General features: G+C 29.1%; 1 protein-coding gene and 1 pseudogene across 1 annotated transcript; both read left to right on the forward strand.

The window, feature by feature from the left end:
* Window positions 1-2,129: 2,129 nt before the first annotated feature.
* On the forward strand, window positions 2,130-26,369 carry LOC129957430 (techylectin-5A-like; annotated as a pseudogene).
* Window positions 26,370-46,376: 20,007 nt separating this feature from the next.
* Window positions 46,377-47,576, forward strand: LOC129956553 (soluble scavenger receptor cysteine-rich domain-containing protein SSC5D-like). The gene has a single exon (XM_056068481.1). The coding sequence runs from the start codon at window positions 46,377-46,379 to the stop codon at window positions 47,574-47,576; it is 1,200 nt and encodes a 399-aa protein (XP_055924456.1).
* Window positions 47,577-72,089: the final 24,513 nt, after the last annotated feature.

Here is a 72,089-nt window from a genome sequence, read left to right on the forward strand (position 1 = left end):
ATATAAGAATTCGATATATGTCAAATTATACTGTGATTAAAGTATTGGCATTTTGTCATTAAATGACAAATAAGATGTTAATTATAATATATAATAGATAATAATTACATCATGATAAAATATTAGATAAAATGTTAAAAACTAAGAGCCTTTAAAAATGTTTTCAATGTTTGGTTGGAGATGCTCGCCCACCAGCATTCGCATTTCCAGCGATGTGGAGATGTAAAAACTGATATACAAAATAAATAATTTTAAATAGTGCAAACAGATTAGATATAATGGATGAAGAAATAATAATAATAAAAAAAAGATATATCACAAAGGACAAAATTGACCTCTAGGATATATCATTCGCTTTGAGTTACTGAAAAGCCGATTTCTACAGAGTACGAAGCATTGAGAGATTTAGCGTGCATTTGTAAGAACTGCCAGATGAAAGTTAAAAACTTTTGGGTGTATCCAGTAAAGCTATGAATGGATGGATTAGATTTGAAAAGAAAATTTATAAAATTGAACGAAGTTAATAACTAATTGGAAAAAATATGAACAGAAGAAAAATGTTGTTTTAAATAAAAAAAAAATGATTATGGAGAAAAAAATATATAATTTTTCAAGTTTTAAATACTGTCCAAAAGATGCTTTTTTGATATTCAAATAACAGATTGTTACGGATCTGTGATGCGGCTTCCCAGCATAGTTGGTTCCATAGGAGGTCCCAGAGCTTGGCGACACACTTGGCGACGAATTTGGCGATTTTGGCACCAAAATAGATTATATCCGAAACATCGATAATTTTCCTGAACCGTCCAGTAGGAACCGAGATATGCCTCGAACGTTCCTGATTGGTTGAGAGGCTTCTAGTCCCACCTCCTTAGACCTATAAAAGGAGCTGCACCTGCCGCGGAGTCTTCGTGAACCAGGAGTAGTCGTAGTCAGAAGCGACGGTGAAGAACTGGTCTTCCAGGGATTAGCGGAGCAGCAACGGAGTCAAGCTAGTGCTGAACTAAGCTGTGCGCTACTGTCTGCAGTAGAGTCTTGTTGTATGCTGCACGTCTCGGCTGAAAATAATCGTCTTCTGTACTGTATATAGTTGTCGTCTTGTGTAAATAAACGTCGTTGTTTTTTTTCTACTGCCGCCTGCTGATTGAGCGTTCTCCACACCATATAACTCCCACTATCCAAACGAACCCCGGAAATTTCGTAACAAGATATTGCTGCATTTGGGGATGCTTCCACAATTTAAAATTGCATCAATATTGCACCGATATGCAAATTTTTACTTATAACTTAAAGTCATTTATTACTGTTTCAAAGAGGCGAGGATATTGTTGATAGTGTGATTATTTACAAATTATTTGATTTGATTTTTAATAGAGATTGAAAATAAAGGTATATCAAAAAGAAAAAACTATAATAAATACGTTACTAAAAAGTTTTAAAGATGCTGTAAATGTTATGGTTTTGACTGTACAAAGATGTGCTTACGAGGAAAATGCACCATTTTTAAATGTAGTTCAGTAAGAGAACTCTCTCTGAATTAATTTTATTTATTTCCGAATTTTAATGTACATTATAAATAAAATTTTAAACTAATACCCTGTGTGGCATCGATTTCAAAATCAATTATAAAATTATTTGAGACTCTAGGATATGAAAAATATATTTCTAAATTACTTCTTAAAAATATTCTAAAATATGATACTGAGATATATAGGATGTATAACCACCATGAAACTCTCCATTTTTTTTTTTTTTTTTTGCTTGCACAATTGTTTGACACATCTGAATAATCCTCCGAATTATTTTACTCTCATTTCTTTATCACCTGGAAAAAAAAAAAAAGTTAACCTTGACCATGATGAAATTTTTTTGAAGATAGGCCTGTAGATTTCTAATTCCACAATAGGGAATTGATAAATCAAGTAGAAAATTAAGTGTTTCCATATGTCTTTTACAAGATAGTAACCATTTCACTCTTTGCTTTAAATAATGATAAGCTTTTGGAATGGAAGAACAGCATCTGCATGGGAAGCGTTTTAAGAGTTTTGGCCTCTTTTTCAGTTTTATCTGAAGATAAGGTGAGGGGAACGAGATACATTTTCATATAAAAATCATTTCTTGAATATGAAGTTTAGTCATGTGTTAAAAGAACGAAGCTCTCTCTTTATTTGGTGGTAATCTCTTACGATAAAACATGTAAGTTGAATTTAGCCATAAACATTTCATTTTAATAAGACTGTTTGGTAAATAATCGATGTGCCATTTAAAAGCATTATTAAATTTCAATTGCTTATTTTGTGACGGAGTATCTCACATGTAAGGAAATGTATGAAATATTTATTTTTTTATCAAGTGATCTCTTGATTTTATGTTTTTGAATCAGATGTGAAACAGAAAAATTAATATAAGTTTGACACATTCATTTTGAAGAATACAATTATTTCGTGCAGTGTTACAATTTTGCTGAAACATAGTTGAAATTTTTTAATTCTGACTTAAGGATTTTTGTTATTAGACGTTAAGTCTATAAGAAAGTTTCCGAAAAGAATTAATTATTTTTTCTACTTGGTTTCCTCACTTTCAATAAATATATATATTATATATTTTATATTTGTATTTTTTTATTCATATTTATAATTTTGTATATTTGTAATCTAGGATCTTTAAAAGAATTTTCTCTTATTTCTTGATACTATAAAGTTCTGAAATCTGAACGATTATCTACCGCTTTTAATATAATGGGGAATATTTTTTTTTAAATTTTATTTCTAAATTTTAAGGTTATCTTCCCTTTTACGATATCTTTTGATGGTTATTTCGAATTTCGCTTGTTCACATGTATTTAGATAGTTTTCAATGGCTTATATTTTCTGCCAGCTGTAATTATTACTCCCCAGGTCGCTAATCTTTATATTTCTCCTTTATTTATAGTTAAGGTGAAATTGAGTCAATTTTTAGATGTCTATTGGCGATCCTGAGGTAAAATCGTTTGTTTTAGAGCTACCAAACTTAATACAGATATACTTAGGAGTTTTTGAATGCAGAAATTCTTTGACATTTTCATTTAATTAATTAGAATTTTAATCAAAAGTTAAACACATTTTTATAGCTATTCCGCTATAATTACCAAAACTTTTACAATACAAATATAATTTTTATATAAAAATTTAAAAAAAAAATAATATCATTTTAAATCATTTAAAATGATATTATTATCATAATATCATATTATTATCATATTATCATAATATCATTTTATTTCAAAATTTTTAAAGATATCTTAAGCATAATTAATAATAATATGCTATACAAAATAGAATTAAATTTCACCTGTGCAAACAAGATTTCTTTTCATGAAAAAAATTAGCTTTTATCAAAGTGTTGCCATCACGCTGACGGCAGCCCAAATTGAAAGACTAAGAAGCTGATTCTCACAGCAAATAAAATTGATTTGAATTACTTGAAATTTGAGTTATGAAACTCTAAATATCACGATTTATATTTATAAAATTGTGATATTTAGACACTTTATATGTCTTATTCGCTTTACAGTGCATGATATATTTTGCAAAAAATGTATCTAATAAGTATTGAAGTTAAACACAAGTAATTAGTAATTACTAGGATTTTAAATAATTACTGGAATTATAAGTTATTTGATTTCAAGTGGTGGTAAAATACAAAATACTCCCTTAATATAAAAGTAGGATTTCTGTTTCTATTTTAAATTAGAAATCAATAAATCACAAATATAATCAGATAGATAAAGGTAGAATGTGTAAAAAAGGCTATGAATAAGAAATAAAAAGGTTTTCAAAATAATATATTTGCTCTTTTCTCCAAGAAAAAATTTTATTTTCAAAATTAGATTATATCCTCAAGGTGTTTTTAAACCTTTTAATATCTAAAATCATTCTAGTTAAGAATGGATTCTCAATTTAAAATGAACGAAAAATAAACATCCGAGTTTCTCTTTCAGAACTAAGAAAATTCTCTTCTCTTACAAAAACCTGCAATAAAAGTTCATGTTATTAAGAGGTTCCCTCTTAGATGATTACTAGACGCAAATGATCGGACGTGTTTTGTGAGTTCTCAGTAAACCTTTCAATCTCTCAAACCCATCTTGGCGAGCGTATCAAATGAGCAAAGTAACCGCCTCTGGTATTGAATCAATGGCACTTAATGAACAAAGTAGGGGATTCGCAAGTATACCTAACCATCTTGAGTCAATCTGTGATGTCTTAGAACGGGTATCTGGGGTTTTCAGTACTTATAGAGTTAATAATTTTTGTGAGTTTCGAATTATTAAGAGGTTTCAAATCTAAAAAGAGATAATAAAATATATTTCGATGGATATTAAACAAGAGAAGAATTTGAAGGTAAGGATATTAATGAAGAATATAGGAAAGAATTAAATCAAAAACATATATCACAAACATTCATCAAAACAATTAAATCAAACATATATATCAGAAATTTTGAAAGGGATATGCTTATGGCCTTCAGAATAAAATCTTTTTTTAAAGGTAATGATTAAGGCTCATTTTTTGATTGTCGATAACTGATTTCCGATTTTCTAATGTGTAGGTACTGTAGTAAACCAATGTATTTTTTTCTTTTTAACCCTTAACTGGGGACGTGTGGTCTGTGAGACCGCTAGCGATGGATTTTCTGTCACCCCTATTCTATTTTTAGCTCAATTGAATGGATTGGCCCTGTAACTTCCTGTTTTGTGACCTTCAATACACTTGCACTTTTTCAATCGATTTCAGCAGATGCTTTTTAAAATAATTCAGTTATTTCTTCGAGCGCGGTCTCTAAGACCGCATCTCCCTGTTAGTGTCACAATGATAAACAAGGCTTAGCAGATGAAGCTAAAATTTGGGACCCGAAATATCATCCAGTTTACTGATCTTATTATGAAGCAGTGTTCCAGATACTTTTAAATGAAGCAGAAAGTGATTTTAGTGATAAGAATAATTGTACAGAAGAGTTTTTCAATGAAAGTTCGCATTCAACTAATTTTGATATGTATGTTCAAACATAATTAATTTTTCTAGTGATAATGTATTTTGAAAAATTTATAAAATATATTAATATACCAAGAGATATATATATACAGAATTTATAGGTTGATTTTTATACTAGTTTTTAACCTGTATATTTAAAATGCCCAAGAAAACCTTGCTATGAAAGTCATACAAGTCGATAAAAAAAATGGCCACTTTTACCCATTGTCAATTTTTTTTCATATAATTGTTGAATTTTACATTATACTGTCTTCTATATACCTTCATATACTGTAAAATTAAATATGATTTAAAAAGTAAAAAGTAATATGTTTTTTCATGAATATTATTTATTGTAACATGTCATTTGAGAAGAAAATGGATGTTCCAACGCATTTCCTTGTTTCAATGATAATATATTTAGAAAATTTTTTAAAACATATCTGTATATCAAAAAAAAAAATGTCTGCAAAATATGTTGGCAGTATTTTTATATTAATACATTCATTAGAAAATTTAATTTGAATGTAAGTGTAATGTGGTCTCGTAGACCTCACCTCCCCAGTTAAGTCCTAAATTTTCACCTCTCCAGTTAAGGGTTAATGTGATAAAATATTGAGGTTTATAAAACATCCATTCTCTATTCATTGCTAATCAACAACATAAATTACGAATTTTCTTTTCCTTTTTTTTTTTTTAAATTGAAAGGAAAAGGATAAATCTAACGATAGTCAATATACTTGAACAAATCTTAGTCAAATTATGTTAATTTTGGTAATTTTAACTCTGCAATCCCGAACTCCCTGTAAATTGCCTTATTCTATAGAGCTGTCAATCTTACGAATTCGGAGGTGGAAGGTAATTTATAATTAGCCATTGATAAGAAAAGAGTAATTCTATTCTGTTTTCGTGCACGAAAAATTATTGTGGCTTTTGAAGCATTAGAATTCTCACATTAGATAAACTTAGAATTTAATCGAAGCTATAACCAATCATAATTAGAAATATCAGACTTTTAAATAAAAATAAACATTCATAAATAAAACTATTAGCAAAGTATAATTATTTTTTGAATAGCTTAGGAATTTAAATTTTCTGCATTGGCTCAAAGCTGTCATTGTATCATAATATTAGGTTCTGAAAAATAGCACCAGGTCATTACCTTATCATTATGCATCATTTTTGGTTGAATAAGAATGAAAGAAACAGTGGATATGTTAAATAATTGTTTCACTTTCATCATTTCTTAATAAAATATGTTCTCTGTTCTAACTTAAAATATTTTCCATCTTATAAATACAATAATAATGATAAAATTATTTTCAAAGCATTTATTGTTAGAAACTACGAGTCATTATGGCCTAAAAAAGAATTTAACTTTGATGAGGGCTTGGATGTTAATGAAAGCGCTCATATTTTTAATCATGCGTATTATGGTCGTATGTTGAGATTTACTATTCTTACAGCACATTTCCGAATATATTTGGAACAACTGTTGTGAACCAGCTAGTTGAAATGAATTTGATTTTTCTCCGACGTTTAGTTGCTTGTATATTTTTCAAAAGAAACTTTCCTCAGACTTAACAGGGGTTACCCTTGTTATATGGTGAAATAATTATTTGGAGTTATAAATAATATATTTTTAACTTAAGAGATCCAATAAAAAAAAAAGAAAAAAAAAACGCTCATTTTAAAACTGACCAGTATGAGTGTATAGATGCAATATAGGAAACAAATGTGGCTTGGGAATTTTAATGAAAACATCAGTATTCGTAATCATGTGGATGATGGTTGTATGTTTAGAATCAGTGTGATTTTAGTTTATTTTCGAATACATTTAGAATAATTGTTGTGAATACTGAATTTAGGAACCAGCCAGTTAAAATGAATTTTATTTTCCCTTGCCATTAAGTTAGTCGTTTGTTTATATTTCTTCAGAGACTTCCTCAGACTTAGCTGAAGTTCTCCTTGTCCCGTCTTGTCATAATTAATTGGAAACAGAAGCTATAAATAATATATATTTAACTTAAAAGATCCGAAAACAAAAACAAAATGGAAAAAGGGGAGAAAAATAAATCGCTAAATTTAAAACTGAAAAACGTGTTTATAGCCATGGAATATAAACAACAAAATAACTTTCTTTGTTCAGGAAATTGTTGTTTTTTTAATTCCTAAAGAAAGTAGATTTTATAAATAATTCAAACAAGCAATGACAAGTATAGTTTTGAATGATTAAGAATATAGCTAAGAAGGGACAATTAAGATAAATATCTATTATGTCTATGTAACGATTTCTGAAATCGCCACCCGAATTAATTTAAAAGAAAAAGAGAGTGAAGTTGAAATCCTTTACCTGATATTTATTGAAAGGGCTACATAATTAGGAAGATATATTGATATTCAGTGGGTTTCCAAAGTGAGCAGATGTTAAAAATCAACAATATTTCTGATTTTACAAAAGATGAAACAGGGTTCAAAATTCATGATTTTGAAGAGTAATGGAATAAAAATAACAGTATATAATAAAACTAGAAATTTGAATTCCTATTTATATGAAATTCATATTTTATATTTATATCCCAATTTGTTTTTCCTGCAGGTGGTACGCCAAGATTTCGTTGAAGCTGATCGTTTTGGTTATTTTTGCTATTATTAAAACACAAGCAAACTCATCGATTTGTGAACAGAGAGAAATGCATCTTGTGGCTTTAGATCTTGCTAAAGAATCTATCACAAAAGCAAAAGAGCTCCAACCAGATTGTTGTAAGTGTTTTGAAATTATTCCTTCTGTGAATACAATTAGCATGATTTGTGCTTGTTTTGCAGAAGTGGGCCATGGCAAAGTTGAGTTTTCTGTCGAGTAACATCTTAAATGTATAGCCGGATACAATCACATTCTCTTATAGGACCACCAAGACAGGTTGAAATTAATATTATTCCTTAATAATAAAGAGATAATCATTTTCCAGAATTCCAGTTATTTAAAATATGATACATCTTCCTACCTAACTACTAATTGACCTTCCAGATTATGGAATGTCTGCAAACACGGTTACCCTGTTAATAAGGTAGTTCACGGAGTGCCTAGCCCGGGTCATCGGGTTGTATCTCCGGTAAATGATGACGGCGCAAACGAAATGGCGTTCAATAATTACCGAGATCTTCTTTGAACCAGATCCAACGATGGTGGAAGCAAAAAGCTAAGGATTTTCTTTATAATCCTTGTTGAGGGGTTAATAAGAGGTGCATGGCGGAGCTGGCTTTCTGATGGGCTGTCAGGATGCAAAGGGGAGTGGGAAAATGCTGCATGAACAAAGTGTTATATGAATAAAATTTACAGAATTTCAAGAGTTGGAGCGTTAAGATTAAAAATGGAAAAAGGTTTAAATAAATGGGAAGGGAGTTTAAAGTAGAATATTACGAGGTCTTTTAATTCGCGGGTTTGGGGTGTATTTGAGAATTAAGGATGTAGCTTCGTTATGAGAGACAAGATTTTGAAAGTATATAGTGGCGAGTTCCTTTTATGAATGTCTTAAGTGGGAAGAGTAATTAATTGCTTCATATATATTGCTTTAAACATAAACTATTTACAGTTACTGTTGCTGTTTCTTATGTCACTTGCCATGGACAAGCCAGCTCTTATGAAGACACGATTCTAAGCCATTGGGGGAGCGTCTCTTGTTCTTATTATTTATAATAGCGCCATCTAGGGCCAAGAGAACGACTCAGCTACATACACGTTACAACGCCTTTTACGGGGCGGGTTGCATTCACGCATTTCATTCATTCATCCACAAATCATAACTTAGACCTGAATCAGAGAACGATCACCCTTGATCCAGTACCCCCAGTGGTATTACTCTCGACATGGAAGACCTTGTGATAATTTACGACAGATTTATGCGCGCGTCAGCCACCAACTACGCGGGGAGTCTTCAGCCTGCGGGGTTCGAACTCGCAACCTAAGGGACGCGAATCCATCGCTCTACCAACCAGGCTATCCCGGCCCTCATTTACAGTTACTAAAACCTCTAATTAAATTATTTTGTTGGAGTTAGATTTAGCAGCATTTCCCAAAATTGTGCATGTACATGTTAAAACTGGACGCAAATAAGCAATGTAAATAAGAATTTTATTATTCTTAGACATTTTAAAGTTTTGAGAAATTAGGGGATGATATTTGCGAGTTAAGTCTAGAAACGTGTTTTAATTATAAATGAAGTGGAGTTTCCAGATGACTCTATTGTCTAAAATAATGCTTAAATATTTACATTCCTTAGACCATGGGATACTCTGGTTTTTAATTTTAGTAGGCCAAAAATTAATTTCATCATAATTTTTAACAAACATTATGGCTTCAGTTTTACTAGCGTTGATTTCTATTTTCCATTTAAAGAGGCAATCTTCACGAGTTTTGAGGTGCATGGTGAGAGCTATCGGTATGAAATTTGGATTTTTCTTTCTGGCTAGTATTGCAATACGGTAACTCTGCACTTTCCAACCTGCTCTTTATACTTGCTTTATATCTTCCGATATTCTAATACAAAATTTTCAACTATAGTTGACTTCCGAAATTCTTCATTTCAACATCACGATATCCATTTCCAAGTAGTTTCTACTTATTAAGAATCTTCATACTTTCAGACATAAAAAACAAGAAAAAATTTAAAAATTAATTAATTAATTAATTAAAAATAAAAGCGAAGGCTAACTGGAACAAGTTATAGACAATTCTTAGAATTTTCAGAAAATTAGCTTGGATACATATCTATTTTGCTTCCATACATGATGATAAATGTCCAAAATCTTAATTAACTACGAATTTCACAATAGTTATAGATCACAATATTTTCTCCCAACAACTACGGTCCTTCCAATATAAACTGAAATGCCAACAGTAAAACCATTTCGCAATCACCAACATATATATATATATATATATTCGCGCCAAGTTATAATTTCTTGTTGGCGATAAGTTGTTGGCAAATGAACAACTTCTTTATAATTTTCTAATTATCCTAGAAGCGAAAAAAAGTGATGCCTTAAAAGCGATAAATTGGCAATTTTGTACTCGTGCATTTTGTAACTTCAAAAACCTCAAGCCAAAACAATATCATGTTCTCACTTGGTAATAACATTTTTTTTTCTTCCGTTACCAAACATTGCTTTCTTCATAGCGTTTGTAATTTTCACGTAAGCATATTAAATAATGCCGTGAAGCTTTAAATATAAGATGAATTTCAACGGTAAAGGCTGAATCATTAGAAAATGATTTGATCAGTGTTCTGTGAATGTTTTTTTTTTCTTTTTTTTTATGTTGGTAACATTTTTTTGAGATATGAAAGAGGCGGATGCATTCTACGAATAATTTTTTTCTCATTGATAACATTAATTTACAGTAGCATTTTATGTACAGATTTAACGTCTCTTAATTATTGTAGGGTGTATTATTAAATGTACATTTAGTTAGTATGGACCACTTTATCATATATGGGTTTATTTTAGTTATATTAACGTCCCATTGTAAAGCAGCACTACGGCTATTTTGGGACGAATCTCATGATTTTGAACCGTGGTCAGATGACGAGGACGACACCTGAGCTGGCAACCCCCCTCTCCACACCACACCAGCGGACGTTTGGCATGACGGATTTAACGTGCAACAGACCCTCTTACACGACGGTTCTTCGGTGGAATCGGATCTCGAACCTGAAATCCTACGATTCACAAGCCGAGACCTTACCACCAGGCCACCGCGGCCTACTTAGCATATATGGGATCTATACTTTTGGATTTACGAAATTTAGAATATCCATGATTATTTTTTAATACTGGAAATTTCTAAAAATAATAATAATTAATTCAAAATTCTAACCATTATTTTGCAGCCTTTCCTCATATTTGGCATCCGTAATTTCTGATTTCAGAACTTAGAAATCCCTAAATTTCTTTTTTTTTAATTCTGGAAATTTTTAGACTAAAAATTAAAAGAACTTCTAATCCTTAACAGCCTATCATGATATCAGGGTTGTATTTCAGTTTAAGTTAGAATCTAAATGGTTTTAACTGGTAACTAACCGGTTTTAATAGTGTTGCTGTAAAAAGAGACGATCTAACTGTTAGATCGTCTCTTTTTACAGCAACACTATTTTACGACGGATCTCCTAGTTACGAACTATGATGAGACGACGAGGACGACACCTGAGTGGAATTTCTTCGTCTATATTTACACTATCCATAAAATTTGCTTTCTTGTTTTTAGTAATTAGTAATTTAATATCAGCTTTAGGCCTCACTATGTACACTGTAGAGTTCTTCGCTTGATTGATAACCATGCATGTCGCATCAGGTTACTTGTTGGACAATGTTCTATTCTATGCAAATTATAATATAAATAAATAATGCATATGAATCATCTTTTTTTACTGATTCATTTTTTTACTATACGAAAAGTCTGGATGTTTCGAAAGAACCATCACTTCACCACTCACCTATGTTTCATTTTTCAACTTTTTATAATGTGATATAATTTATACATGATTTGAATTAAGATATGAATTTTGATATGTTAGAACTGTATTTTCTGATTACTTACTATATTCCAGTTAATGATTCTTCAAATATAAGCGAATGCGGTGCAAAAGAAAAAGTTTTAGCTTATTTGGACTTCGCAAACAAATTGATTGAGGAAGCTAAACAGAACTTTTCAATTTGTGGTATGTTACTCAAAATCTTTGCAAAAGTTTTTTTTTAAAATTATAATGAGTAAATAATGTGTCTGATTTTAAAAATATTTCTTAAACTCTATTTTAATGTTATACATATATACACTAACGGAAAAAAAAAATATTCCAACACCAAAAATGAGTTGTACTAGATAAATGAAATTTGGTAGACATGTTAATGCATCTAAAATACACTATCTACCTATAAGTAATTGGACATATGGGATAAAAGAGATAAACACAATTTTTTCATATGCAATAGTTGGTAGAGCCTACACCTGAGGCAATTGCAGCCTTAACTCTTTAACATCCAAGCACTTTTCAAGTGGCACTCCCTTTAACATCCAGACTTTTTCAGCATGGCTCTGAAAGACATGTTCTCTTCCTAGCTGAGGGGCAGTTACCCCCCCCCCCCCGCACTCTGAAGCAATAAAACTGTCGACGCTCTACCTTGAATAATTGCCTTGCGGTTTTCAACAACGAGATTCATTTTCCATCGAGTTTACGAGTTTTATTCTAATGAATTTATATTTTTTAGTGTGAAGTGTTTCGCTCATCATCTTTGTGGGGTATTTTTTTTTACAAAAAAATTTGAAATTTATTCTATAATTTAGAAAATAGTTGTTGTTTTTTTTTTTCGTAAGTTTCATGTTAGGCTTCCAAACCATTTAAATAAAAACTGGCTTTACTAGCAATTTCAAAAACATCTTTATGTTTCATTAAATTCTCAATAGGCTTTTACATTTTTTGTTGCCAAAATTAAATAATATGTCATATATTACCATGTAAAAAATTTTTACATAGTAATGTAAAACATACATTATGCATATATCAATGCAATTACTACATTTTTTTTACATAGTATAGATGTCAATGCTTTTCAGTGATAAACAAGATAATGTTTTAAATCTTCATTTAATACCGAAATAAAAACAATCGTTGGATAAAAAAAAATGTTATTGCTCTTTTTGAAAGATGTTTCGAAAATAATATGTTCTTTCAGCACTCAGCTAAGATGTTTTTTTATTGTCTTTAGCATTTTTTTTTAGTATAAACGATTATCTTTATTGAATTTTTAAATATAAAATATTATTTTGCATTTTCGATAGTGATACTAAGAGAAAAGTTTTAGAACTTTAATTAAATTTTTAAAGAAGTTTTCACATTTTTTTCCCCAAAACCTTACGCATTCTTGCTAATCGAAAAAGAATGTAGGGTAAATATAAATTCCAAAAATATCTTTATTTTGCCACTCTTTTTTACTAATCTTTTAAAATATAACTATTAAAATTTTTTTCTAACCAAGGGAATATATTACGTCAAACATTATATATCTATCGAATTGTTTCGATAGATGAGATAACATATTTTTAAAACTTCATTTAATACTGAAATACAAAAATTTATGAAATAAAATTAAGGGGAAAAATTACTCAACGAAATATATTTGGAAAATACATTCCTTCAGTTTTCAGCCTGAGCATTTTACTAAAACATTACATTCTTCCTAAACTAAATATGAAGATTTAACACATTTAAAATTACATCAATCATAAATATTACTTTATTAGTATGAACTGTCATGTTGAATTTTTCAAGCTGAATTTCTGATTTTAAAATGTTATGTGAAGTTTTCTATAGTATTGTGAAGACAACATAAATTTTTGAACGAAAGCTTCATATTAAATTTCCACACGAAGGAATCATTTGCAAATTTTTGATAATATGTACACTATATAACATTTTTTGACTCCTCCTCTCTATCTCTCTAGTTCATCTGACCCTCGATAGTTTCATCTCCTGCTTCTTTGCTTAGAATAAACGAGAGATCAGCTAAAGTCTCATTTTTGGGCCAACCATCATCTTCACTGATGGATCACTGTCACTTTCATCAGAATCAAGTAAAATTGCTTTAATTTCTTCTTCAGTGTGTTCACGATTTCTTTTACTCATAATGAAGAAATAATAAGCGTTTCAATAGAAAAATTACTCTGATAATCCAAACACCCGATTCACAGTACATAAAATAAAGAGTAGAAATTCACAACTGAAGAGAAATTTTCAGAATGGCATTCTAAAAAGGAACTCAGTATTTATATAACTTATCTCACTCTTAGAAGAGGGCGATAAAGAATACTCCCAACTTTTTTTTTTTATTTTTTTTTTATTTTTTTTTTTTTTTATTTTAAAAGTGGTAGTTTGTACACCACGGTCTCAGAATTTCCGACAGTCCTTTGATGAAAGAATAAGATGCTTGGAGTGTAAAACGACTTCCTTCCATAGTAACAAGTGTCGCTACCCATTTTGTGAGAAAACAGCGATGTGAATAGGCCGCATTGACAATGCAATGGTTTGTCTTTATAACATTACAATAGTCTTACTACTGAAAAGGGCTTCTGATGCTTGTCCGAAAAATAAACAACGTGTCGGTATCCTTATATATCATTCATCGTTACCAGAGAACTTCAGTGGAAAATTTCTTTTATAAATGGCCATAAAATCTTTCCGATTTTGAGCTAACAACACGTGAAAATAGAAACTAAAACCCTTTCAAAATACAAAATATACGCCAATAACCTATTTAGCGAATTTCTCCTCAACCCCTACCGCCCTAAAGCACAGGGGAAAACTGTGAAAAAGCCGCGATTGTCGAATATAACGAGGACCTCCTGGAGTGTTCAGTAGAGTAGCCGCGTTTAATACCCATCACCCCTAAAACGGATAGCAGCCGCCCCAAACCGACCCCCGAGGATGTTATAGAGTAAATTCTCAAACCACCCCAAACCGCCCAGCTGGAATCGAGAGGGTTTTAATCCCCCAGGAAATGTTTTCCACCAGTGTTTGTATGATGGGCAGTGGTGTTTTCTTCCACTCGACTTCGAGAAGACATGTAAATTTTTTCTCCGATTTTGGACTGTTGCTGCATCCCTTAATTAGACAATCCAACTGTCCAGAGGTTTCCTATAGGATTGAAGTCTGGGCTCTAGGCTGGACTGTCCAGTCGGCTCACCCCATTGTCATCATACCAATCCGTGGCGGACCTCGCAGCATGACAAGTGGCGTTGTCATCCTGTAAACATCAATGGCCAAACCCGTAAAATTGTTACAGTGTAGGAAGCACATTGTTATCTAGAGTAGTGAGTAAAAGTCGGCATTTAACTTACTTTGAAATGGAAACAAGGGTTCCAATCAATACCGCAGAATTCTAGAAACATCCCCAGATCATAATTCCACCTCCACCAAATTTTACTGCAGGCACAAAGCAATCTAGAAAAAACGTTTTCTATGCTTACGCCAAACCTAGACTTTACCTTCCGACTGGTAGCGATTGAACCATGGTTCCTCACTCCAGAGAACCTGTTTCTACTCTCGACGGTCCTCTGACAAGTCTTGCACCACCGCAACGAAGTAGTGTGGTTGGATTATGTTATCAAAGGCTTATGGGTGGCAGAACGACCATGGAAACCAAGAAAATATGTTTCCTTGCAGATGGCATTTATCAAAACAACAGTTCAGGATATTTCTTGGAACTCCTGGCGTATGTGAGCCATCGGTTTGGTTCGGTTTTCTAAATTTTTTGGGCAGTACTCGTCGGTTTCTATCGGTTAGCATCTTGGCTCTGCAGGGTAGAAGCACATTCAGACAATCACTACTCATCTTCCACTTCTTAAGTAAAAAGGTCACTGCCGATTTTGGAATGTTTAACTCACTAGATATGTCCTTTAAAGATGACCATTTCTATAACATTCGATAATTACGCCTTTCTCGAAGTTAGACAGCTCTGAATTTCGTGGCATCTTGCATGCGACTAATGCCAATGCTGTTTCCTATACGATATTTAAGTACAGAAGGAGTGACGTATATCTGAACAGCAGATATCCCCTTTTTTCTCATGGGTATCCAAATTTGTGTTGTTAGATAGTGGATAGCATCGATTCAAATTTCGCCTTAGGCTCATAAGTGTGGTACTAGTTGCACCACTGTAAACATACAAATAAAGTTTGCTTTAAATGCCTGCTGTAAAATTTGGGAACGCTATTTATCGTTGAAACGTGACGCAGCGAGTCCATATTAGTCAAGAGTGGCTTTAAGGAAACAAAAATGCCACTATGAACAGTTCACTAGTAGGGTAAGGCTATGCAAAGATGGATTTTCTTTTCGTGTTATTGCAGAAAGACTTGGTGATCATGCATTCATAGTGATGTTTGTTGACAGCAGTGGTCCAGAGAAGGTACTGCAAGAAGTTTAGGATTCCCGGCAGCCACATGGTACTACTGAGAGGGAGGGCCTCCAAGTTTAGAGTTTGGCGTATTGAATTTGCATTAGAAATTTGAGCTGCAGTTGACTCCACAGTAACACAACTAACTGTTACGAATCGGTTATTTCAAAGACAGCTTCCAGTCAGACACCCTGAGGCGTGTATTCTACTGACACCAAACCACTGACGTACATGTCAGTGGTTTATGTGACGTGAGTGTTACAATGCTAGAGCTCATAGGAAGTAGACGATTTATTGTGTTTTATGAAAAAGCTATTTCTGTTTTGATGCCAGTGGTAGACTTGTGTTGATTAGAAAGGAGCGAGACGAGCGCCTGCAATCAATCTAGTCCTGCAACTGCTGTTATGATCTGGGAAGAAATTTTGTATTATAAATGGATCAGACCTGCAGCTATCCCAAGCATTCTGAATGCCAATGTGTACGTCATTCTAGTAATTCAACCTCGTCAGTCTGGTAATTCAACCTCGTCAGTCTGGTAATTCAACCTGTTGTGTTACCATTCATGAACTAGACAGCCTTCAAAGTGTGTTTTCCAACACCTTTTTGAAAGATATTCATGAATGGCAATGTTATAAGTTGCCTGACAACGTTCTTCCTTATATTGATGTCGTAACATAGCCTATAAAGTATCGGCATGCTGTTTTGGCCGTTAGATCACCAGATCATTCTCCACTTGAGCACGTATGGGAATCATTAGACTACAAATCTAGCGTCATTTACATTTAGCATTACTGTCACTGTATTCACCGACTAAATGCAACAGGCATGGAACTCCATCATCTGATCATCAACCTGATATCCGACAGCTCTACAAAAGAAGGCATTAACACTGGCATATTTGCTTTAAAAATTCTAATGGTTGCACCAATTATTAAAATACTGGCATTTAATTTGAAATAACGTTTCTCGTGCTAACATAACCTGTAACTTGGAAACTTTTATCAATTAAATAAGTTACCTAGACAAATGTAATGTTGAAATTCCATTACTTTACAATTTTTTTCTTGGTGTTGTCATTTTTTGTCACACACACACACACACATATATATATATATAACCAACGATATCTGAATATTTTTATAAGTTAATAATCACTTTTTTAAGTATGATTCAAAATTTATTGAAATTCTATGAATGGCATCTAGAAGACAAATATAAAAAAATATTTTCATTTGAATAGGAATGGGGACACTAAAAGTAATATTTATCTCTCCTAGTTCTAAAAAAAATTTTAATTGATAAAATTTAACAACCAAATTAAATACCAAAGAAATTTTTTGTAAAGCAATTTAAGAATCAGTATTTGTGAAAGATATTCCAGCAAAATATGTTCAGAAATATAGATTTTTACAACAAACAGACCATTTATAAAATTTAACTGTTATTATAAATATTTTTTTAAAGAGATTAAAAGGTATATTTCTATTGAATGTTTCTGACACATTGTCTTATTAGCTAGACCCCACAGACACTCGTTTTAGGCCATGAGACTGATAAGATTTAAACATTTTATGCTGGAACAATTACAATTATTTTGTATAATTTTTATCGATGATTTAGCTCAATGAAATCAATTTTGTTTTCAGATGTAACCAAGAATCATACAAAAATTGTGCTTCTTCATGAAAAGCCTAAGGATTGTTCAGAAGTCATGGAAAATGGAAACAATAAAAGTGGCGTATACACGATATGGCCCTCTCATGGTGAATTCCATTTCAAGCAATTAACAGTATATTGCGATATGGATACTGATGGCGGAGGATGAACGGTAACGTGGAAAAGTTAATTTATTAAAGTGAAGATCTAAACATCAACATTCCATTATCTGCATATTTATTTTTGAATTACATCTTCTTTTTGAATTACATATATATATACATATATATATATATATATATATATATATATATATATATATAAAAGATTCTGTATGAGGGTGTCGCATAAGTTTCTTTCCAATTCTTAATATGAAATGAGTATACAGCATTTACTGTTATATTATTTATTATAAGTTATTATTTATTTTGTTACATAAGAACGTTTTCGCTCTGTTACCTTCTTCCATCTCCCAGGAAGCCTCATTATGACTTCTTTCTATAATTGATGTGTTTTGGACAAGAAATACTCCTCGAGGTGAGCTTTTATTTTGCCGTTCAATTTCAAGCGTTTATTGCGAAGAGAATTTTTTTAAGGACAGAAAGAAGTAATAATCAGATGGAGCAATATCGGAGAGTATGCAGGATACAGTAAAACATCCCAATCAAACTGTAAGAGCTTCTCTCTTACAACTAATGCAATGTGTGGTCTAGCGTTGACATGATGAAAATCAATGTCTCGTCGGTTCTGGATGTTTATTTGCAATGGTAGTCTCAACTGATCCAGCTGATGACATTATTCTGTAGAATTTATTGTTTCACCTTGAGGAAGGAGCCCGAAGAAAATTACGCCTTTCTAATCTCACTAAATGAACAAAAAAACTTTTTTGTGGTATAGTCTCGCCTTTGCGAAGTTGGAGGATTATTGTCTTTATACCGATTGCGTTTTCTATGATCATTTTCATATAAAATCCAAGTTTAATCTCCAGGGATACTGTCAACAGGCTGCAAATGTCGCCTTTCGCGACCCATGTTTGATGCTGTGGATGAAAGTCTTAAAACAGAATGTATGGCACAAACGAAACGTAGTGTAAAAGAGCTCTGATACGACTGAAACCGATGACATAGACTGCTAATAGAAAAGCCTGCATGTTTGCACAAGCAGAGTCAAATAAGACCTTTTATAGCGCGATGAGAAAGAAACTTTTGAGACACCCTAATATTTGGCTTCATATATCTGAACTGCGAAATAAGAGTTAATAAAAGGTGTTATTTCTTCTGATTCTAAGGGGTTATTTTGTTATATATCTGACGGTTATATTTTATATATATATATATATATAGTAGGTAGAAGTTGACAAAATCTCAATCACTTTGAATTTTTGATAATTTTCGCAACCTTTTATGAATATTAGAAGCAAATATTAATTTTAAAACATATTAACCCTTAACTGGGGAGGTGAAATTTTAGGACTTTACTGGGGAGGTGCAGTCTACGAGACCGCATTTTATTTACACTCAAATTAAATTTTCAAATGAATGTATTAGAACGAAAAACTGCCAATATATTTTGCGTGTATTTTTCTTGATATATAGATATGTTTTAGAAATTTTTCAAAATATATTATGATTGAAAAAAATAAATGCATTGGAACATACATTTTCATCTCAAATGACATGTTACAATAAATAATATTCTTGAAAAAATATATCACATTTATTTTTAATCATATTTAATTTTAAGTATATGAAGGTATATAGAAGATAATATAATGTAAAATGACAATGGGTAACATGAAAAAAAAAAATGACAATGGGTAACATTGTCCCTTTTCTGATAGGCTTGTGTGACTTTCATAGCGCGGTTTTCTAGGGCATTTTTAACATACAAGTTAAGAACTAATATAAAAATCGACCAATAAATTCTGTATATATATCTATTGGTATTTTAATATATTTTATAATTTCTTTGAAAATACATTATCACAAGAAAAATTAATTATGTTTGAACATACATTGCAGAATCAGTTGAATGCGAACTTTCATCGAAAAATTATTCCGTACAATTATCCGTATCACTAAAATCACATCCTGCTTCATTTAAAGGTAACTGGGGCACTGCCTCACATTAAGATGAATACATTGGATGATATTTCAGGGTCCTAGTTTTAGCACCATCTGCTAAGTCTTGTTTATCACTGGGACACTTACAGGGAGGTGCGGTCTTAGAAGTCGCGCTAAAAGAAATAACTGAATTATTTTAAAAAGCATCACTGAAATCGCTTGAAAAAGTGCAAGTGTATTAAAGGTCACAAAATATGAAGCTACAGGGCCAATCCGTTCAATTGAGCTAAAAATAGAATAGGGATAACGGAAAATCTATCGTTAGCGGTCTCACAGACCACACGTCCCCAGTTAAGGGTTAGTTGTAAATTTTTATAATTTTATTTTTTCTTATTAATAAATAAATTAACTTCTTTCAATAATAAATATTTCAAGACATTTTTATAATTTCAGGTCATTCAAAGAAGGGGGAATTTTTCCAAAAAAGACGATTTTCATAGAATTTGGAAGGATTACAAGTATGGATTTGGAAATATATCAGAGGAGTTTTGGCTGGGTGAGTGCAAAGTTTGGTATCATAAATTACAGTTTCATTCCAGCTATTGCCATCAAAAATATATTGTTACCTAATATTGATGTTTTATGTCTTCTGAAATTAGTTGACTATTTGTAAAAAATATTAAAAAAATATTTGAAGATTCTAGAAAAATCTTGTATTAAAGCAAATTTTGGTTAGCGCAGTTATGGTTATGGCTATAGTGTTATAGCTAATACATGATTAAAAACATATCAGATACTATTTTTTATACGAATTTTTCTCTTTTATACTATAATTCTCATACTTTTCTTTTTCATTTACTAATTAATTCTTAAGGAGGAATTAGTCCACTTACTTTTCCTTTAGAATTTTTCGGCAAATGGAATTTTCCTCTGGATCTTTGAACTGATTTTAGTTTGAAAATATCGTCCAGTTCATTCGCGAAAAAGATTGTTTTTATTTCTTAGTTTTTTTTTCAAGTTCAATCTTCGTGACTACTAAATATGATTTATTGAAAGAAATTAAATAAAATACAATACCTCAATTATATATAAAATAAAAAACAACATTGAATTTCAATGCTTATTTCAAACTTGTATCCTGCAGAATTTCAGAGTGTTGTGCGATGGTTTGTTTAGTGCCGTCCTTTTTTTTATTTATTTCAATTATTATTTAGAAAATAATATTATAATTATACATATTTGTCATATTATTTATCAAAATTAATCATTTTTTTATTATGTATTATTCAGTAAAACTCTTAAATTATCAAAAATGGATCATTAATTCCTTTTTTCTTTCCAATGTCATTAGTTGAAAATTGTTGTACTACCATTGTTGTGAACTCTTGTATAATTGAAATAACAACCATTAATAATAACCCATTGAAATAACAACCATTAATAATAACATCTAAAAAAAGTGATTAATTTAAGAGTCGCTTTTGGTAATTCGAATCTTTAAGGAAGTGAAATTTTTATAGCTGTTCCATCTGATTCAATGAGCAAATTTCCATTATATTGCAATTTTATTGTATAATAATTACAGGATATCCCACGAGGGTGTAGCGTTTGATATTTACAAATTCGAACAGAACGCGTCAAGACAAGTATTTTGATGTATATCTCGAGGGATGCCCTAATATAGCATCATAGTCTAATTACCCACTAGTTATACATCAAAATACTTGCCTTAATGTGTTCTATTCGAATTTGTAAATATTAGACGCTGCGTACCTTGTGGGACATCCTGTTTGTGTGTTCACTTGTATTTCAAAATCTTCCATGCTTTGCTCCACGATTGCTATTTATCTCATTGAATATAAATATATTTGGAGTAATGAATTATTTAGAAAAAATCATCCCTGGATATATTATTATTACACTATAATTTCAAAAAGGATTCTAATCTTTTAATGTCAGCTGTGTGATGGCATATTTTTTTGTTTACTAAATACATCTTAATAAAAAATACTATCTTACATAAAACTTATAAAATTCAAATAAATTTGATGCAATATATCAAAGAATTAATTTTCCTTCATTCTCATGCTAGATGCATTAATGAATATCAATCAAACATAGAAGAATCGAACTTTGAACTTTCTGTAAAACATGCAATACGTACACATTTTGATATATACATATACATGTTCCAAGTTTAATATTATTTGCTGACCAAATTATTTACTCACAGTTGATTTTTATGATTAAAAAATACTTAAAATATGATCATTTATAAAATTATGTAAAAGCTATTTTACACATTAGTTAATATTTCATAATGTTTCCCGTGTCCATTTTAGTTTTAGTTTTCGTGCCTATTTTTAAGTCTTTTATTCAGTTAAACTTCTATTTCATATTTAAAGGTGAAAGCTCTTTAGGCGCAGATATCAAGGAAGAAATTTAAAACATAGTTTTATTTACAATAAAATAGTATTCCGAGTGAGGTAGTGATTAGAAGAACAGAAACTGAGAATGAAATGCGATCCACCAATAATGGTTTATTGCTTTCGCGTAAATCATCAGCGAGGTTTTGAAAATTTATATTACATTAAGAATTATTGATGCAGTTCCTTTTCTCTATATTCATCTTCTAAAGTTGTTTACAATCTGAAAGGACTAGAATGAATAAAATGATGAATGAATAAATTAATGAATGAATAAATTGATTAATGAATAAATTGATTAATGAATAAAAATGAATGATTAAAATGATAATTGTTCATTTGAATAGCTTGCACTGAACCATTGAAGTGAATGAAAAGGTATATACTATTATAAGTTGGTATATTATACTATTTATTTATTTAAGGTATATTATACTATTTATAAGTTGGTTACACACACACACATAAACGCACACACACACACTCACACGCACACACGCACGCACGCGCGCACACGCGCACACGTACACAGACACACACATTCTGCAATTTAATTGTTGTGCTTGTCCCAAATGTTGTGCGCCATCCTGTAACTGCTAATTCTATTTAAATTGGCTGTTAAATTAGCTATTAAATTTACCTTTTAATTCTGCCGGCATCCTGACATAGGAGCAGCCCTTCTTCTCTGTGTTCTAGGAGTCCCAGTTCGGGCATGGTTGCTCTTCTTCTGTGTTCTATCTGTGAGGTATGTGAATGCCCCCCCCCCCCCGTAAAAAGGGGTTGTGCAATCGAATGTGACATGTGAAGTAGTTAAGTCGTGCACTTGGCCCTAATTGGCGCTACTGAAAAAACAAGATACACTCACTCGATTTAAATCGCTGACATATTTGTCAGCGGGCATGTAAGTTGCATTAAGTAACAGCAATGTTTTAATTCTTTTTACTATTGAAAATATTAAATCTTGTATTATTATCGGTATTTCTGTGTGTGTTTGTGTGCGTGATGGAAGTGCAATATCTTAGGGCTACGAATGTCATTGCTAGTACTGTATTTTAGGCAACGATAATATATTTGCTCTGACAAACCAAGGAAATTACACTGCACGTTTTGATATGGAGAATGTTGACAAAGAATACAGATTTGCTACATACTCTTCTTTCCGGATAGAAGATGAAAAGGCTGCATATATGCTGCATTTCGGTAATTACAGTGGTACAGCCGGTAAGTTTTTTTAAAATTAATTTTATGAAAATTAGTGAAAATATTCTGTTCTATATCTTTTTTTAAACTTCCACTATAAAGATACTTATGTCTCTTTATATATATAGGAAAGAGATAATTTCAAGTTCCACTAAGGAACAAATAAATTTCTAAGAAATGTGGGTTGTGAAAAAAATGTTTAATTTTTATAGAAATGGTGCTTTTATTCTATAAATAAAAACACAATATAAAAATGTACATTATTAATTTTTTTTTTGTTCTTAAATTTGAAAAAAAAAAGTAAAAAAATGCCATGACTTAACTACTATTTTAAATGCCAACAAACATTACTACTACAACTAAAAATAGTTAGAAGTACTAGTAATACTACTTCTACAGTTACGAAATACTACATAGTTACGAGTAGTATATTAGCTACAATCTTTCCTATTTCGAGGATATCTTACCTGCAAATTTATTTTCAGATATATCCAAGATGGACATCAGTAATTTCTGATCTGATTGGAAATTTAGTATGAAAATAAAAGAAAAAAAATATTTCAAACTTTTAATATCATAAACTTTCAAACAGGGGAAAAAATGATTTTTGATTTGTTCAGACGGGTAAAATTAGGGTTTTTTACATAACTAAATTTTAGCAGCATTGGTTATCATTCGTCCTTGATGTTGGGGGCGATATTAACTGTAGTATGAAATGGAGCAACGGCACAATATAGAAAGAAATTGTTTTGTTTAGTTAAATAACATTAACATCCGTTTTAGCGCAATACGACAGCTATTTTGGGATGGATCTTGCAATTTCGATTCACTGTCAGATGACGAGGACAACACTTGGGTTGCACCCCTCGTCCAGGTTTCAGCACCACGTCCGCGGGGGATGGGGGCGTTGGGTGCCTGGGGGATTGGTGTGCGCCAGGCCTGCTTGCATGACGGCTCTTCGGGAGAGTCGGGTCTCGAACCTGAAATATGCCGGCTCCGAAGCCGAAACTGTACCATCAGGGCACCGCGATCCCGTAATTGGCGATTGTTGTGTTGCATTATTAATTGTATATATTTGAGAACCGTAAGTATTAAACTAAAAAAAATGTTATTAAAATATTTCCCTAATATTATAAAGTTTGACAGACAGAATGAATGCTTGATTTGGTCTCATTCAAAATGTGCGCTGGATTTGTGCAAATTTTAATCGTAAGAAATGAGTATACGTTTTGGATTATTTCCTTTTGTCGGATTGAAAAAAATCGAGTTTGTAATTTAGATAGTAGAGTTATTGGATTATACTTTACAGTTTTTAGTTTAAAGAGCTTACACTAGGTTAGATTTAGCAAGTTTGTTGCATTTTTTAAGTTATCATCTTGGCAAACGGGGACAAGCAAAAAGATTAACAGATTTGGTCCAAAAGTTTGTGCAGATCTTAACAAAAGTACTTTAGCAAAATTCATACACAATTTATCGATATAAATTGTTTGCTCTGTTTTTGATTTCTGTAGTTCATACTCTCAGCGAAAAACAGACTGATAAGTTTAAAAATTGTCTGATTTTGCCAAAATTTCATACATATTTATAACTAGCCGCCTTTGTCGACAAGCACCTTTGCCAGGCTGGCTAAAATTTTCAATTCCATACTTTAAGTAACTTTGTCTTTTAATAGCTTCTCCAGCAAAAGAATTTTAAGTTTTATATTTTGATAGTCGCATTATTCATACTATTAAAGTATTAAGTATTACGTATATCGTACTAAGCATCTTCTTAATTTTCTATCGCCTTCCATAAAAATTTGAACTTTAACCTGATGAGTAAATGATTAAACTTCAATTACAGCAAAAAGGGGTTTACAGAAGATGCATGTTTGTTAAAAATTTAAATTAAAGAAAATAGAATCCTTCATCATTTAAAAAGCTATGCACATTATATATATTTTTAAAAAAATAATGTATGCAATATCTGAACGAATTATTCAAAGAAATTTCTATAATCCATTATATAATTTAAGTCCATTTCAGTTTTAATTACAAAAAAGATTTAAATATTGTAAAAATTATATTTTATTTTATTTCAGTCAATAAATGTATTTTTTTAAAAATATATATAAAATAAAAATTTTTAGTAGACCTATGGTTTTACGGAATCATATTCAGCAAATTTTTCTTGACTCTTCCACTTAAAAAATGTTTACATCCTCTAAGACAAAATCTGATAGAATCCTGAAGCTTTAAGTGTCATTATTTTTTGACAATAAAAATTTCATAATTTGAGGCTAATCAGTTTTGGGAAAACTTCGAACTCTGATTGTTGTGTCTTTATTGGGATGATCGATGAAGTAGTTCAAAATCATGCTTTGTTTATTTCTAAAAATTACCTCAATACTTTATCTGCATTTATTTTAACTTCCAGATTTTTTTTTTATCTAGGAGATGGCATCAAAGAAGTTAACAATATGGGGTTCTCAACAAAAGATAAACGATTCGAAAAATCGGCTTCTCATTGCATAAATATTAAGAAGGGTGGATGGTGGTACAGTGACTGTGGTTGGAGTGATCCAAATGGTGTAAATCTTCCAGGACCCGCGAATGGCAACAGATTCTATATGAACTGGCACCCTTGGACAGAATATGATTCTTTGTTAACGATTGAGATTAAGTTAAGATCAGAAAAGAAATAGAAGTAAACGATTAGATGTGCCAAGACTTTCTAATATTTCATTATTACCCAAATTTTATTTCTGATTCTTTCATGCTCGATAGTTTGAACCATTTTAATTGAAATTTTTACTTTATAAGCCGAAGAATTTGATTTTGATTTCAGTTTTCCTGAATATGAAACCAATCCTGTCATATAGGTATCACTACTCTTCACTTATCTAGGACTTAAAGATTTTGATCTTTCATGGTTTAATTTCAAAATAATAATAATAATAAAAATAATGTAACCATAAAGAAACCTGATCTGAAATACTTAAACAACCCCAATTTATTTTAAGAGGTTAAAAAAAAGAGAGAAGTGTTTTTAATTTCGACATGTAAATTTGAAATACTTTTTTCAAAACTGTGATTATTTGGGATATACCATTATTTTGTATTGGTAAAATAGGAAATAAAATTCAGTGTATTGTTGTAAAATTATCTCTTTGTCTTTTCTTGTATTTTTTGTATAATATTCAAAACCGAATTGTAGTGACGGATAGAGACGATTATATTCATAATGATAAATTTGTTGAGTAGTGATAAGTTAGTTCAAAAATAGTAACAGCCCTAATTTGGTGAAATGGCAACCAATCATAATTTAATCATAAAATTTATTGAAATTGAGATAAGTTGAAAATATAATTCACTGATAGACACTAATAACCAAATGATTTATAAAAGATACGTCTAGAAGTAAAATTATTTTATAACTCTTCAAAAACATCAAAGACCATGTATCATCTTTCCATAATATTGTTGTAAATTTATCTCTTTGTCTTTTCTTGTATTTCTTGTTGTAAATTTATCTCTTTGTCTTTTCTTGTATTTCTTGTTGTAAATTTATCTCTTTGTCTTTTCTTGTATTGAAAATATAATTCACTGATAGACACTAATAACCAAATGATTTATAAAAGATACGTCTAGAAGTAAAATTATTTTATAACTCTTCAAAAACATCAAAGACCATGTATCATCTTTCCATAATATTGTTGTAAATTTATCTCTTTGTCTTTTCTTGTATTTCTTGTTGTAAATTTATCTCTTTGTCTTTTCTTGTATTTCTTGTTGTAAATTTATCTCTTTGTCTTTTCTTGTATTGAAAATATAATTCACTGATAGACACTAATAACCAAATGATTTATAAAAGATACGTCTATAAGTAAAATTATTTTATAACTCTTCAAAAACATCAAAGACCATGTATCATCTTTCCATAATATTGTTGTAAATTTATCTCTTTGTCTTTTCTTGTATTTCTTGTTGTAAATTTATCTCTTTGTCTTTTCTTGTATTGAAAATATAATTCACTGATAGACACTAATAACCAAATGATTTATAAAAGATACGTCTATAAGTAAAATTATTTTATAACTCTTCAAAAACATCAAAGACCATGTATCATCTTTCCATAATATTGTTGTAAATTTATCTCTTTGTCTTTTCTTGTATTTCTTGTTGTAAATTTATCTCTTTGTCTTTTTTGTATTGAAAATATAATTCACTGATAGACACTAATAACCAAATGATTTATAAAAGATACGTCTAGAAGTAAAATTATTTTATAACTCTTCAAGAACACCAAAGACCACGTATCATCTTTCCATAATATTGTTTAAAAGAGTTGTCAGTAGTTATTTTAATACAAAGCAATTTTGAAACATAGATTCTTTATGGATGAAGACAATATTATTAAGTACAGTAAAACATGTCCAAAGTATATTTAATGCTTTTAAAATTGTAAGACTTAAAGATTCTTGTTGCTTTTAAAATAATTACTATATTAAAGTTTTAAAAACCGTAAAGACGATAGATTTAGACATTACGATCTTTCAATCGAAAATATATTTAGCTAATAGGGAATATTTGATGATTTTAAAAGACATGATATATGAAATTGAATTAAATATTTAAATCAAAACACATAATTTTCTTAAAAAAGTAATTTTTAGCTTTTTAAACATATGGAAGCATCAAGTATTATTTTAATTTTAAATACAAAATTAATATTTTAGATTACATTCCTTTTGATACTTGATTGTAATGCAATTATCAAAAGGAGAGAAATGGTTAAAACTAATAAAATGCTTTAGATGAAGGTTTAATTAATTATTAACTTATTTTAATTTACATTATAGTAATTATTATTAAATAATTTCAATTATTTTAAATGCTATGCCAGATGAATAATTATAGATAATAAGCAGAAAATAAATGGATGAAATATTTCTTTATATAATGAAATTGAGGTCTTGATGATGCATACAAAAGGTTTACGATGTGAACATAGGCAAAATTTAAATATGATAGCATGTTTTTTTATCAAGTTATCTGCATGAGAGCTGCAGTTTTTTTTTTTTTTTTTTTTTTTTATGTTATAATCAGGAAATAAATATGCCGTGAAAGAAAGAATGCCTATTCTTTTCTTGTGAGGATGACATTAAAATGTTTTGGATGTGTGCCTTCATTTCTAGGCACCCAGGGGTTCTCAAACTTATTAAATGTAGCAGCAGTGTTAATATCGAATGTCTGTTATAAGGATCAATGGAAATGTCTAATTTTAAATTCTAATAGAGCACTGAAAAGTCTTTTCAGAAGCAAAACTCCATTTGAAATTAAAGTAAATAAAGTTTTATAATGAAATTGGCCAGTTTAATGTCAATTATGTATGTACTTACTTACATTTTGAAATAGATTGATATTATTATCATGGAGAATTACATCAGAAAATACTTTTAAGCAATGCAACAGGAAGCAACATCATGATTTTTGTTGCTTTTGGCACTTGTTATAATTGCCTGAGAAAGGCAACTATTTTAAGCCGATTTTTAGCGTCTCTTGTTTCAGTAGCGCCATATAGGGCAAAGAGTACGATATAGCTACTCACAGCCTATTTCACAGAACAAAATTCATTCATCGCAATTTTGACCTGAATTAAAGAGTGAACACCTCTGATACAGTACTCCCTACTGGTATTATCTAGAATTGGAGGAATTTGTGGCTCCGACAAATTTATATGTGCACCAGCCACTATATAAAAGGAGAGTTCGGCAGATGGGGTTCGAACTCACAACCCAATGGATATGAATCTAACGCCCTACCAATAAGGCTACACAAGAATTCCGCTATGATTCGCAATTTTTTTAAAAAAAAGATAATCTTACTAATCTTTAAATGCACTTTTACATCACATTCATATCTAAATTTTCTTTGGGATTGATCATTTGAACATTAAAAATCATCACAAAATCCCTTCTATGAAATGACATAAGGCAAAGAGAAACAACCCCCCGACCAACAATCTAAAAAAAGCTCGCTTGATAAATTTAAAAGCAGTTTCACTACTCGTATTAAGCAACATATGAGATAAGGTGATTGCATTTGAATGAAGAAACATGAATACACGCAAACGATAAATTATTCTTAGGAGAAGAGAAGTAGTAGGGGGTATAAAATATTTATTTTATCGACAGAATAATCAGATTATTTGCTACCCCAGCTTTTCGTGCCAACAGTCATTTAGTAGTCTTGAAACGCACGCAATTTGACTTTGGTTCTCTCTCTTACGATCTTCTACCGTCTCTATTTGAACTGTGAATAAAAATCACATTAAGAAGATCATTTAAATATTTTGGGAAAAGTTGAAATAATCGATAGATAGTTTCTTCAATATTTCAACACATTCAAAGAAAGTGAATATGTAATTTGAACAGAATAAGTACTACTTTTATTGAGAAGAGTAATTTTTCTCATATTTCCACCACGGATTTGATGTATAAAAATAATTATTCTTTCTATTTTTCATTTAAATCTTTATTATTCTGTAGTTATTTCTAACAAACTGGCTTAGGTTACTCGTAAGGAAAGTATAAATTTCTAGAAGAAGTTTTTGAAATGGGGAGATATTAAGCATGTATTTAAAATGAACATGATTTCTTTTTTTTAAAGTAATTGTTTAATTTAACATACTAAACTATATGACAAATACAGAATGAAATAAAATTAAATGATTTTCATACAAATTACTCAGCCTAAGTTCATTAATTTAATATCATTATTACCTTTTTACTGCTTTCCAATTTAACATATAAATTTTCCCCAATTTATATTCTTAGTTTAGTTATATTAAAGTCCCGTTTTTAAAGAAACACTAAGCTGTTTTGAGAAGGAACTTGTAATTTTGAACAGCAATCAGATGACGAGGACGAAACCTGAGCTATCAGCCTCCACGCCAAATTTTCACACTACACTAGCTGGAAGGCATTTGGCATCTATGGAGTTAGAGCGCACCGGACCTGCTTACACGGCAGTTCTTCGTTGGAATCGGGTCTCGAACCTGAAACCCTACGGTTCAGAAGCCGCGACCTTACTGCCAGCCCACTGCAGCCCATTTAGGTTCTTATAACGTTTTCTCAATAATTAGTGTAAAGATGGTTTAATATAAAACTTTTACTGGCAATTGAATAAAAATATTATTTATTTCATAAACTAATTTACTTAAATCCTTCAGAAAGGATGTGCATTGAATTTTGATGTTTTTATTGTCTGACAGTAATCGATTATGCTTTTTATTCTTATTTGGAATATATTTCTTTTCGATTTGATAAATTTTATGTTTATAAATTGCATACTCTTTAGTATAATTTATTTTTTTTAACATTTACTGATTATTATATTGTATATAACATTCATACACAAAAAACTAGAGAGAGTGTTTTCCTCGTAACTTGCTCTCGAATTTCACAATATAATATGCTATATATAGTATATAGATTATAGTATATTATAGCATAGAATCGTATACTATAGTGTATTATAGTATAGTATATGTATTATATAAATATACAACATAATATAGTGTCCATACTATAGTAATACTCCTTCATTTGCATATAATTATTATTGGCCTTGGGAAATACCACGAATGTTTTGCATTATTAAACGATATCTTCAAAAAAATTGCACACAATTTTGTTCACGTCGCTCCTTGTGTATTGTAGATATCGAGTTAGTTTATTTTTGAACATCTAGACAGACAAACTTCTGGGTGAACAGATTTCGTTCAAAATTTAACAAACTCTAGGAATGTGGTCATAATCACGTATACAAATTTTAGCTGAGAACAATTTTGATTCACTGAGCTCACAGACAGACAAATAAAATCCCAAAAATGCGTCTTTCAAACACAACAAAGTAGATCTGAGAAAAGGAGATTCATCAAAGTCTCGAGTTTTTTGACGATTACAATACTTTTTCTATGCTTAATATAAGCCAGAAAATTAAAAAGGTGACAATGATACATAGAGAAATTTTCGATATTGAACATTATTTCAGTAATTTATATTTTAATTTAAACAGAATTAAAGCGGACAAGCTATCTCTAACCTATACTATATTTTGTTTCACAAATGACTTCTTAAAGTCAGTGGGCTTGTCTATGACAAGTGCCATTAGAAAAAAAAAAAAAACATATTTTGTTTTATACGCGATACTTTATTTAGTCACTTTATTATCAAATCAGTTCATCCTAGAAATAGCTTTCTGAATTGATAATATGAGTGAATTAAGATAATGTAATTCTTATTAAGTTTAAATGTCCATTTAATATCCCTTGGTTTCTTAAATCATTCATTACGAGATTAAATAAAAATTAAGCAGGTTGAAATAGTTTCAAATTCTTGTAAGACATAGTGAGAAAATATATAATACATTGAACATTTGATTGCCAAACTTTAAAAAATAATTTAGATGAGTTTAAAGACTTTGATTATTTTATTTTTGCTGCTGCGAACTTGAGCCTTTGTAGGCAAGTTGAAAGGTCTTGGCTGCGGAACTGGAGGTCTCTCTCTGGTTCGAGACCCGGTAACACTAGAGAACTGTCCTGTAAGCAAACCTGGTGTATGTTACATCCGACAGAGCAAAACATCCTCCCACTGGTGTGGTGTGGAAGTTTGGAGAAAGTGTGCAAGTTCAGGAGTTGTCCTCATTATCTCACTGCGGTTCAACATTACGAGATCCAAACCACAATAGAGATAGTGATGCTTTGAAACGGGACGTTAATATAATTGAACAGAACCAAACATACCACTAAATCAACTAAGCAAATAATTTTTAATATATTTCTCATTCTGAATTCAAAATTATTATCTGAATTCAAAAATTTTCATTTCTTATATTTTTAAATCTTTTAGCTAATACCGGTAAAATAATAGATTTCTGATATATATATATATATATATATATATATATATATATATATATATATATATATATATATATATATATATATATATATATGTGTATGTATATTTAGGCATACGTTTTCAATTTATGTTATGTGTGCAGAACTTTTATATAATTTTAGAACAATCAGAAATCTATTATTTAATATCTATTTGGTTCCATCTTAGCATCTATTAAATGCATAAATACCAACGCGATATATTCGAACGTCTTTAATTTTTTTCGATAATAACTTTTGTTTCTTTATAAATCTTTTTTCAAGAATTAATGCATTCATTTTCTTCTTTAACGCAAACGTTTATCTCCAGTAAATGAATGCTATTAAGGAGCAATTTACGAATATATAAGAACAAGTGTTACTGCTCAGTTTAAGGATGGCGCTGTATGACATTATGAGATGAAAACAGATACTGATAATTAGTTTGAAAAAATGTTGTTTTTTATGTTAAATCCCTTTTTATCAGGAAAGACACCTATTCTGTTTTAATTTTACTAACGCCTTGTTTTAAAGTAACGCTAGGGCAATCTTGAGATGGACCTCGTAATTTTGAACCGCTGTCAGATGATGAGGACGAAACTTGAGCTGGCACACCGTCTCCACACCGCCGTGGGAACGATTAGCCAGGACGGATTAAGCGTGCACCAGCTCCACTTAATGACGACTTTTGGGTGGAATCGGGTCACGAGCCTGAAACCCGCCGGTTCCGAAGCCTTACAAACAGGCCACCGCAATATGGCGTCTCCATACCGTACACACCACATCACACCACCGTAAGAATTTTCTTCTTTAGCGCTAACGTTTGTCTTCAGGAAATGAATGCTATTAAGGAGCAATTCATAAGAACAAGCGTTCCTTGCAGTTTGCAAGATGGCGCTGTATGACATTATCAGATGAAAGGAGAAGAAAAAGATTTTGATAATTAGTTATTTTTATATGTTTTTTTATTTGTTTTTATTCTTATATGTTTTATTAGTTATTTTTTATGTTTTTTTTTAGGGAATACACTTGTATAGATAAACTTAATACAAATATTTATCTGAATATAAACTTTGGTCCAAATCTTTAGAACCATGTCCGAGATTGTTTCTTCATGAATTCATTGTTAATTCATAATTTTTTTTAAAGAATTAATGCATTTATTTTCTTTTTTAGCGCGAGCCTTTATCTTCAGGAAATGAAAGCTATTAAGAAACAACTTAGGAATATATAAGAGCAATTATTCCTTCTCAAGAACAACATAACGACTGAGTTAATAGTCTGCTTATAATACTTAAGCATTAATTAGATCAACATTTCAATTGAGTTCTTCATAGTAGAGCACAATCTACAATAAGTAATAACAAGTTGGGTTCCTTCTCTTTGTGCATTAAAGAAATATTCGCAATTTTCTCGCAAGTTATTTTCCGTACTATTAGCCGACCTTTTTATGGTCTATTAGCAAGATGAATTTCAATCTTGTCAAGGTAATTAAATGTCAGATGAAAGAAAACATGAAAGTAATTTATGCTCGGAAGCAGCAATGTTTTTGAAATATTGCTAATTTAGTTAAGTATCTCATCAAATCACCTTTATGAAGCAAGTATTACGGAAATTTAATGCAATATCCAAAGAAAACAAGGCCATAAAAATAACGTTAAATGTTAAGACGAAAGTATTCTTGTGCAAGCAAGTGCTCGGAGTAGATTATTTAATATCAATACAACAGTCTTTTATTTTATTAAGGCTTCTCTGTTTTTATAGACTTACATTTATGTGATTTTGCAGGATTACATATATACGAGTGTGTTTTTGCAGACTTGTATCTATTCGGATTCAGTTTTTACAGAAATACGCTTGTAATCTTGTTAAAATTTGTACACATAATTTAAAGTTTTTTTTATAGAAAGCCGAATATAAAGATGAGTCTGTATGTTTATAAGTGTGCGATAGAAGAAAGTTTTATCAACTACCTCATAAGAATAATTTTAATATCAAACTTCTCATAAATAAAAAGGATTATATACAATTGGATATGCTACTTATTTAAACTTTCTTCATAAAATCATATTTAGATTAATTTGACAAGGAAACCAACGTTCAAGCATTTCCAGTAATCTATGTAGTAGAATAATATTATTAAATAATAATTATATAAAAAAGTTGTTGAAATAAATATTAAAATGCTAAACAATATATGTATTTGCCGGCGTCCTGGTGTAGGGGTAATGCGTCTTCCCCAGGTTCTAGGCGTTCCGCGTTCGAGTATTCGAGTCCTAGTTCGAGCAGCGTTATTAACCCCTCCCCCCCCGTGCTCTATCTGATAGGTGTGTAAAAAAGTTATTGAAATAAATATTCATTAAAATGCTAAACAATATATGTATTTGCCGGCGTCCTGTTCTAAGGATAGTGCCTCTTCCCCAGGTTCAATTCGTCCCACATTCAAGTCCTAGTTTGGGCAGGGTTGCTCCCCCGCCCCCTGTGCTCTATCAGAGAGGTGTGTGAAGGAACCCCCTGTGAAAGGGGGTTGCGCAAGCTTGTGTGTGAGTGTCCTCTTCATATGAGCTAGAACTCAGAGTTCTGCATTCGAGTGCTCCATGTTCTTTACCCTCAGAAGCAACTGATCCTCCTTACCGTCCATCTATTCTAATTTATTTTCTTTTATTGTAATTTTAAAATATTTGGAGGAAACCCGTGTATATATTTGTGCTTTTATTTAAATTTTAATATTCAAGAAATGTTTTTTATGCATACATTCCGAAATTTTATTTGACATTCTTATTCTTTTTTGACCATAAAATTTACATTCAGTTGTTAAATAATGAAATCTAAAAATAGTTGAATGGTTAAACAATGTATTCGCGTGTCTGTATAACAACAATCCTTATCAGAGATTTTTTTTTTTAATTTAGTAAAAATTTAATAACACGCGAAGACATTTCATAGGCAATAAAATAAACGAAACATAAGTTTTAAAAAGGCTTTAAAATATATTATCAAAGAGAAGGAGGTTTGATCGGTACTTTGCCATTCGTATTTTTTTTTTTTTTTTTGTAAAATTGTCTTTTCTTCGTAGAAAATATTTAGATACTAATCTCATACTGACTGCACATGACTATATTTCAATCTTACCTACACAGGAACTGTTCATCTATTTTATGTTTTTTTTCATATAAAATATTTAGACACGAATCACGCATTGATTACATATGAATATTTTTTAATCTTACCTACCTATGCACTGGTCCTTCATGCGGGGTTTGAGGACAAGCTCTTTACTACAAAGATGCGAGAAAGTATCGAGAAGACCACTCCCAATGGTTTATTCAACATAGCATATTGTAGTTGTATCTTTTTTTTAGCAAATGAGTTTATATTTTGACAATGAAATATTATAACAGAAATTTTGTATTTGAGCCTGCTTTTTCTGCTTTTTTTATTTTTCTCTATACTATTATTGGAACCTGCAGCAACAGTTCTCTATTTTTATCTATAAATAAGGCAACGATAGTACTTTTCAAATTCTTTCAATATATTTCATTTCGTTTATCGGCATATCCTTGTTTCTAGAAAGAATTATTTAGTAGCTTATATCCTTAATGCAGGGTAGAAATAACGACTTCAGCATTTTCCGCTCCGATAGAATAATGATTTTTTGGGCACCATTTTTTACTTCTTTTGAAAGATTCTTCATTATTATGGAAGAGGGATGTCGAAAAATGATTTATCAGCATCAAAAACCTTTGCGCATTGCATTTTCATTGCCAAGAAACCTTCTTAGGCTTGCTTCCGCTTTCTATATTATTTTTCTATTGAGTAAAATAGTTTCTTGAAAATCAAAAGGGCAAAGAAAATAGAAATTTAGTATAAAGTTGACAAATTGATGGCTAACCTTCGATCTCCGCCATCTGAGTATAGTTGATGAGAGAAATAAAAGGTGAATGGATTGTGGGGGAAAATTTAGATTGTAAATAAATTTTATTGTGTTGAATTCAACATTCTCCCCAGCATCGTCAACTCCTATTGATATATCTGCAATTAATGAATTAACTTATCACTGAAAACTATGCAAAAAAATAAACAGAAAGATATGGTAATTTTAAATCATTTAATATTGGATGCATCAGTTCAAAATTCGTTTCATCTGATATTAATACAGTTATATTATCTTACCCGCTAGCTCGTCAGAACCAGACTATATAAACCTGTTTGGAAGAAATATTTCGTGAGCTATAATTTCCCTTAATATTTTCTGTGTTTTAATAATAAATACGATTTAAATTTAAAATTAAAAAAAATGTTACTTTTTTTTTTCTTTTTTTTTTTTTTTTGTAAAAGCAAAAAAGCAACTTAAAAGTTAGTAATGATTAAAAACTGATTCCATTATTCTGTTGAATCTTTTCAATTTTGACATGTCTGAGTCTGAAAAAAGATTATTTTTGAAATTTTCCTTCAATGTCCATCATTCTATAAATCTATGATATTTTAAAACTGATAGATTCTAACTAATTTAAATTCCACGATTAGTATAATCAAAATATATTATGGATTGTAATAAAAGTTGTATTAATATTGTTATGTTCATCTTCCATTTCTCCCTCCTCTACATATTATAAATTGTAACAATGAATTATTTATTATCGTGAAAGGGTAATTTCCTAAATAAAATGTAATGAAATATTCTTCTAAATAACTAATTTGATTAAATTCCTTCACTTCAGATATCACTTATTATCGTTTTTTACTTTATCTTGTACAAAGTATAGAGGGACTATTGCAATTGTCGAAAAATTCAAAGACATTATTTTGACAAATCTTCAAATTTTAGACTTCCGCTTAGCAAGAAAAGAAAACATTTTTGAAATTATGTTTATTTGTCTCAGAAACACTTTGAGCTAACAAATGGAATTTGGTATACGGATTTTATGGCAAATTTATAGACTTCTGTCAATTTTTGAGCGTCAATTGCATTCAGTGCAATTCTATTTGTCAGTATGACTAAACAAATTCATGCGAACCTTTTAAACAGAAAACGTAAGAAGCCAAATAAGATTTGATAGACAAATGCTTTTCCTTGGCAAATTTTGATCCACATTTGCCAAAGAGCGTCAATTGATTTATACTCTTTCTCATGCGTGTAATCAAAATAACTGGAGCATGCAATGATTTAAATAAATTAAATTCGATATTTAATCTTGTGATTGCAATTGTGGTTCTATGCAAAAATTTTGCTCCAATCGATTTAGAAAAAAAAAAAAAAAAAGGGCGTCTAAAATGCATAATTAAGTTTGGGTACTTGTGCATTAACCACTTCACAGGGATTTAACGGCAAAGAAAATCATCATTTATCGCAAGATGGATTCAGTAAAAATGCTAAAATCACGCCAAAGATCAATATTTCTTAAATAGTGTTTTCCAGAGTTCCTTGCAAGGCCTTCGTAGTCTTACATAACTTTTATAATTTGATGTGGGAGAAAGGGATAGCACATTTATTAGAAAATACACGGAAATATGGATATTATTCCCTTTGATTTTCTGAATAAAGGCATTAAAAAAATGCAAACTTCCTACTGTGAAAGGATGCAACTATAGGTTTATTTTCCAAGTTTATAATTCATTGTTAAAAAAAAGCTGATGCAACTGAAATATTTCCCAATTAAAAGAACGATTAAAATATTTCTTTGATTTTGAGAGTGAGCCAAGTCCATTTAGTTATAATGAAATTCTTACTTTTTTTATTCAGCAATCTAAATACTATTGGATTATAAACTTAAATTATTTTTTACCACAAAATACAAAAAAATATATATGCAAGAATCGCAGCATATACAAGGACATTGACTTCATGCCTACTTATGTTTGGCGCATGAAAATTCAATTTTCAAATCTCACCATAACTAAACAATTAGGTACCAGAATTTTAATAGTCGTAATTCCAGCATTGTTAACTGTGATACAATCCACTTTCGACACATATCATGGCATCTCAAAAAACTTTAATCTTCCCCAGAATATGTTCCCATTTAAGTATCCTAAGAAATTCGTCATAAAAGAATCATAAATAATGGTGCAATGTCTTAATATTCTACACATTTTATTCATAGTATAGCCTTTATCCTACTCAAGCACTTCATTTTTATACAACGTTCATTGAATTTTTATAAAGCGTGTTTTGAAATAGCTTCAGCGTTTCATTCATACTGTAGATCATTATTTTAATTATCTTAGTTATCTTGTATTCCAGATATTAATTCTAGTTCCTATCAATTTTGTTATTGTTATCTGTATGTATCTACTGAACTGATTATTAAAAAATAAATGAAAATTATTCTAAAAAAGTCCACCCAGATTTGCATCAAACCAGAAAGGGACCCCGTGAGCTTTAAAAAAGGTGATGTGGTAATAACTAAAATTTAACTGTTTCTACACTTGCGTACTCTATGGATTCCTTACAAATAGTTTCTATATCTTCGATTATATATTAAGAAACACCAAAACCTTAATTTTTACGCACGTTTAGTTTGAGAATTTTCAGTAGATTCACTTTTTCCACGTAATGATTTTATTGAAGTTATGATACTAACATCAGCGAAATGATACTAATAATTTTCTTAGTTACGTATTTGTTAATATCTTGTGGCTCAAAAATTATCCAAGGTCAAGTACTGCATGCTATATAAAATACTTCAACTCTTTGATCATGTAGGAAAGAACACATTTTCCCGAAGTGTAATGCAATATTTCTATATTTCGATTTAAAGAGTGCGGTAAACATTCCTGGTTAAAATAATTCTAAGATTACTTAAAACTTATTTGTCAGAATAAAATAATTCATTGAAATAGTTAAAAATGATTTTAAATTGATACAATTGAGATGTAGTTCGTTCAAATGGGATCTAGTCGGATCATTTTTTTTTTTTATCAAACACACTATTAAGTAATAATTTACAAAATCTGCAAAAACACCGTAATACTTAGTATAGCATAAAATTTGACAATAGTATAAAATAGCATTTAATTCTTAACATAACAAAGTTTGACAATAACAGTTTTGAAAATATTAATGCATTCCGAATTTTTAAATCAAGATTATTGAATCCATATTGAAAGTTTGAACTGATGAAATGTCATGGATCGTGAAATATTAAACGTTTATGCGACATAAATTTATCAAATAAAATAAATTTCAAAATTATTTTGGAATAAAAAGTATGGCTCATGGTTAAAAGTTTTGCTTAAATTTGAAGAGTCGAGAAATTTAGAGAAAATATTGCGAATTCATTTCTTCAAACAATATATTTCGTAGTATTTTTATTCAAATATGACTAGCAACGACATCAAAAATCTGATTTAGCTTTCATGAATTCATTTTAAAATTTCATTGATATGCATTTCTCTGACGATTAATATTTCTTGTGTATATGCCACATATACACAAATATAGCTTCAAGCACGACTTGCATGAATTTATGGAGAATTAAGAATAAGAGAATTTATCAGAAATTCAAATAAATTTCAGAAAGAATTCGGATTTTATTATTTGAATTTTCTGGAAAATTACAGTAAAAGTAATTATAAGATAATTAGTTCAGTGCTTACGGGGAATTTAGAGAGAAGATAGAAGTTATTTATGGAAAAAATTGAAAACATTTGATTAACTCTAAACATTGTAAAAACAACGTCCAGCAGAGGATAAAATTTCAAGACCAATTTTCACAAAAAAAAAAGACAATACGAAGACATTTATTTTCACAAAACTACGAAATTTTTTTTTTATTTAAAATACACATCATAAATTGATTACATACAGAAATTTGAAATCAAATTTCAACAAAGATATTTACAGAAGAAATAACCACTTTTTATACAACAAAACAATCAGGCAAATTAAAATATTCAATACGAATACACACATCCAAATACAAATTAAAATCAACATATTATGTATAGGAATAGAATGAATTCAATTGGTCCTTTAATCAAATACAAGCGAACATAACTGAACGGTGTTATGTTCCGATATGAAATAATACTTCATCCTTCCAAGATTACAAAGATGCAAAAGTCTGAATTCTAATATAATTCTGACTAATTAAATAATAATTCTGACTAATTAAATTGTCAAGATGTGCTCAATCGCTTGAAATTAAATTTCTTTAATTGCCATTGTGATAATTTAAATATATTATCAACATTTGTTCAATGATAACTAGTAGCATGTAGGAATGAAAAAACATTAAAACTTTCATAAACAGTGTAAAGTGAATATGAAAATCGTTTATGTAACAAAAATCGGAATTAAAAAAATCTGAATTGCCGTTTTTAAGTTATAATTTATACTATGATTTTATAACTAAGCTATTTTTTTTTTCAAGCAAATGGATTCAAAATTAATTTATAAACAAGTTCTGGAAACATGCTTATTGCAAATATCAAAGAAAATTAGTGTACAAAGTTTCAAAATAAGCACATTAGAAAATATTGAACTGATACCAAAAATGCACGATAAACGATTTATTTTATAAATGTTTACTTAAATTAAATTTAGAAACTGATAATCTCCGATTTAACAAGGATGGAATAAATCACCCAACAGAAATAATTGCATAAAACAGACATTCATTGCAGCCATTAGATACCCTATTGAATATTACTCATTTAATTAAATTTAAATTTATTGCTCTAATTCGAATAATTTACTGAAACGCATTGATCACCATGGTGATCAGGCATGGTGATCAAATAGCGTTTACGCTCATTCGGAAGATAACCAAGTGGCTGGCCGGCCGAGCCCTCAGTCATCGTCCGATGTAAGAATTTTGAAAGAATATTAATACAACTTTAAAATTTAATTTTTCCAAAAAAGTTAATTTTGGAAAAAGGATTAAAATTTTTATTTCAGTTTAATTTAAGTAATTTTGATAAAAACTTAACATTGTAACTAATTTTAGAATTTGTTGGCTAATGGATGCAATGAATTATGTTTTTAGTATACCTGCATAAACTGAATTATTTTACAATTTTATTGAAACTAAAAACTTCAGAAAATCTATACTTTCAAATATATTAACTATTTTATGCATTGAAAAAAAATAATTTTCATTTGATATATCAAACCATGTTATTTAAAATTCGCGTTAAGTAGAAGATAACATGTTTCAAAAATTAAACAGATTTCTAGAAGTAATGCTTACACTGTTAGACTGAAAAAGTGAAAATCATTTAAAAAGGGAAATTAAGTTATTACATATTAAATTAATCGTGTTTAATTTATCTAAAATATCCGCTAATTTTTTTTCAGAATATTTAAAAATATATAGAGATGATCATAATTTTAAATTAAATCAAATATTTAAATTTTGCTAACTTTTTTGCCTACTGTTTGTAAATAAGTAAGCTGATAATAAACAAGAATAAAAGTATTCATTGGACATGTAAATTTCACCTTTTACAGACTTTAATTTCAATTATTTAATATAATAAAAGACTGAAACTAGACAAGGAATACATGTTAACGATAGCTTACGATTTAGATTTGATATCAAATGAACTCAAAACCTTCAATTCCCATTAAAAAATGTTTTGGACAAAAGAAAATCAGTAAAAAATACATTTTTCCAGCTGACTAGCTGGTAAAACTGAATATTTTATAAAGAAAATCTTAAAATGGAACAAAGTGTAATTGAAAAGTATATTTTTAATAAAATTTCAGTATTTACTAAATTACAATTGGTACTCCAGCACAAGAATTACACATTTAATTAGTAAATGCATAATGCACTGTGAATTCACATTTTGCTAATTTTTTTGTTGTTGATTTAACAAAAATGTACGAAGAATTACACAATTATTTAATGATAAATTTTCAAACCGATTTCTTTCCTTATATTAAAGCTAAATTCTGATAATAAGCTTTCCTTATCAAAGGCAAAATATTTTATAAATTCATAATTACTTTAATGTTATTACATAATTTTACTAATAAATTAGGTAAAAAAACATTCAAGAATTCATTCGAACTTTTCACAGCTCAGTAAAGAAAAGCGATTTCAGCTAAATGGATCTTATGACGTTGACTAGATTTTTACAACAGTTTCATGCTATGTTGCTTGAATTGTTTATCTCCAACGTGGCTACACTAGCACCTTTCCCATTTTTTTAACGTAGTTCTGATGCATTTTCATGCTTTAATTGCAATTATATTTTAATAACAATGTACTGAAGTGTTGCAATGCATGTTTCATTGTGCAAATATTTATACCCAACAGTTTTCAGCATCATGTGCTCTTGATTTATCTTTGACTCGCTTTGTAATGAGTCAGAATTACCAACGGGGAGGTTCACAAAATTCCAATGCATACTCAATGCCAATAGTCACCAGTCTTGTCCGGATTAAAATATCATTGGTCTAACTTTATCCATTCAAAGCTCCTGCAATGAAAGAAACATGATCAGTATGAATAACTATAGATTTAATAAATATTTAGCAAGTTAAGTAATGTTAGCTACGTTGGCGTCTGATTTGCCTAGTAAATAGTATTTTACCAATACATATAAAATTTATTCAGATAAATTGCAAAAACGTTGCCAAAACTCCTAATGAGAAATACCACTCCAAAATTTAGATTAAAAATTTATTTCAAGTAAATTCACAAAATTGAGATTTAATTTACAGTTCATTTGTTATTTCGGAACTATTAGTATCAGCTGACACGTTATGTATCAGAATCTGCGAATAACGAATTTAATTGAAAACATTCATATATAAATTTAACATTGATGGAAATTAATATTGATACTTGCTTTGAATCAGTAGATTTTCTTCTGTGATTATTAATTCTATTCCCCATCAGGAACAATATAGAAATATATCGACACCTTGATACTTGACAGGATTTTTTCAGAGCTTTTCCTGAATGGCATGCTTCTTAGAGAGATACTTCTACCTAACAATACCTATGAAAGAAGAAACAGGCATTTAAATGTACCAACAATAAACGTTAATCATATTTCTTCCAATTTTTAACTGTTAGAATTCAACTTACCATCCTCTTTTGGATGTAGAAACAGTTTCATTCGAACTAAAATATCCTCGATGCAAGAATGTTTGAAGCAGAAGCCTGCACTTGATGAATAATGCTGTATCGATGCAATCAGTCCATTATGCAACGTAAGTGCACAATAAAGGCACTCTTCAAAATGACTACTAATTAGCTACATTTTGTGAATTTACACTCTTGAAGTGTTTTACAGTTGATTAAAGTCAACTAAATTTCAGAGCTTTGGAAAAATTACTAAACGAATTCTGCTAATGGTTACCATACTTTGATATAATCGAATTTAATTCTAAAGAAATCTGCAGATTTAGAGTTCTAAATTGACTGAAAGAATTCTCTAAGGATGCTGACGACTCAATATTTCGATTTACTTTTCTGCTGATTTAACGATGCCCTTAGCAATTTTCTCTAGTCTCTTCCAGCCATGCTAATTTGAACAAATTATAGTACGTTTTCGAAATTTTATTCCTTTAGTTCTAATTCTTTGAAATGCCACCATGGCAATTCTTATTCAGAATACAACACTCAGCTTTCTAAACACTAGAATATATAAATTAACCAAACTTGATTAGCTCTTAAAATAAGCAAATAAAGACCAAATTATCAGCCAAATAGATGTTTGTGAAATTAGAAATTGCTTATTGGAAATAAAAATAAATACGAAATAGCTGATAAAAGTTTCTATAAATTACCACATGTAAAGGTTAAATCTCAAATAATGACTATTCAGCGTTTTAAAATGGCTCAAGTTAAATTTTTATAATTATAAATATTATGGCAACTCTTGATGTAATTTCTTTGATTATATATAGGTACCTTTTTCATATAAACGTTGTACTAATGGAGTCGTATTTCTTTAATAGCAAATACAAATTTATTCTAAAAGACTAAATATTTCTTCACTACCATCTTCAAAATGATAATTTTCTTAATGCCAAACCAGTGAAGCTAAAATTAGATTTCATAAAATCTTAAAATTGAAAAAAATTGTCATTTCGATGATAAAAATATTTTTTCAGCATTACCGATAAAACTTTTAGAATGGGGATTTCAATTTCTTAGTTTTCATCATATCTTTTTTCATAAAAAAAAAAATCTCACTTCACGTTTGAAAAAAATTGGAAATTTTGCAGTAAAAACCGAATTTAAGTAGTTCAATGCATAGATCTATTTAAATATAGAACTCGAAGTGAAAATGCCACAAACTAAAGAACCCTTTATAAAATTGACTAAAATAATTCTATTAAAATTCATATCACCTTTACAAATTTTAATGTTTCCAAATTTTGCAACTCAATATCTTTCTTTATAATCGGCAGAACACGATTTAAGATTGCAAAAGAATAAAACAATAATTATATCACGTAAAACAATAATTTTATTTATATCACGTATTTGCGAAAGCTGAAATTCGATATAACACATTTCATTTTTTCTGTTACCAGTTGCAAACTTGGTGAAACAAGCTTAAAACTGTTAATGGATAGCTTACGAAGGAATAATTTATACGAGAAGAACTTCAGAATGCAATTTCTGTATTTAAAGCTCGATTCAGTGTGATAATGGATAAGTTATTCATGAATTTGATAAATTATTTGTTATGAACCCTGCTATTCGAATTTTGCAAGAATGATGGGGAAAATTATATTTTCGTCATCAGAAAACATACCTATTTGCTCTTCATTTAATAAATATATAAAAGAAATGGAAGCTATTAAACTGTTTTATTTTGTTGGAATTGGGGAGAAAATCAATATTTACCTCGTGTGTTTTGTCATAAAACAAAATTTGTGTAAATGATTAAAACATTTGCATAAAATTGCTATGTTTTTAAAGCTCACATTTCTTATACTATACAGTATAGGAATTTTTAAACATCTTAATACTGATATTGTAACAATAATTATCTGTAAATTTTACCTAAATTAGAATTACATTATTTCTAGTCCCCAGATAGATGTAGTGGTACATAGAGGTGCACAATATTACAGTTCTGCAAGGCCCTTCACCTTCAGATCTCAGTAGTAAGACTTGAGGTTCCATTTGTATATTTAATATGCTTTGAGAATACCTTGAAGAAATAACGGACTACGCGTTCGCATTGAAGTTCGATTGGGCAATCATCATAACAAAATCAGTTTTGGAATTAAAAAGTATATTTCTATAATTATGGTGTGGGACATCTTGCAACAATAAGAATTCAGAAAATATTAGTTCTGATAATCAAATAATTCACCAATTTAGAATCCCTTTTATTTTCAACTGATCAGGAAAGGACTTCAAGACTACTTAATAATATCCCACCATTTGAGTGTAAAAATGATTTTTCTCAATTCGATCTGTATCTACACAAAACTAATGCGAATTTTTATGAATTATAGGAATTATCGAAGAATCATTTAAATAGAAACTGCATTGGGCGAATAGAAATCTACCTATGATAATTGGAATATTCAGCTTCTCAAAAAATGCTACGGATTAATTTAGCTAGAAATGTAAACTAAGCAGTTAAACTTAAGCAGGGCATTTGATGCAATCCCTAAAACAGTTTTATTGGCAATGAATATTTTAATTATTTAATCGGGGAATTAAACTACATTAAGACTAATATAAAGAATAGCTTCTACATTAGAAGTATATCCATTCCTACATAGAAGACTCCATTCAAATTGATGCAATTATTTGATGGTATCACTCGTTGGGCTCTGACTGAAGATCTATAGAGATTTTACTGATTGCTATGAATTTTTTAAATAAATCGCTAAACTTTACATCATTAAACTGTCGTTTAAACGAAGAATGCTTCCTGCAATGTTTAGTTTAAAGTGGTTAGTTTTTAATTAAAGGTCATAAGAAGTCAAGAGTTGTTAAGTTTTAGATTTACAGAAAGCATTCATTTTTATTATGTGATATATTCCGATAAATATATATTACTAAAACTAAGTTTGTATAAAACTTACATGCACTAAAGTAAAGCACAAACCTTCACATTACCTACTACCAATACATAAAATTCTTTTATTTCTACTTTACACTTTGCTCGCCAACAACACGCAAGCGTCTTTTTTCTCACATTGTCCACCTCCAATACAAAAGTTCATGCCACTTTCACACATTACCTACCAACAAAACAATTTGCTTTCTCTTCCAAACGTTGATCAACGATATATTTCTTTCCACGTAAAATCAGGAATTGTCTCTAAAATAATTTTTCTCAATCCATTTGATGTCTCATTCCGCATTCCACTAACACTTCACTGTCACCACCAACAACCACATTCTCCATTCAACACACAACACTTCACTGTCACCACCAACAACCACATTCTCCATTCAACACACAACACTCACCCCCAACAACAACCACATTCTCCATTCAACACACAACACTTCACTGTCACCACCAACAACCACATTCTCCATTCAACACACAACACTCACCCCCAACAACAACCACATTCTCCATTCAACACACAACACTCACCCCCAACAACAACCACATTCTCCATTCAACACACAACACTCACCCCCAACAACAACCACATTCTCCATTCAACACACAACACTCACCCCCAACAACAACCACATTCTCCATTCAACACACAACACTCACCCCCAACAACAACCACATTCTCCATTCAACACACAACACTCACCCCCAACAACAACCACATTCTCCATTCAACACACAACACTCACCCCCAACAACAACCACATTCTCCATTCAACACACAACACTCACCCCCAACAACAACCACATTCTCCATTCAACACACAACACTCACCCCCAACAACAACCACATTCTCCATTCAACACACAACACTCACCCCCAACAACAACCACATTCTCCATTCAACACACAACACTCACCCCCAACAACAACCACATTCTCCATTCAACACACAACACTCACCCCCAACAACAACCACATTCTCCATTCAACACACAACACTCACCCCCAACAACAACCACATTCTCCATTCAACACACAACACTCACCCCCAACAACAACCACATTCTCCATTCAACACACAACACTCACCCCCAACAACAACCACATTCTCCATTCAACACACAACACTCACCCCCATCCCCAACAACAACCACATTCTTCATTCAACACACAACACTCAACCCCATCACCAACAACCACATTCTCCATTCAACACACAACACTCTCCACCACCCACATACTGCACTCCATTCACATCAAGTTACCATTCACACTTGACTCTTCCCTCGTGCTAATTATGACTACCTCACATACCTTGCATTCCGCAAAAACTACCCACGACTAATGGCCACATCTTCCCCAAAGCTATTATTCATGCCTACGCCACGACCATTACCAATTCCTTAAAATGCCGAAAAAATGCAAGGGACCATTCAACATTACCGAATTTGCCATCTATACCTGCTGCTCTACATTTCCAATATCATTCACTAAACATACTTCAACAATTTTTTCGATGTACTTCTACAATATTTATTAATGTTGAAGCGCAGAATCCGAATAAATTGTCTCCTCTATTTGACTACAAGTTTTTAACTGACATTCTTAATAATTATATTCTGGAACATATATGTACATACTGACATTTCTAGAATAAACAATTATACAATCAAACTTAAATACGGCAAACATGGATATACATCTATTCTCACCAGACCATGAAGACAATTTTACACCCCCTTTGATTCAATTTTAGAAGATTCTTGCTTAAACCTGTTCGATTAATTTGATTCTCGAAAGCAAATTATTCTCCTCAAAATTTTTTCAATGTACAGGAAAATCTTAATATGGTGACTTTAATGAATAGGAATGCTCTAAATTTCGAGTTAAATTTTAAAACCAACCTCAATAGCAAAATTAGAATTGCGATTAAAATATTGATAAAAATTAGATTTAAAATTTTAATCAGAATCTATTTGACATCTAGATTAGTATATATAATTTCCTAAGAATTGAAGAATACAAATAATAAATATCGAGATTCTCTTATATGCAACAAAGTGAATTTAATTGATTGAGGGAGAAATTCAAAATGTTAATGTTAATATTAACTTATTTTTGTTTATATTGTCTCTACAATAAGAACAATCTTTAGCAATATAACTCAAGAAACTTTTAAATTTGTTAACAATTTTTATTTTCACCGGAGAACGATTAGCATTCATATCATTAGTCTTATCTCTTCCATTACAGATTGGTGGAATATTACGAGAATGTATTATCTAAAATATATCTATTACTGTAAATCTATATTCCTTTTAGTTATAACATTTCTACAAGACCTTACCTTTCTATTTACACCGAAATATTGTCTTAAAATCTGATATATTACTAACACACATTCAGATGCCTCTTTAACCAAACTTAGATACAAAACATCTGCCTGTCATTACTTGTTAAAGATTCTCAAACATTTAATATACGAATGGGAATCAAAGCTTAACACATTAAAAGTACAATAGTATGAAACCTTGCAGGAAATGAATTACGCTGATTTCATTCCAATACTTCTGCCTTAGTAATTAAAAATGAAACTACACTGTAATTGGTCAAAATCCTTGGGATAATGAAGCTACTTTAGTATTGCATCAATACTAAATCTATTATAAAGAAACTAATGCCGTACAAGTTCTAAAAGAAGATGTATGCTTCAGTTACCATGTGCAATTATGAAAATATATTACAACATTCTTTTTCATAAAATTCAAACTCATGATTAATACCGCATTTCATTCGAGGCAAAATGAAAAGAGCGATAAAGTAGTTCCGTTTTTTTACTTATACATTAAAGGTCACTCGATATATATCAATAACTGAGAAATATTCTTCAAGTATATCAAATTCAATAATGTCAAGATTATCAAATATTCAAGACAATTTCAAAAATTCTTTATAAATTGTTTTCAGATCAGAGACCAAATTGGGATCAGAGTTATGCTATGATCACTAAGCTACAGACAACGAAATTCTTAAATCCTTTCAAGTCTTCGCTTTCTGAATACTAAACTTTCCTCGGATATCTAATACTTATATATGAATTCTTTTTAAAGATTTTCTATTGAAATGTATTCTGTTTATTTGCCACTCAGTTTCACACAGCGTTTACTTAAGTTTCCAGACAATTCACGGTAAGAAATATTTAAACTGAGCAGGGTTTTTTTTAAATGTCAGATGTCTGCCGATTATAAAGATATATAATTATCTTTAACTGCTTGTGTAGTGAAATTAAGAAACAGTCAGGATTAATAAAAAGTAATAAAAAATTACCTAAAACTATATTATGCTAAAGTTTATAGTTTAATTTATCAACGAATGTAGTTTGACTATTTTAATCTGACAATAACGCAATCGAATTTAAGGCTAACTGAAAATGCTCATGTTCTATTGTTAAATTAATTGGCGCTTTATTAATGACCTTTTGACCTCATTTCATGACAAAAAGTGCATATTTAAAAATGTGCCATTATAAATAAATAATTTATTTCTCTAATGATTTTTCTTTAGTTAAAGCACACAATTCAATATTAAAAATCAGAGTGCTAATAAAATTTTGAAGGACTTTATAAAAGTAATCACACCATCAAGACTTTTTCGCATCTCAAAGAAGTACATAGAACTTTAAAAATATTAAACGTCGTATTTTAACCAGAAGCCTTTAATAATTTGAAGCCTAAAACTTTTCCGGAAAACTGAATGCCTTTTAGTGCACATTTCAACAAAAATTCAAAGAATGTTCAATAGTTCAGATATTTAGCTTTGGGAGAAAGTTTGCTTTTTAGCTCTAATTAGATACAGAAAGGGAATAATATTGAGAACGAACGTCTAATTTTATATTCGAAACGATTATAGTAAACGTATATTATAATCCTAGTTGCTATTACTCCCTAGTAAAATAGCATGCCTAAAATTTTGCAGGGAATTTAAACTAATCCTTTTGAGCCAATTAAAATTTGTAACCTATAAAATTGTTTATAATTAATGTTTTTAATTCCACAGACAATCCACCTGATAATTTAACCATTTGTTCATTATTTTCAAGAGCTAATCAAGTACTAATATTTTAGACATTTTGAAATATTTAAAATGCACAGATAATTCTCATTCTAGACGAATAAGAGGTTACCTTCGATTATACTTCAAGATTTGCTATTTGTTAAATCCAAATAAGGCTGGAAGAGACATTTCACGATCCTTCAAGAAATGGACGAAAATATGGAAAACAGTCATCAGCTTTCATTTTCACAGGAAATTTATATCTGCCAAAAACTTGAAATTTTGCAGGTTTTCGATGATATCTTGCTCAATAGGACTTCATTACTGAATCAGGGATTCAAATGTCAGATAATTGATATGGAAGAGTTCTGCCAAGTGGAATGAAGCTGAAAAGAAATATTTTGAATATTAAAAATCGAATCATTACTTATTATATTAGGATATTAGATTTAAAAAATTGTTTTTAAAAAAACCTTAAGTAGTGTGCAAATTATTCGTGGTTAATTCGGATATTGAGATATAATTTTTTGTATGTGAAATTTCAAAATCGGTTTTCAGAAAAAAATGTAATATTCTATAGCAATGATGAAATCATATGATATTCTACAGCAAAATTTAGTATTCTACAGCAGTTTATTGATTGTCTTAATTCTTTGGAATTGACAGCAATGTATGTATACATCACTTAAAAGGAAATTTAATGTAAATGCTGCTCAATATAATTTTTTAAAGAATTTATTTAAATAAAAATGATTTTTACTTTTAAAGCTAATTGAAATTAGTTGCTCTAGATTTGGAAAGTAAAATATTCGAGGAACTTTAAATATACATTTACTAAGAATCTTCGTAGATGCATGTAATACACAAGTTGCTCAAATATTTTACTGCAAATAAATTCTGCAGATGCAATAAATAAAATTTGCCGAAGTCCGAGAAATAATTTTTTTCAGAAATATAAGGGGTCAATTTCCGAATCAATTATACGATAAAAATTGTATAATTATAAAAAATATTGCAAGAAATATATAAAAGAAATAAAAAATTGCATTGTGACACTATCATAAATATTTGATAAAAATAAAATATTTATTATGTAATTGGAGCATACGCTTAGAAAAACAAACCCTGAAGTTATTGTATTTTCGCGAAAACTTACCCATACAAAATGAAAATGTTTTTTAATTTTTATATTTTTTTATTATATATTGGTTTTTTCTCTAAAAATTAAACGTATAGTTTTATTATATTTGCTAAGTATTATAAATAAGCACAACCCTTTCAATCAAACGATTTACAATTATGTCTTTAATTTCAATTTTTTTCTTCTATAATGCAATGAAAAATTCAATAGATTAATAAATTCGAATTTTATAATTTTTATTTCGAATCTTTATAATTTACAACTATAATTTCAACCATATGCGTACAATTTAAATTAATATTATTTCAAATAACCATTTTAAGTATATCTAGTAAATATTTTTCCTTACTAAAATTATTTTTGTCCCGCATTCTACTTTGCGTTCGAGTTTAGTCTTTCTGCTTTAAAATATTAGCATTGGCTTTGTTCTTAACATGAAACACTAATATATGTAATTAATCGTGTATTTTTTAAAAATTGTGAAAAGATTCATTCAATTTTCAAATCTACCTCAAGAAACTTATTTTTTTTTCCTGTTGCAGTAAAAATCTCAGAAACTGTTCAGGAATATGGTATTTTATGAATTGAATTGGATTTGGCAATTTTCCTGAAGCTAAATCCTCTTCTAGGATATGTTGTACCGAAAACAAGGTTGGCATTTTATGGAAAATTTATCATAATTACAAAATAATTCGAAAATTACACGATTACGCGCATGCGCAAATTTATTAATCGAATTCCAATGGTAAAATCTTCTGAATATTTATCAATCACATTAAATATGCTAATTAATCACTAATAATATCAGTAATAATTTCGGCGAAATTTATTAGAGTTCAGAATATTAATTTTTATCTACCCCAATCAGATTACATTCAATTTCTTCATTTATATGACTATATATTTTAGCAAATTGTTTTGGTATAGAAGTTTAAGGAGACTTGTACAGACTTTGATAAAGTTCGAAAGGGGGGGGGATATTAAACATACATTCAAAATTTCAGAAATTTAAATTTTAAATTTAAAAGCTTCGCAAGGGTTGTTCTCTCCATTCTTTTCGAACATTTAAAACTTTTACTACAGAATAGCGTTTTTCCTTACGAAGAAAAATTGTACCACGATTTTAAAATGTGAATGCAACGAAAATATTAATTTAAACCAAGTGTTTTAAAGAAAATATTACGAAAAATTGCATGGTTTAAACGTTTACACTGACGGGTTTTTTTTTATACTCAATAGATGTTTGTATTCTAATTTTTATTCTTAATTTACGATTGTCTCTTAATACAAATTAGAATTAGAAACCAAAACGTGATTTTTTTTTGCAATATAAAATACATTTGCTTATTATTTGAATTGGTAATTCGCAGAAGACAAAGATTAATTTTCTTCATTAATTGAAACGAATTTTGCAGGATTCCCCCTGCAAATATGATGTCAACAGAAATATTGAAGTCTCCCGATTTTAGAAATGAATAAATCTCAGCGCAGAAAATAATCCATTTCAGAAGACCGGTTTCAAAAACACCAAGTACTTTTTTTTTACCTATTAATTACTTAACTTTAATTTTATTCGCCAAGTAGTGAATAAATATATCTTCTACTTATATGAGATAAGATTGTCAAATGTTCACGAAATGAAATTTATTCATATAATATAAAGAAACAAAAGAAGTAAAATACTTACTTCATTATTTGAACTCTTTTTGTCTCTTGAAGCATCTTGCGAATAACAAACTATTAAAAACTTAAAGACATGAAACTTGTTTCAACTACCCGAATATTTAATTATATACCGATTAATATTAATTATATACCGATATTTAAAAACACAAACCTACAAGAATGATATCGCCGAAAGTGTTCTACCAAATTATTGAACTGTTAAAGCAAATATTTGCACATGGAATTAAGCATTTTCCCAAAACGAAACGCATAAAAACGTTTAGATTTAAACAACCTCAAATAAATCATAAAAGACTATTTAGAAATACAACATAACGTGATTCAGGAACATCAATACTTCATTTGACTCAAATCCTAAAGGTACAAGTTAAAATTGGAGGTTTTTGTCGAATGTTGCCAAACTGAGAGAATTAGAGTAGTTATGATTAAGATAAGAAAATTATTCCGTATCTTCTTCTGCAGATCAGCACAAAGTGAGCTTTTGCTTGGCAAAGTGATAAGGAAAACAATAATATTAAACATTCGGATTCAAATGATGATTCATATGGTTTGCATTTAGAAAATGTAAGACCTGCTCATTTGATTTTCAATTTAGATGGTGAGATTGGAACCAAGGCAGCACCTTAGTACCCATTTAACAAATATGCTACTCCCTACTGATCACGGATGCCTCCTCAGTGATTACCGGATACAAGGCAGATATGGTGAATCAAATGCTTCTCATCTGCTACCGCTCCATTTCATAGCTAAATTAACAATAGCCACTATGGCTCATTTGAATCCAGAAGAAACCTATATGAATTTTGTGAAAAATCATGGATCCTTTCTAAAAATATGAGAACTAATTTGAAAGAAAAAGATTGATTGCAATTGATATGACATTATGGAACTTCAAAAGAATATGTTTAATTCATAAAAAGATGCCTTTCCATCATTTTTTAATAATAAAAATATAAATACATTTTTTTTCGAATGCTTAAAGCTGTCGTCCTCAGCAGCATAGTGGTAATCAACGGTTTTATCAGAGATTAAAGATTTGGATTCAAATCTTGAAAATCCTTTTTTAATGTATTTAAATATGTTGCTGGATTTTTATCAGATATCACATAAGGGAACTGGTATATAGTTTTACCATTTAAACTCGGAAAAGTATTTGGATGCAAAATTATTCACCTAATACAAGGAATTGATTATTGCTGTGAAAATTGAATTTAAGCGAAAAATTAATCTACATCATCTTATCATTCTATAGATATTTTTAAAAAATCAAAATAAATAAATAAAACTTCAAAATGATGCAAACGTGTGGAATGCAGAGTAAGAGACCCCATCAGAGTGCAAAGGGTTAAAGCAATTAATTGATTGATTAATAATGATTGATAAGTTATCCATAATCTTTGCCCTATATAATTCAAAAATATTATTTCGATTTCGAAATAAAACCATCAATTTTTGAAGTTCCAATGTATTTAAGATTATATGGTATTTCTATCTAAATTATATTGATGAATTTTGTTAAGTGTAATCGTGTATTAGAATATGATTACATATTTTACAGTAAAGTATAAAACATTTGTTGTAATATAATAATTCAAATTATATTGCAAAAAAACCCTAAACAAAAAAACAAAAACAAATAATGTTAATAAGAATAAGGCGTCTATTTTTTTGCGGTTGTTATTAAGTAAATAAAAGCGGAAATATTCGGAAAATTTTAATTATTTTATATTTTTTATGCCGTGACTTGTAACTGATTCTTTTAAGGAATTTTAAAATATTTCTTTATTTTATAATAAAGTAATACCATTCTTCTGAAATGAAAATGTAAAAAAATTAATTTTTCACTTTTAAATTATTCCATAAAACATTTGAATAATACATTGTTCTCAAAAATAAGTTATTGCTCAAAATTTTAATATGAGCTAATTTTTGAAAATATTTTGATTTCTTTTGGAAAATGAATGAAAATTTGATTAATAAATATAGTTTTATAAGTATGAACTAAGTTGAGATAACCCTTTAAAGGACCATTTAGTTCTAGTCATATTATGTTAAAATATTTGTAGACTTGAAATTAAAATAAGAAAAAGGATTCATTTAGCTTATTAGATAAACTTAATTTGATTAATTAATTAATTTGGTTATTTAATAAATAAGTGACAAACCAAAACACATCATTTTGTTTGAGATAAAGCATCTAAGTTTCTGTCTTTCTAAAAAAAATTGTCACAGAACTTATGTCAACCTACATAATTGCAAACAAAGATTGATAAATTTGGTGGGAAGCATACTTCCCACTGCCTTAGAAAGAGTTAAATAAAATTGTACGAAAACTTAAAAAAAAACCCTAAGGAATACATTTTGTTTATACTCATTCTGTAATTTTTGAATATTTTCAAAAAAAATATTTCGATATTGAATAAATATCTCTAAAATTCTATCGGAAAAAAATATTATAGGTCTACCCAAATGCATAAAATATTTGTATAAATGGATTTCTTGATATTTTCAGACATTAATTATTATTAATTTTAATTTAATAATGAGAATACAGGCCATAAGCATACATTTTCTTTGAGATATTAAGTATTTCTAAAATATACATACCTATTTTGCAAATAAATGGTATTAAATAGAATTATATCAGCAAATAAATGCAAAATCAGTTTCCTGATTCTTTTCCAGTTTTGATTTCAGAGCATTTAAAATCTAAGAATAGAAAAAATACGTCTTCCTTTCAAAAACATATATTTTATCACAGAAATAATTATCGTAAATTTGCTTGATAATTCGGAAATAAGGATTTAACTAAGAATACTATCTTTTAGAAGTCATTTTAAATGTGAAATATATCAAATAAAGAAATAACTTCAGAGAATATTCTTTTAAATAATAATTCTACAAAACCCTCTTCCAACCAGATTTCTTCTAGTCAGAGTCAAAATTTCTTCTTGTCAGTTTCTCAAAAAAACGGTTCCAATTGCTTTTAATTATCATTAATCGAAAGCTATGAATTAGTTCATTGTGTTATCAGGCACTCAATTAATTCTATCTTTTATGAAAAACAGAACCTTATCAATTTATATTCTGCTTCTCTTTCCTCATTTAAAAATTCATACAAAGTATTCTGATAATGATTAGGTGTGTGGTCAAACACACATACACACACACGTATGCACACACACACGTACGCACGCACACACACACACGCATATATATATATATATATATATATATATATATATATATATATATATATAATAGAAATGAAATGTAAGATTGTATAAAAGATCGCTGGTAAATTTATTTATTATTTTGAAATTTCAAAATAGTTTGTTGCAGGAACTATGAAAATTAAGTAACGCCAACTAGATAATGAGATTTAATTTAGTTTTATAACAGATATTCTCAGAAAGCAAGTCGCTCTGTGCAAATATATGAATAAGCACACTGTTGGTAAACTAATAAAACATTACAACTTCCACTTAAACTCCAATTGCTTATAGCTATCCATTTCTAAGCTGACAACTAAAGATAAATAAAGGAAATTTTATTCATTGTATCATTTTGAACATACTTTGAGAAGCCGAGTGAAAAAAAAGAGAGAAAAAAAAGCTTAAATCTTTCACTCATGAAGGCCTTTGAAGTATTTTATAAACGCGACAGAGCAAACATTTGAGAACAAGATCATAAAGCGTTTAAAAACATCGTCTTTAAATGTTACCCATGAATCAACTTCACTACAAAGAGAAAGAGGGATAGAAAAGAAGCTAAAAAAAGAAGAGAAAAAAGAAACCTTGAAAAAATTTAATGTACTCAGTCAAAGTCAAAAGAAACGTCCCCTTTACTTTACGTACTGTATCAATTCATTATTCATTCTGAGTTCCTATAGCATTAGCGAAATGTTAGAGCAGATAAGAAGAAGTGTTTCGAATAGCATTATATCAAATATATTTCAGAATTTTTTTAGAAATAATCATAAGTTTTGCCATTAATAATTCTTCAAGGATCTAGGCAGGCATTTATTTTTTTTAAAAGTAGGTAAAAACAGATTCCATTTTATTTCTCATAAATATAGGGATTTTAGAAGAGAATTTGTTGTATTACAGATACCGCATTACATTAATAGTTAGATGTATTTTCAGATGCGATTTTTAATCGGAATATTATTTGTAAACATAACTATTGTTTCGAAATAAATCTATTCTCATATTATATAATTAAAATAAAACATTGAGCATTGAACATGCAAAATGAAAAATTCCATTCCTTTTACATAATGGTCTAGAAACTAATAAAAAAAAGATTTATGTTTTCACGTGGGGAATGCAAGGTATTTATTTTTTAAATAATTTGAAATGAGAAAAAAAATTTAATCATTTGAAATGAAAAAAAAACAACTGTGGAAGATTAAAAATTTAAAAAATTGGAGGATAAATGAGCCACGTTTGTGCTTTATTTATCCTTTCATTTCAAGCATCGTTGTTCAGATATGAAATTCAGTCCTTTGCAATAAAATATAGGGTGAAATTAAACTAATTTGGAACAATCAAAGGGAAAATATACTTTGTCTTGAAAGATTTATTTTTTAATTAACTTTTTAACGAAAAGAAATCGATTGGAATGTCAATTAAGAAGAGCATTTGCATCTAGAGAGCGTGCGTGCTGATTTACTCATTTGTGATGAGATAGTCATTCACGCGATTTCCGCTAATTCTGGTTCAGTTTGTACTCTGAATTACGTTCTTTAAAAAGCTGCAAATTTCGATCTTCTTTCTATAAAAAAAAAGTCGCGTTTTTCAGATGATATTATTTACAACAGAAATTATCTGCCAATGAGAATTTGTGACAGATAATTTCGCAAGAGAATTTGCACTGAGACTGAGAGATTTCAAGTACATAATCAAGCTATTTCATAAGAAACTGTTTCTATTATTATTATTTACCTTAATTAAGTGCACAATTCGCGTGTAATAACGTAAGCATTTAAATATAATTTTGATTTGGTTTCGAAAACGATATTACATTTTCGAATGTAAAGTTTGGTGGAGACACATTCCATGTTTTCAATCATTGTTACAGGATACCAAGAAATATATAAGTATCTTTTTTTATAACTTCCGCATGAAATTTGTTGGGAGAGATGTTTGATACTCACTGATATATTTACCGAAACTTATATAGTGTTAACATTTGTATCTTTTTTCCTTTCTTTCAATCTCCTCTAAACAGAAAATTTAATCTTTTATATTATTTTGTATTTTAATTCTAATCAATCGCCAACAACCGGTTTTAAATAAAAATTGGATAGCGCAGGAAGTATTTTTAGAAAAATATACATTTTATATTAATCAATTTCTTAAAAGAAGTTTTCCTTTTACTTCCACGTATATGTAGCATAGAGACAAAGATAATTCAAAAATGCTTTGGGCTAGTTTGGTAAAAATTTAGTATGAAGCCTTTCCACCAAACTTGCTGGTTTCTATCAAATTTTGAGTAGAATCTCTTCAGAGGAAGTACTTCTTCCCATATGTTCAAATATCAGATAAATAAAAATCACGATAATTAAAAAATGAAGAGACATAAATAGATAAAATTCGGTTCTCAGATTTGACAGTTATAGTGTAGATAGCCCTCAAAGTTTGAGCCAAATCCAACTACTGGTTGACTGTCTGTCGCTCTGTATTTTCAGAAACAAATAAGAACGATAATTCAAAAACCGAAATTACTTAAATATATCAAATTTGGTATATAGTTTTATGACTACTTATGCCAATTTTTTGTTTCAATCGGTTTAAAATAACGCGTCTAAAGACAAATTCGATTTTTCGGTACTATCAACGCAGGACAGAGATCAATCATCAAATATCTCTCCAAGGATGACACAATAGATTCAGTTAAAATGCTACATTCATGCCAAAAGAAAATAATGAGCAACTATTATACCCTATTGCCATTTAAGTTTTTCTCTGACATTACAAGTTTATTAGAGTACTAGCCGCCTTTGGCGACCAGACGGTTCGCCAGTATTACAGCTCGCTACTATTTTCAATTAAATATTTTAAGTAACTGGTCTCTTAATAGCTTCTCAAACAAAACATTTTTAATCTTCAAATTTTGATAGTCATACCAAACTTATACTGTTGTTTATAATGTTTCGTACAATTTACTATATATATTTTCCTAATTTGTTGTCATTTCCGGTAAAACTTCAACTGTAATTTAAAGTAGAAACGCTGAAATTGCAATTAATACAAATATATTTTTTAATGAAACTAAGCGTTTTATTTTATTTATCATCTTTATTGTTATTTATTAATTATTATTATTATTGAATATGAGTACTGCAAACAGAATCGCTCGGTATTTAAGTCTTATGTGAACTGACAAAATATTTTTTCATAATTTATGTAATATCTCAAAGAATAATTCAACAAAAATTTCTCAGATTCAGCATAAAATTCAGTTTTTAGTTTTGCTTTCAAAAGGATTGAAATGAAATCAATAATAATATTTTGTTCCGGCCTATAAATATATTAAAAAAATTATGAAGTCTAAATTTATTGCAGTAAGGTATCATATTCTGAGAAATATTCTGGACACAGCAAATTTTAAATAAATGAATGTTTCTATTTTCCACGATCAACTAAGACTGATTTATGAAGTTTTGAATGTTAAAAATTTAGAAAAACCCAACATTTTCATAATCTTAGGCCAATTAATCTTGAGAAACCTGCGAGCTGATTGGGGTATTTTCTTTGAAACGATCGATTGAAAATCTAAAATTATCCTCTTTTTATTGAACAGTGATATTCAAATTTTCATAAATCAGTCAGTTTAAGTGATTGATTTAGTTGATTGGAAATTAACTCTTTTAATTTTAAATATTAGTGTTTCAAGAACATTTTGTTAAACGTGATTTCCACAGCAGAAGCTTAATGTAAAATAAAAAATAAAAATTTATTAGAGCATTTATTGAATCAAGTTACATAAAATATAATCATTTTCCATTTAGACCATTTTAGCAGATATGTGTTTATTACTAAATTTACAAATTAGCTGTGTGGCCCTGATTTGAATGGATATCCTGTTCATATTAAACAAAATTTGCCTTAAAATAAAACTGATTTATTGGATTAATAATATAGAGAGTGTAAAAGATCATAAAATAATTTTTTTTCTTGAATTTATTTTTTAGAAAAAATAATAATTCATATTTGTTTCATTTCCTACAGACACGTGCTGAAAATTATATTTTTGCAGATTTCATTTCCAAAAAGATTTAATTTATTTTTAATTGGAGCTTTAATCAATGTGATGGCAACACTTTGGAAAAAGCTAATTTTTTCCCATGAATGCGAAGCGTGCTCGTGCAGCTTAAATTTTATTTTTATTTTGTACGAAAAAAATTATTGAAAAATATAGTTAAAATATTTATTTAAAAATTAATTAAAAATAGAAACTTAATTTTAAGATTAAAACATTCGGATCATTTCAAAGATAAAATTTTGATCTTTAACTTCATGTAAAGATCTTTTTTGTTCGGTAATATTTTCGGAAGTTATAGCAGAAAAACGCCAAAATTTCGGTTAATTTTTAAATAAATAAAATTCTAATTAAAAATTTAAAAAATAACCCTCAGGTGCACATTCCCGGCCTCCAAGGTATACACGTGCCAAATTTGGTAGCTGTAGGTTGAATGGGCTGGCCTGTAGAGCGCCAACACACACACACACACACACATAATTAAATAGGTTGAGCCGGAGTTTTACCCCCTACTTCGCCAAGTGGCGATAACGCGCCAAAGCTGGCAATCTTTCTTATGCACTATAATTGAACATCTGCTCCTTTGCTTTTGAACATTTCGCAAGGCCGTTGTTGGCGATTTTTAAAAATTGCTCCAAGTAGAGGATTAAACTCCGGTAGTACCATTAAATATTTTACGCAATTCCAACTTTAATAGATTTTTCAGCAAAATATTTTAAAACTTCAAATTTTGATAGTCATATAATTCACTCATAATATTATAAAGGTCTTCAGTCATAACGTGATATGTATCTCTCTAATTTTCTGTTACCCCTGGTCGAATTTATGGTTTAAATTAAAGTGTAAATGATTAATCTGCAATTAATATAATAATATTTTTTACTGAAACAAAGCATTTTTTTAATAATATGATTACTGATAATAGAGTCACTGAGCGTTTAAACTTTATGGTCACTAAAGAATATCTTTCTAAATTTATGTAATATTTCAAGAATTTGTCAACAAAATTTTCTCAGATTCCACATGAACAGATCGATTAATTAACAATGTTTAATTTTAAATGCATCAAACACTAAGAAAATAAAATGAATCGTTTAAAATAATCGGTCGAAAACCGGTTTTAAAAACTACTTAAAAAACGATGTACTTAAAACTATAAGCATATACAAAAAATATATGTAACTAACATAAATACAGTTTAATTACAAAAGCATGTAACTAACCTAAAAATAACTTAAATCATTGAAAACAGATTTAAAAAAAAACTACTTAAAAAACGATGCACTTAAAACTATAAGCATATACCAACAATATATAACTAACATAAATACAATTTACTTACAAAAGCATGCAGCTAACCTAAAAATAATTTAAATCATCCGTTGATAATGGTTGTCATAGCAACAATCAGAACATAATGCGCATGAGTGAATTTTCTTCGCCAGTTACGTTAACGCAAATGCGTGAATTTTTCTACGCCTGTTGGGGTAACGCTATGCAGATTATACATTTTTAATTTCCTTTATTCTGTGTTATTTTAATTCAAAAGTACTTCAGAATGAATCTGAAACATGGATTAATTAACAATGTTTAATTTTAAATGCATCAAACATTAAGAAAATAAACAGAATCGTTTGAAATAATCCGCCGAAAAATGTTAACCCTAGCCTCATTACTGTTGGGAGAAAAAAAAACACTGAAGACTTACTCATTTGGCGGTGGGGAAAATGGAAGATTTTTTTGGCGGAAAACTTGGCGGCAGGGAAAATGGAAGATTTTTTTGGCGGGAAAGTTAGTTTAATAATTAAATTAATTTAGTTTAATAATTAAAATTTCAAAAAAAAGGACCCCAGGTGCACATTCCCGACTTCTAAGGTATACACGTGCCAAATCTGGTTATTGTAGGTCTAACGGTCTGAAATGTAGAGCGCCAACACACACACACACACACATTGAGCTTTATTATAAGTGTAGATATACAAGGAAATTTTGGGTAAGTATTTGCAATTAAAAAATGTGCATTTTAATAAAAAATGGTATTTAATGTCAACCTTATCCTGTGGTAGAATTTGAACTTTGATATCCCATGATCATCAAAGACATTCTTTAAGCCACAGGTGGAATTCTATGATCTATTTCTCTTGACTTAGTTACCACTCATATTGATGTTAGTAGAAAAAGAAGCTTCCTCTAATGTCATTTCAATTGTGACTCATATTATATTATAAATTATTTTTATTTTGTTATAGAAAAATAAGATTTCAATTATTTTATTATTATTTTAATAATAATCACAATAGCGTATATAGAATAATTCTATACTTTCATTGAACTCGACTTATTTTATATTTCTAAAGATGAAAATGTACAGATAAATACTCATTCTGATGTATATTAGAACTCTGACATCTTTTTCAGTTATATATTCCTATTAACATTATAATATTGGAATATTTTCTTAATTTTCTTAATTTTAAAATCTATTCATTTAATACAATTTTAATTCTGCACGAGTGGCGCCATCTAGTTATAAAAAATGATTTCAGAATTCTAAATGTTCATAATTATAAAGTAATACTTAAAAATTCTAAAGGAACAAAATAAAAAAAAATCTACTATATAGTACACTAATAAAATGAGTTCAGAAAATATTTTTATGAAATTTATTTATATATTACATTTTTTGGCCCTTAAATTCCTCTAAAGCCACGATCTTTCTTCCTCTGTGAGTTAAACAAGTTTGTAACGTATAGCAAAGGATCATTCAGTAGATAATCATTTTATATTTCCTGGAAGGAAAGAGATATCAATACTGAGATATTTTTTTTTCTTTCCAAGAGAGCGATTACTCATTCCAGTCTCTCACGTGATCGTTTACAAGCGGAAAGCATATGTCAATAGTTTTTTCCGCTTTCCTTAGTGTTAAAGAAAAATCCTTTTATACATGCTTCTTCTTTTCGGCTTGGTTTCTTGGCCTGGATATTTGGAAAAATTGATTTAAAAAATGCAAATGAGATTTATGAGGTTTTTCGGATATTGGTTCCAGATAAAATGTATATATATATATAGCTTGGGATTTTCTAAATTTGAACTTTAGAATACAAATTTGTTTCATCTTATAAACACAGAATAGAATATACCAAGTATGAACGCTTATACATTTTTTGTTAACAGAGAAATGATCATATAATCTGAGCGCAATATACATGCGCAACAAAAGGACTTGTTCCATATGTATAAATTTGCCTGATATATTTTCCTGGACATATGGACAACACTGGTGTGGTTCTCGATACCAATGCAGATTAAATGAATCATGTTTCGAAGGGACTGATGTGAATTCTATAAGCACATTGATACTCTTTCTTATATATATATATATATATATATATATATATATATATATATATATATATATATATATATATATATATATATATATATATATATATATATATATATATATATATATACAAAAGTATTAGAATCAAGTTAATAGAAAAAAAACAAAAAATCAAATAAAAATTAAACCAAAAAAATTATAAAAAATATAAAAAAAGAATCCGGCCTGAAGACTTTTTCAAGGGTCACCCTCAGGCAGGGATTCAAAGAAAGGGATTTTTTCTGTGAGGAAATACAGACATTGTCTAATAATGATTCCTTGTGACCCGAAAATCCCCTGAAATTATGCTCAAGAGATATACCATTTTAACAGAAAGGAAATATAAAACAACAAATTAGAAGAAATTAACCACAACAAAGTAAAAATACAATAACAAAAATAACAATAAAAACAAAAAATAGCACTAAAATTAAAAATTAAAAACGAAAAGGCCAGTACATACCATCAACAGTCAAGGAAACTTTAAACTATCGATTGTGATTCCCTGTTTTTAAAAAACTAGCGGTAAATTATGTAAACAGATGTAGGCTCCCAGCGCCATCTATTGAGTGATCTAATATGCAAGGAAAGTTCTATTTTTATTCAAGCCAAAGGATTAATCCCAAACCATACCTTGTTTAATTAAAAAATTGACATTACAGTAATTTTTTACAGTATATATATATATATATATATATATATATATATATATATATATATATATATATATATATATATATATATATATATATATATATATATATTCAAATAATAATTTTTGCATTTCATTAAAATATGACATATATTTAATACTTTTTTTTTTTCTATTTACAAGAAAATTAACTAAAGGTATAACTAGAAACGCTTTAATAATGTGAAAATTATTATTACATAGGCGATTCCTTTTTGATTAGTAAAAGTAACATGAGTTAATTTCTTCATAAGGAAACAAAACCTCAAGATTATTTCCTGATTTATACTTATTTGGGCCATACAATATTTTTTACAAACATGTTACAGTAATTTGAAATAGGTGCAGTGTTGCTATAGTTTTGAATAATCCTTTACGATTCCAATGCATTATTTTGTTCTTTCCATTCTTCATTAATTTCCAAAATTTGCAACTTTACTTCTCTCTCTCTCTCTCTCTCTCTCTCTCTATATATATATATATATATATATATATATATATATATATATATATATATATATATATATATATATATATATGCCCATATTATATGATACAACAGCTTCGTTTGCATTTGGATACTATGTTTATAGATAGTGATCTATTTTATGAGGATTTAGAATTTTTTTTTTAATTACTCGCGTTGAAGATTTTTTTTGTCTTATATGTTTGAAAATTTGAGAAAATATTCAATTTCAGTATGGTATTATGTTAAATAAAATCGAAGTATATTTTAAATTATATTATTTAGATATTTTTCTTACGCAATTATATATTTTCTTCAAATCTTGTATACTTCATATTTGGATTATATATAGATAAATATATATATCTTGATATGTATATTAATAACTAAAGTAAAACGTGTATTAATAGGAAAAATATTCGAGCTTTCATGCAATGATAAATCATTGTTTCATGTTTTTATAAGAATGAAAAGCTCAGAATATGGAAGAAAAAAATCTTCTTTCACAACTTTGAACCAACATCAAATCTCTGGATATTACTTTTTGTGAAAGGAATTACATCATCTTTCCATAAATACCGAAGAAAGTACAGCCCACGAGCTGTGAGGAGAATATAGAATGTTTGAATTTATTTTCAAGTCTTTGCAGTTTTTTTTTCAAGGGACGATGTTGAAAATCGAATTTTCCAGTGTCTTTAAGAATGACACATTGCCTTGAATGGCTTATTTTTAGGCAGGTGCAGTGATTTTCAATCAAAAACAAATGACAAGGAAGTTATATGTTTGTACGTTCATTTTTCCGATCATTCCATTCACACGAATCACACGAATAGGGGGAGGGCATTCGTCCATCGTCATATCTGACATGCTTTATTATTTCATTGTCTTTGGTGGATTAGGATTTTGTATTCAGGGCCTTTTGTTACTGAAAATTAATTCTCCCAACCACATTATAAATAACATCAAGGAAATGAAGTATAAAACAATGCAAGGAGGATAGTTCTGTCATAACCAGATTTTGTGATTTTTATCAAATAATGCTAAATTAAATTATAGATTTTAATATTCTTCCTTTTACTAATAAAGATGTTTTCCTTAATGAAATAATATCTTTCTCCGGCGACCATTTTTTCACCTACCACATAATTAATTTTTTTTTCAATTCATTTTTTTTTTAATTTCATTGTATTATATCATATCTGAAAGAAAGAACATGCTATTCCATTATAAACGCATAATATCCAGATGGGTTATTTATGCTTGAAAAATGACGAAATTAATTCCTAAGTAGGATTAGCAAAATCTGTCAAATTGTTATAGCCCAAATATTGTTCCAAATTTCTTTTTTGGATATCCTTCAAAGAAGAAAGAAGGAGAGAGTTCCACTACTGATGACGTAAATATGCCACTGCCGGATCTTAAACTTCGATACGAAATAAAAATTGTCGAAATCATTATAGTGATTACTGTTGGGAAAATCTATAGAATTATTTCTGTATATCGTGTGTTTAGTGGAAAACTATTTTTGTGACTTTTATAGAAATAGGAGAATGATAGGTGACAAAAAAAACCCTAGATCTTTCATTTTATAATTATTTTGAATTAATAGATAAAATGCCATTCTTAATTTCCTTGTATTTTATATTTTATATATTCTTATCAAAAACCATTTTTGTAATATATAGCAAATGGGGCTTTGATTGCTGAAGCTCATAGTATTCACTATTTAAATGCCAATATAAAGATTTTTCTTCCATTAGAAATATTAGATTGTATATCTAAATCATTTTTCGCGATTTGTATAATGAATGCTCTGAATGTACCTTCCATTACCTTATAATAATAATATAACCAGTTTAATCAGTATAAATTTTAGACAGATATCTAGATGGTATCTACAAAATTAAGCATACAATAACTAAATAAATACTATTTCAAAAGTTGGTCATCTTGGTACGCAGGATAAATGTGCAGACTAAGATAAAATAATGACTGGTTCATTATTAAATTTTAGATTATGCTACATTAGAAATTGTAATAATAATAAAGCAGTATAATGTGATATAATATAGTAGTTTTGAAACAATTTGCAAAAAAGAAAATATGATAATTTGTACATCTGGAAATGTTCTTTAAACAAATATTTTTTTTTTTTTATTTGTATAATACTCAAAATTAACTTTTGCGATAAAATATGAGAGTTTCAACGGTGCCAAAACTGAAATTTCATGCTAATATACAGGGTGTTTATAAAGTCCCGGACCCATTTTGATGTTTAATAACTCATAAAATAATAAAGATAGATTAAAATTAATAACATAAATGGTTAAATAGACTCAAAAAGTTTCATGACCCTTGTCAATGAACTTCTACGTGTGCCCCCTTCGTCGCACGGAGAATATCAAGTCGATAGTCCATTTCACGCCAGGTAGCGGCAAGCATGTCGGCATCCACAGAGACTATTGCGGTTGTAATTCTGGCTTTTAGGTCATCAATGTTAGACACTCTCCTCCTGAAAACGTTGTCTTTTACAAACCCCCAAAGGAAAAAGTCCAACGGCGTTTCTCTCAGTTCAAAAAAAGTTCAACGGCAATGTCTCTCTGACACGCTCAACATCAAAATCACTTGTGCAAGGACGTCCGGAACGTTTCTTATCTGCGATACTTCCAATTTCTAGAAAATTCTTTTTCCACCGCAAGATGCTGTTTTTGGATGGAGGATCTTTTTGGGAAATTCTTCTGAAATTTCTCTGTGTTTGCACTATCGATTTCGTTTCTATGAACCACCATAAAATCTGTGCTTTCTCTTGTGGTGTATGCATTCTCCTTAATATCCGCTCGAATAAAACATCACATACAAAAGTACTACATAGAACAAACACATCAAAAGTAAACATAGCATTGCAATAGTTGCCAAAAACAAAAGAGAGAAAACTGCAATTAATAAGCAGACGGTATTTAGAAAAGTGCAGATATTTAGACTGGAAAATGAAATTATCTGAAATTAACCACACGCGCAGACGATATTTACAAAAGTAAAAAATATTCAAACCTGAAAAGGAAAATATATGAGTTATTCCATCAATAAATACCATAAGTTTGTTTATATCTTCATTATTTTATGAGTTATTAAACATCAAAATGGGTCCGGGACTTTATAAACACCCTGTATTATCTCAAATATCTCAAAGTTTTCAGTTTGTCTCGAGGATATTAAAAATAACTCGCTACTTTGCTACTATTGTTTGTTAAATGATTATGTTTTTTTTTCCTCATACTAGTCAAATTATAATAGTTAACCTATATTATGAAATCAACTTTCATTACTTTCAAGTATTTCAGCTTTATTTGAAGAGAAAATAGAGCCATTTCATAAATTGTTATAGTAGCATAAAGTATTCAATAACTTAATCTATGTTCAGAATTTGAGATAAACTTGCTAAAAGTTTTCTGTTAAAAGTTAAATATTCTAAAGGAAGTTAAATATCTTTGCATTCTGTGGAAAAGAGATTCAACTCGAAACTCTGTGATTCCATGCTTAAAGTTTTGAGACAGCTGTTTGCGAATGCATCTAATATTCTATATACTTTCGGGAGTTGCATTTATTGTCTTGATTTAATATGCGTGTTTACACTAAAAGTTTGAGAACGCTTGATAATTATTTTATTTATTTTCTGAAAATATATGCTATGGGGTCAGATTTAAAATAACCAAATTAAGTATTCTGAAAACCCATTTAAATTTCATTAGTAGATTGCTTCATACCATTTTTCTATTTTACCAAACAATTTTACTTCATTTTGCTTGTTTCTAACGACGTACTTTTTTTGTAATATTTTCTATCATTTCCTCTTGTTCTAAATTACTGAAAACTAAAGAATTATTTACTCTTATTTTAATTTCTTTTTATTCCATTAAAATCATCATAAATATTTTTTTAAACTTTTAAAAGTAGTTAATTATCTATTAATAAAGCTAAAATTTGTTTTTAAAAAAGATGGCGCCATCTAGAGATTGATTTGAGAAATTTTAATTTGTTAGAATTTTTAATATTTTAAATTATAATTATGAAATAAATTAAAGTAAAATCATTAGAAAATAAAAAAAAATGAAAAATGATGTTTCTTTAGTGCAAATTAAGCAATACAAATAAAGAAATTCAGACAAAAGAGAATGAATTATTAATTACATAGTATATCATAAATGTGATTAAATTTCTTATTTACTTCTTTTGCGTATTTTTCAATCTGAATATTTCTTTCTTTCAGTCTTGTTTGGAAAAGATAATATTTTGATAAAATTTATTGAAGTTAAAAAAAATCTATTTTTAAATATTAAGAATTAAAAATTCATTTTTAGAAAGAAATATTAATAATACGAATTCACTTTTAAGAATAAATATTCTATGCATTAGAAAATTTATTTTTAGAAATCTAAAATTTTAATAGAATATATATTTTTTTGAAAATGAAATTTTATATAAACTGCTTAAAACATATATGTAAAGAGAGAGCCCGCAGATTTACTATAATGTTTTGATCCCATTCCCGGATAAGGCCACCGATTTCTCAAATTTATACTGCATTTTATAGAAAATTAAAATTAGAATTAATAAGTATTTAAGCTTACTCTAATTCTGCTTTTATATATGAAGTAAAAAATAAAAGTGTTTTTATTTTATCAAATATTTATAGATCTAAACAATAATCGTTAAAACATAAGCACATACAACTATAGAAGTCTATACAGCCGCAATAAAAATGAATATAATAAAGAAAACCCCAACATTTTTATTTTATATATAATTAAAACATATTATAAATTTAATTGCAATTCCAATTTATAATATCTGCGCTTTGGCTTTCAAGACATTTTTGTTTTCACTTTAAATGTTTTGGTTATTTTTTCCCCTTTTTTAATATCTAATAAAAATATTTTTACAAAGCATTTTATAATTATTTTAGCTTAATGATTGTATTATATATATCTACTAATCAAACTATTACTAATATTAAAACGTTTTTATTGCTCCAATAATTTTAAAAATTCTGAAAATTTACATAACCTACGTATTATGAATAGAAAACTAACATTGCAATAAAAATAACATCTTAGATTTCAAATTCATAAAATATTAGAAGGATTATTATTTTCAGTGAAATGTTTCATTTAATCATTTAATGGACTGGCTTAGTTTGGCATTTCTTTGAATATGTACTTTGTAAAAATATGTTCAATTTTATAATTCATTGAATAATTTGCATTTTTTTTTGTCGGTTGCAAAACGTCTTTTACTGACTTTCTGTTTACCACCCATTTTTCTATAAATTATGGTTTTTGTGTTCATTAATATCAAACTAGGAATAGAAACCTTTAAATCCACTACCATTAATTAAATCTATTAATTGCAGGAAATTCAACTTTAATATTAAAGAGTACTTATCTATAAAGTGGATTTATTATTTTTGATTGTCATGTTTATGAATAAGAGTACATAAAAATGAACATGAAACCTCCAAAATACTTTCTTGTGTCGGATTTGAAAGTGTTTTATTTTTAGAATTTAAGTGCATTGGAATGTTTTAGAAAATAGTACCCCGATTTTAATTCCTATCCGGTTATATATGATTAGCTCTTAAGTACCTCTAGAATGTTTAATGTTTCGATAGCTTTACCATGTACTATAATTAATCTACCATGCCTTTTTAAAAGTTTTAATATTTCTAATGTCTGTAGCACAAACCTGAGTTAAAATAAGTCCATCTGAATAAAAAAATCCTTTTAATTTAAACTGCATTTCATTATCTAATTTTACTAGATTTTTTTATGAAATTGTGCAGTTATTCATGAAGTCATTCATTGTATCCATTTGTAATTTTTATTTCAGTTTTTAAAAACGGAATTTAATTCTAAGTTTAGAATAAAGTTTTATTTGTTTTCAGAAATTTTAGATTCCCTCACTTTCCCCGGGTTTTTTTTCCGCATCGGAGAATGACCGATGGCTCGGCCGGCCAGCCATTCGATTATCCTCCTGAAATAAATTAGTTCTAATAGTAAGCGCTATTTGATCATCATGACTGATCACCATGGTGATCAATGTGTTTGAGCAGAAAACGCCGATGGTTAAATTTAAGAATGTGTTCAATTAAACCTTTGAATTTGAATGAGAAAATAAATGGATATGATGAATGCCTGTTTTATGCATTTAGCATTTCCCTGAAGTATTTTGAACTAGAATCTTGTTTTAAATTTAATTCTTAATGTACATTAAATTCGTAAAAAATTTTAACTTCATTTTACTTGTCTTGTTTCCTGTTATGACAATGAAATTTCACAATTAATTTGTCATTACTATTCCGAAGTATTAGAATTTTGAAATTCTTTAAACTTGTTTTATTGATTTTAGGGTTTTAATTGATTAAAATTAAATTTAAATTTGATCGCAAAGGCATGGAAACCTCTTACTATAAAGTTGCTAAAACAGCAAATGCATATAATTTATAATTATAGAATAAAAACAAAATCAGAAAATTAGTATAGAATTTCTACTTTTTATTACGAAGTGTTTATTACAGTTATTGAAATGAAAAATTGTTAATAGTTTGTTAAACATTCTCTTCATCTTTATTGAAAACTCTGAATAAACGTTAACAATATATAAATACTTGCACTATTAATACGATTGATTCACACTTGCATGATGCACATAAAATATTGTCACTTTCTGAATCGATTATGTATCTTGGAGATTCCTTCGCCATTACAGAATGTAACAACATATTGGTAGATAATTCAATTCATTCGTTATTTGACTGAAGCATCTCAACTGAGTTATTCCTATAAATTTCTTGCGAATTTAAATTTACAACTGTATGTTTTCTTTTACGTTGAATATTTTCCTTGTATGAAATTGTATTGTATGAATATTTTTCTGTTGAAAAAATTAAAATGCTGTCTTTTAATATTTATCCATACAGAAATCTGAATTAAAATACTTGTATATAATTTTATGTTTTTGTTGTGCAATTTGTTCTGTGTGTTGCGAATTCGTAAATGAAGATATTTTGTATAAATTTCTGGAAGTCGTTGCAGGTGTTTCGATGCCTTTCAGTTTTTAGAATTATATTTTAATCGAATATTTTCTATTTTATGCCAGATCCTAATATTTAGATTC

This window comes from Argiope bruennichi, chromosome 11 (assembly GCF_947563725.1).
Source record: "Argiope bruennichi chromosome 11, qqArgBrue1.1, whole genome shotgun sequence".
Classification (NCBI taxonomy): Eukaryota; Metazoa; Arthropoda; class Arachnida; order Araneae; family Araneidae; genus Argiope; species Argiope bruennichi.

Bases quoted from the DNA above. Each gene is read 5' to 3' on its own strand.
- LOC129956553 (XM_056068481.1), top strand. From the start codon at position 46,377: ATGCCACTTTCACACATTACCTACCAACAAAACAATTTGCTTTCTCTT.